The following is a 72,089-nucleotide window of genomic DNA, read 5'->3' as shown; positions in this document are numbered from 1 at the left end:
CTAGATGTAAACATGCGGAGAGTACAAGGATACCGCGCTGTGTTTTGGCGGCGGCACATACTCAAAGCAACAGTCAAGTCTGCGCGCCGCACAAGGCAGTCGTTGACCGGAAACAATTGCTTCCTACGTCGCGCCTACAGCTGATCGAGCGCTCAGTGCGAATGCACTGACAGCCGTAAACAAATACACAGTCTAATCTCTCCGTTTAAATTCAGTATAAAGCTATAGTGACTTGATGAATTATGTTATTAACATTCAGTATTTTTCAGGATACGGTTCTATAAAATATTTAAGAACTTCAGGTAAATTCTGTGTGTCTCCGACGTTAAGAGGACTTGCTATCGAGAAATTTTCAGAAAGAATGTAATTTCCAAGAAGAAACTAATAAACTAAAAAGGTAATTATTAATTGAGTTCATTTTTCAGGTAACATATTTCCACTTAGGTACGTACTTTAGACGTAATTTGCTGCTCGCGATTACGTGATTCATACTTTGTGCTAATTTCATGTTCTATGAATTTACTTGTGAAGCGACGTGCTTGCGTACGTTAACTGATTTTGACAATGATTATTAATGAACTGGGTTGTAACTTGTGTATATTATGCATCGTTCAGCTGCACTGCTTTTTCACTGATGTCATATTTTTCTATTATGTGCCTGCTGTGCTTATTTATTTAAATTATAATTGTAACCTGATTAATTGTGCTGTTGTGGTTAGGTATGTAAGTTATACTTTGTGATTTATCTGCTTGCGCCTTCATGTTTACTTATTAGGATGACATATGAACATTGTTTGCTGATGCTGATACGATGCTAATGACCTGTTTGCTGCTATGCGTATGGATTGCATATTTATACATTTCTGTTTGTTGTCACAACTACTCTTTAATTTGGTATATAGCAATGCTGATGTACAGTGTACGAACATAGAGTTTAGGTTACACTATGGTATTAGCTACAGATTGTTCGCTTGGCAGAGCCTCGTTGTAAGGATTGTGCTGCATCCACTTGTTGACATTCTGTTCTCTACTGGTATATTTACTCGCTATTACATGTTTTGCTTACGCTCAGTGCCTTATATTTTTAAGATAAGAAAATGAACTGCTATAATTCGACGAACGACATTGGTACAAAGAACTTCATAGAAGTCACATGAGCTGAGGTTTTATGGAAGATGTATAACTTTATGCTAATAGGAAGGAAGCTAACGACATGACATACCGAAACTAGGTTTAGACCATTGACAGTTATTACACTGCATTTTTCGTGAGCAATTGAAATAGTGACACTTGACACAAAAAATACTCCACATGTTTGCTGCTGCCATAATTCTTGAAGTGATGTACACACTGTGAAATATTATGATCATTCACACTCCGTAATCGTACTTAATTACTGACAATTATTCGAACTAAGTCTGTTAGAGGTCATGTATGCATTTCTTTGTTTATAATTCATAATGAATAGAAGATTTGGGTCAGACGAATTACACAGAGGTTGTGTGTTGACAATGTGTCTTCAGATTGTATGGGATGATGAACTGAAGTTTGCACTATGATTTTATCTGTACTTGTTCGAGGAGACTGACTAGAGGAAAGAGTTGTTATGGAAGTGAAATGATATTGGTAATAAGGTTTATATGTATCGACGCATTGAAGAGGTATTATTGAGGTATTATTGAGATTGTGTGAAGTTGATGATTATTGGAGTTTTGGTTGATAAGAGGTAAAGTAAGTGAGGAGCATATATTGGCAATAAGGTTTATATGTATCGACGTATTGAAGAGGTATTATTGAGGTATTATTGAGATTGGGTGAAGTTGATGATTATTGGAGTTTTGGTGGATAAGAGGTAAAGTAAGTGAGATGCATATTTTTTTTTGTTGGTCTTATGGAACAAGGAGGATGAAGATAGCAGACTAGAACACTAAAGTAGAAGGAAGATAGTCTATACACACACTTTGTTAAATCACTAAGCAGTATATACTTTTTTTTGAAGAGAGGAAGTATTTGCATATCTTGGCTCACTGACAGTTGTTCAGCAACCGTACATTTTGATCTGGCTTGGCAAACATTGGTCTTGACATGATGACTATGACGTTGACTATTATTGACTGTTATACATTGCTGCCACTACTACTTGATACACATGATGAACATCAAATTTTGACAGAATTGCATTTACACAGTTAACACTATTCAGTTACGCAGTAGTACTTAATGTGGATGAAAGATGAGTGAGTGTGTTTTCCTTTCCTAATCCTACCCACCTATCTCCTAAATATTATTTTATTTGTTTGTAGTGGCTTGCACTGACATCCATAAATATTATAGGTTTACTGATATTTGAGTATTTGTAATAGTTAATATGACAATTATCTGACATCATTTGTGTGTTTATTAGAATTTGTATGTTTAGTGTAAGAGCATTGTAAAAGCATTTGTATGTGTATTCAAACTATTGTTCATGCCTGAACTGTCTGATTAGTGATGGTGAATATTATGAACTGTTACCTGCACTTTTTCAACGTAATGTGTGACACTTAGGAATGATTAATTTCTGCTGATGAACTGTGTAATCAGTGATAGTGAATATTATGGACTGTTACTTGTACCTTTTCTACATGATTGGTGCCACTAGGACATGTTTAATTTTTGCTAATGAACAGTGTGATTAGTATGTGTATTCAAACTATTGTTCATGCTTGAACTGTGTGATCAGTAATAGAGAATATTATGGACTGTTACTTGTACTTTTTCTACATGATTGGTGCCAGTAGGACATGTTTAATTTGTGCTTATATACTCTAATGAACAGTGTGATCAGTGATAGAGAATATCATAGACTGCTCTCTGGACCTGCTCAACATTGCTAGGTGCAACTGATGGACTACTTGTATGGAAATGAAGTCACTTGTTGCTGTCTGCACCTACTTAACATTGCTGGGAGCCACTGATGGACTGATTCTACTGAACTAATGTGACTTGTTGGTGTCTGCACCTGCTCAACATTACTGGGTGCACAGATGAAGCTACTTCTATGGAAATGATGTCACTTGCCGGTGTCTGCACCTACTCAACATTGCTGGGTGCCACTGATGGATTGCTTCTACTGAACTAATGTGACTTGTTGCTGTGTGCACCTGCTCAACTTTACTGGGTGCCACAAATGGATCTGCTTCTACTGAAATGATGTCACTTGTTGGTGTCTGCACCTGCTCAACATTGCTGGGTGCAACTGATGGACTGCTTCTGCTGAAATGATGTCACTTGCTGGTGTCTGCACCTGCTCAACATTGCTGGGTGCTACTGATGAACTGTTTCTACTGAAATGAAGTCACTTGTTGCTGTCTGCACCTACTCAACATTGCTGGGTGCAACTGATGGACTGTTTCTGCTGAAATGATGTCACTTGTTGGTGTCTGCACCTGCTCAACATTGCTGGGTGCAACTGATGGACTGCTTCTACTGAAATGATGTCACTTGTTGGTGTCTGCACCTGCTCAACATTGCTGGGTGCAACTGATGGACTGCTTCCACTGAAATGATGTCACTTGTTGGTGTCTGCACCTGCTCTCAACATTGCTGGGTGCAACTGATGGACTGTTTCTGCTGAAATGATGTCACTTGTTGGTGTTTGCACCTGTTGACCATTGCTGGGCTCGAATTATCAACTATTTGTTTTTTTTTAACAATTAAAAGTATTTTATGTGAACATTTGTATAAACTGATTTTTTGTGTATTGTGCAAACTATTATGTAAACCCACATGTATGAAAAAATTTGTATTGCTTACTGTATTTCATATATTAGGTTATTGAAAGGTCAGTGCAAAGCCAAAATTTTAACTAATTATGTGATATTTAGGTATTAATATTATCTTTTATTTTTGTCCGTATTTTTGTGGACGAATTTGGTGGTATTTTCACCACCAATGCTGGCAAAAATACCATCAAATTCTGGCCTGTGGTGGAGGGTCATATGAAAGGTGGCTACACTGAGCCACTGCGCCAGAGATTGCGCCAAAGAGTACTATTAAGCCGCCTCCACATTGCTTGTCGAGAGCTCATAGAAGTCAGTACGTGGGCAGAGCTCGTAGAAGACAGTTCGTGTTGAGATGTGCTAGTGGGCAAGGCTTGTCGAGATGTTGTAGTAAGGAGTGCTTGTTCCATGTTTTATCCAGTTATTTGATGGGAGAGATAGCAGATGTTATTCTAATGAAGATATTGTAACGATCAGAGTGCTTTTCGTCAATATATATGAAGGTAAAATATTGCGTGATTTTTTTTATTATTTCCATGTTTTAAATAATGCGTCATGACAGGTTCAGTCAACAAAGCATCTGGCTTGTGTTCTTGTATTAGAGAGTAATTCTGGTTTTCCTGAGTAATTATGGTATTTTTATTTCCTTTAGTTACTTCTGTATAAATGGTATTTAAAATTTCTTGTCTTGTTGAAGAAGAACCGTGCCAGATGTGTACGTTGAGTCACACTCCCACACACAGAACAGTTACATTTGTGCTTGGGTTTTGTAGGTTTTATAGTTGCTGGGGACTTAATTAATTGTGTTTATGAAAATTTTCATTTCATTCTTTGTTGTTGTTCTTTGCAGTCAGATAGCGTAATAATACTAGTCAGGGCCAACCGTTTACGAGACACAGCGTAATCGGACATAACAGCTACTAAAAATCTAAAAATATTTTCAATCATATTTATTTAAGCCCCCATGCAATGTTCAGAATTCTAAGGAAATATGGCTTAAAGTATAAAGACGTATGTGTGATACTCGGTTTCTGTACAAATGACCTGGCTGTGACAACAAATCAGCGTAAGAACCAGCAAAAAGCGGGAAGGGTTTGACACAACAGTGTTCTTTTCTCCTGTTGTGATGGATGACTTTTTCAAGAGAAAGAGCTTCACAACTTGAGCAAGTCAATAACGCATTGATCCACTGCTTATGCAAGCTGTTATTCATCTTTTTATTGATTAATAGAGTTGTTGAATGTCCTCCTCGTGGACATCATACCAAATTCTGTCCAATTGAGGAGTTACATCGTCAAAATAATGTACGAAATGTTATCAATGTGTGTGTGTGGGTGAGGGGGGGGGGGGGCGGGGAGAGAAGGTCCGGCGGCGACCTTGCTGGCCAGACCAAGGTAGGGTCTGGCAAGCATAAGACAAGCAGTGGAAACTCTCGCCGTGTACGGGCGGGCATTATCTTGTTGAAATGGATGGCTTGCCATGTAGGCCAACAAAATGGGGCGTAGAATATTGTTGACGTACCGCTGTGCTGTAAGGTTGCCGCGGGTGACTACTAAAGAGATCCTGCTATGAAAATAAAATGGCACCGCAGAGCGTCACTGCTGGTTGTCGGGCCGTATGGCACGTGACAGTTAGGTTGGAATCCCACCGCTGTCCAAGGTGTCTCCAAGACACATCTTCGGCCTAGAATCTCATTGAGCGGAATAGAGTTTTCTTCAGTGATGAGTCCCGTTTGAATTGAGCCCCCATGGCCATTCCTTCCATAGTCTTCCATTGGGGTTTGTGATGCATTAGTTGGCATACACACGATAAATAGAAAACACTATGTCGTAGTGCACAACTCTACTTCGAGTACTGTCCGTGCCTTCTGTCATTTTACCTTATAAATGTCCCAGACCAACGGTCAATCGACAAAAACTGATTAAATGGGAGTTTTATGTGCTATGTAGTAGGTGAATTATTGAATCAAGCGGTGGGTAGAGGAGTAGAATTCGAAGCCCCAAAAAACGGTCCAGTTTTAGGTTATTCTTTATTTCCATAAATCGAAAAAATAACTTACTTTTTTGCAGTTCTTTTAAGAATGCTTTGTTGGTTGGTTGGTTGGTTGATTTGGGGGAGAGGACCAAACAGCGAGGTCACCAGTGCCATCGGATTAAGGAAGGATGGGGAAGGAGGTCGGCCGTGCCAATTCAAAGGAATATCCCAGCATTTGCCTGATGCGATTTAGGGAAATCACGGAAAACATAAATCAGCATTGCGCTATGCGGGTTCGAACCGTTGTCCTCCCGAATGTGACTACAAGGCGCTAATCTCTGCGCCACCTCGCTCGGTGGTTTGTTGATCGTATTAAGCATGTCGCCATTGAATTTTGCTGTGACCTGAAAATTATGCAGTTCTTGTCAAATGATGTCTGTCTCTAAATGTGTCCCCGGTTTTGCGAAGGTAAATAAACAGAACTGCATTAGTATATGACCCCACCACCACATTTTAAAATAATCTTCGTACTAGAACAACCTCTGGAGAAGGTAAGTTCCTAAAAACATTTTACTCGGTACCACAGCAAAGCTAATTAACAAATGTTCGATCATATGCGGTATCAAACTAAATATGTGACTGGATTGAGACTATATTGGTTGGGAGGAGACAGCCAGTTATCTTGGATGAGAGAACATCGATAGTAACCTCGAAGTTTTCTTGTTACGGATTATACACTTATCTGTAATGATGAGCTGTATGAATACATAAATATCCAGTCAGCTCTGGATAAATTTTACACTGGTATGAAGAATAGTAACTTCCTCTTAATGTTCAAAAAAATGTTTCAAATGGCTCTGAACACTATGGGACTTAACTTCTGAGGTCATCAGTCCCCTAGAACTTAGAACTACTTAAACCTAACTAACCTAAGGACACCACACACATCCATGCCCGAGGCAAGGTCTCGAACCTGCGACCGTAGCGGTCGTGCGGTTCCAGACTGTAGCGCCTAGAACCGCTAGGCCTCTTAATGTTCAGAAAGGAATAATTGTAGGCTTCATAAAACACAAAAAACATATATCGAGTCAGTTCACGATGAATTTCACATTGGTGCGAAGAATGGTGACTTGCTCTAAGCGTTCTGAGAGGTATAGTTGAAGACTTCACAAAAAACAAAAACGACATATCCAGTGACTACAACATCAGTGAACCACAATTGGAATCAGTCAGTTCGTACAAATACCCCCATGCAAAAATTTGTGGGGATATGGAAAGGAATGATCACATTGGCTCAGTCATAGGTAAAGTAGGTAATAGAGTCCGGTTCATTGGTAGAGAACTGGGTAAGAGCAGTTAGTCTGCCAAGGACATCGCCCTTTTCTTCTCACATGATATCCTGATAACCGTGGACGACAGGCAACTGGCGATTCCATATTCCCACATTTCCGGAAAACATATGACGTGTCGCCCCACTACATTCTATTGGTGAAGGTACGAGCATACACATTAAGTTCCCAGTTATATGACAGCCTCGAAATTTTTTTTAAATAAGAGAACCCAGTACGTTGTCCTCTGCGGCGAGTGTTAATCAGAGACGGGTACCGTCAGGATGTGTGTTAGGACTACTCTTATTCTCTGCATACATAAATGCGGTAACACACAGGATGAACAGCAGTTTACTTATTTTACGGATTATAAGACGCTACGGATTATGAGCTGCATATTAATATTTAAGCAATTTTTTAAAAAAATAACATTTTCACCATTTTTATTGTTAGACTGCAAAGCCAGAGTAAAAAAATCTTAATTTATAGTATAAAACTGACCTTAAAATCCCGGAAAACCGTCATCTGAACTTTCTTCTTCTCGTTCCTCTTCGTCGTCATCGTTGTCCTCTTCATATACAGGGTTATTACAAATGATTGAAGCGATTTCACAGCTCTACAATAACTTTATTATTTGAGATATTTTCACAATGCTTTGCACACACATATGAAAACTCAAAAAGTTTTTTTAGGCATTCACAAATGTTCGATATGTGCCCCTTTAGTGATTCGGCAGACATCAAGCCGATAATCAAGTTCTTCCCACACTCGGCGCAGCATGTCCCCATCAATGAGTTCGAAAGCATCATGATGGAAGTGTGGTGGAGCACCATCCTGTTGAAAGATGAAAATAGCTCCCTGCTTGCTTTATTCGTCGACTTCCACGGGCTACACGTGAAACTTGCCCACACGCGTTCAACCGTTTCTTCGCTCACTGCAGGCCGACCCGTTGATTTCCCCTTCCAGAGGCATCCAGAAGCTTTAAACTGCGCATACCATCGCCGAATGGAGTTATCAGTTGGTGGATCTTTGTTGAACTTCGTCCTGAAGTGTCGTTGCACTGTTATGACTGACTGATGTGAGTGCATTTCAAGCACGACATACACTTTCTCGGCTCCTGTCGCCATTTTGTCTCACTGCGCTCTCGAGCGCTCTGGCGGCAGAAACCTGAAATGCGGCTTCAGCCGAACAAAACTTTATGAGTTTTTCTACGTATCTGTGGTGTGTCGTGACCTTATGTCAATGAATGGAGCTACAGTGAATTTATGAAATCGCTTCAATCATTTGTAATAGCCCTGTATAAGGGTTGTTGGGTTGTTTTGGGGGAGGAGACCAGACTGCGATGTCATTGGTCCCATCGGATTAGGAAAGGAAGTCGGCCGTGCCCTTTCGAAGGAACCACCCCAGCATTTGCCTGGAGTGATTTAGGGAAATCGCGGAAAACCTAAATCAGGATGGCCGGATCTTCATATACAAGATAGTCTTCATTGGCATCGAGAGCATTACTTATGCCGCGCTTCTTGAAAGATTTAACAATAACGTCTTCTCTCACCGTAGACCACGACTGTTCTACCCAGTGACACCCTTGATTGATTGTAGGTCGTTTTAAGAAACCCTTCGGCGTGAACTCAAGTTGGGTGTCATCCATCATCCATTTGTTCCAGTCCTCTCTCATATACACATTAAATGGTTTATTTATCGAGGCATCAAAAGATTGCAATTGTGGAGTAAGTCCTCCCGGAATACCAACAAGCTGCGTATTGCCCTGACTCAGTTTCTCTTTCACAGAATTTTTCAAATGACAACTAAACTGATCTAGTACAAAAGAGAACTCTTCTTCAATAAAGCACTTTTCCGTCTCTCCCATACTCTGTTAATCCATAATTTTACACCAGCCAGGTCCATCCAACACTTGTCCTGATCGTGAACAACACGTGGCGGTATTTCAGAAGTTTTTGGCATTGTTTAGCGTTTGAATATATGATCATGCATTAAGTTTAGTACCGTCAGCACAACATAAAAATACAACAGTATAGTGCATTCTTTCATCTCCACTTGTTTTTATGCTCACAGTTTTAGCACCTTTCATGGAAACAATTATATTACTCGGCACATCAAATGTCAGAGTAGTTTCGTCCATATTCGTTATTTGGCTTAGTCCCATATTGGTTTTTTTTCCGATGTTGAATAATAAAGCGTCGGAAAAATAACATTTTCTCTTCATAATTTTCTGGCATTTTCTGAGATATTATGGTTTTGTTTCGCATACTAAGTCCACGACGCTTCATATACCTGTTGCTCCACACTTAAGGACTGTTAAGTTCCACTATAGCGCTAGCTTACGAGCATGTATTTGAATCATTTTTGTATTAATTCCAATGCCATTTTGGCGGAGTTCTTGAATCCAGTTCAGTAGTTCGTCTTCTAGTTTCAGCTATTTTGCATTCAGTCATTTATTTGCACATTTGGTCTTCCTCTATTTTTTAGTTCTTCTTTACGAGCCCACCAATCGTGAATGGCTTTTTCGGTTTATGGAGGGCCTAAATGGTGCTCAGATGCCCTGTTTCCATTTTTTTTTTTTTGCGTATGCTATTACTTTCAATTTACATCCCGTATCTTATTAATATATTTTATTTTTTTCCATTACGAAGTTAGTTACTAAGAAAAATATTGTACTGTTACCTATAACACAAATCACTTTCAATTCAAGTTCACTGGCACCGTAGACTTCAATGACGCATCATAGGCTAGACAGTTTTCTGGGTTTGTGATGGCGGGGCGGGAGGGAAGCAGTGTTAGCAAGCTTGTGAATCCCCAGAACTCATGTTCGTCAAATCGGTGCACTGCTGTTGCCAGTTGAATCCAATGTTGCCACATAGAGACCGGTTACCCGTGGCATCCAATATATGACAGTTTTTAAGACTGGTGGGAATTTTAAATCAAACACTGGACATTATTATATCAATATCGAGTATAAGAAGCAACTGAATCGGCCATGTGTCGTACCGAGGTAGTCCGCGCAGTTGCGATAATGGTGTATTCTGGATGGTACAGTGGTTAACGCACCTTCCTAGTAAGGCAAAAAGTGTGTCTTATAGTTCGTAAAATACGGTACAGCTGTTTGTTGACGACGCTGTGATGTATAGGAAAGTGTCGTTGTTGAGTGATTGTAGGAGGATACAAGGTGACCCAGACAGATTTTCTAGTTGGTGGGTTTAACGGCAGCTTGCTCTAAATGCAGAAAAATGTAAGTTAATGTGGATGAGCAGGAAGACAATCCTGTAGCTTTAGAATTCAGCATTAGTAGTGTGTTGCTTGACGCAGTCACCTTTAAATATCTACCGTAACATTGTAAAACGACGAGAAATGGAATGAGCACGTCAGGTTTGTAGTAAATAAGGCAAATATACGACTTCTTTTTATTGTGAGAATTTTGGGGATGTGTTGCCCACTTGTAAAGGAGACGGCGGATAGAACGCTAGTGCGACCCATTCTTGAGTGCTGCTCGATCCCCACCAGGTCGGATTAAAGGAAGACATCGAAACATTTCAGGTGCATGCTGTTATATTTGTTACTGGTAGCTTTGATCAGTCTGCAAGTATTACGAAGATGCTTCGTGAATTAAAATGGGACTCGATGGAGGGAAGACGATGCTCATTTCGTGAGGCACTATTGCAGGAATTTAGAGAACCCGCCATTGAGGCCGACTGCAGATCATTTCTGCTGCCGCCAACATATACATGCCATATAGAAGGCGCTGGAGACGTCGTTCGAGACAAACCGTATTTAAAACAATTGAAGATGTTGAATTTAAAACAACTGCAGCTGACAAGAGAACTAATACAATTAAATCTGTTGCTGCACACCCTCTGTTAGATGGACCTGCAGTGTTTTGTGGATGTCGTCTCAATTTCAGTATTGATTTAAACGACACCTTCTCTCATGGAAGTGGATGGCTAACAATCGCCATTGTACGTGGTGGAAGTGGTGTAACAAATGTGACTGGCCTTGAAGCATTTGTGGACAGAGACATTATTGCCTACAAAACATATCATGTTACAGAAAAGATAAGATTAGAGAAAATAGGGCTCGCACGGGGGGTTTGGGGCAGTCGTTTTGCAAATGGAACAGGAACTGAAAAGACTAATAGTCGTTGGTCGTACAGTTCGCCATACACCTCACAGTGGCTTGCGGAGATTTACGAGTATATAGGAGTAGATGTAGATGAACTCTTGCGACCCATACTAGATTACTGTATTATTGATCAAGTGTGAGACACCAACCAAACAGAAGTAACAGGGGATACTGTTCATATACAAAGACGGGCAGCACGAATGGCTACTGGTTTGTAGGAACCGCAGGAGAGCGACAGGAAGTGCTTAAATTCCTCAATACGTCAATTATCCCACAGCGTTCTATTAAAAATTTTAAGGAATAAGTAGTAAGTACGGAATCTAGCTCACTACATATCGCTGTCCTAGGGTCCGCAAAGTCTAGAAATTTGGAAATTTGTGGTAAGGTCTCATGGGACCAAACTGCTGAGGTTATCGGTCCGTAAGCTTATACACTACTTTTTTTTAATCTTTATTAACACAACAATACTAATTATACATATTTGACCCATCTCCTAACATGATTAGTGGGCCATTAATTGTTACATAGAATTAAGTTATTGTGCAGCATAATTACAATTATGTTAGTGAACTACAGTTTAAATTACTACAGTATGGTTAGTTTTGTACAACAATGGGCAGTTTAGTTTTACCTACTTTCTTTAGTTAATTATCTAACCTAGATATGACTACTAACTGCAGCGTCACAGGTGTGCCAGTAAGATACAAACCTACTTAGAGTGGCCAGGCTCCTCGAGCTAATCCCGAGGAGCATGCCCCTAGCACTGGGCCGGCCAAGGTTAGTATTCGCTGCAGTTTCCTATGTTAGTGTTCTAAATTAAGTCCTACTAACTACTAACTTAACCTACGTCATGATTGGTGCTTTTGGTCACAATCGGTGTAATTGACCCCCCCCCACCCTAATCCCGTACGTGGCGGTTTCCAACTGATGGAAGTCGGCCATTCCACGCACAGGCGGAATCGGAATGGGATCAGGTCTTAATCGGTTAGAATATGAATTTGGTACCTATTCTTGGCCCCTCAGGTAATCTGTTAATACTTTTCGCGATACCTCATCTGCCAGAGCATTCAGAGTATGGAAAGTGTCTTCATGTCTAAGTAGATTGTATGTCTCGTTGTTCGGAAGTCTGTCTCGGAGTGTTGTCGCAACGTCGTTGAAGAGAGGGCACTCGAAAACCACATGGTCGGGAGTTCCCTCCGCCGCGCCACAGTCACACTCGGGGGTTGCCCTTTTCCCAAACCGACATAAGTATGTCGGATAGGGTCCATGACCAGTGAGAAAGTGGATGAGTCCTCGTGTAGGTTCGAAATACACTCCTGGAAATGGAAAAAAGAACACATTGACACCGGTGTGTCAGACCCACCATACTTGCTCCGGACACTGCGAGAGGGCTGTACAAGCAATGATCACACGCACGGCACAGCGGACACACCAGGAACCGCGGTGTTGGCCGTCGAATCGCGCTAGCTGCGCAGCATTTGTGCACCGCCGCCGTCACTGTCAGCCAGTTTGCCGTGGCATACGGAGCTCCATCGCAGTCTTTAACACTGGTAGCATGCCACGACAGCGTGGACGTGAACCGTATGTGCAGTTGACGGACTTTGAGCGGGGGCGTATAGTGGGCATGCGGGAGGCCGGGTGGACGTACCGCCGAATTGCTCAACACGTGGGGCGTGAGGTCTCCACAGTACATCGATGTTGTCGCCAGTGGTCGGCGGAAGGTGCACGTGCCCGTCGACCTGGGACCGGACCGCAGCGACGCACGGATGCACGCCAAGACCGTAGGATCCTACGCAGTGCCGTAGGGGACCGCACCGCCACTTCCCAGCAAATTAGGGACACTGTTGCTCCTGGGGTATCGGCGAGGACCATTCGCAACCGTCTCCATGAAGCTGGGCTACGGTCCCGCACACCGTTAGGCCGTCTTCCGCTCACGCCCCAACATCGTGCAGCCCGCCTCCAGTGGTGTCGCGACAGGCGTGAATGGAGGGACGAATGGAGACGTGTCGTCTTCAGCGATGAGAGTCGCTTCTGCCTTGGTGCCAATGATGGTCGTATGCGTGTTTGGCGCCGTGCAGGTGATCGCCACAATCAGGACTGCATACGACCGAGGCACACAGGGCCAACACCCGGCATCATGGTGTGGGGAGCGATCTCCTACACTGGCCGTACACCACTGGTGATCGTCGAGGGGACACTGAATAGTGCACGGTACATCCAAACCGTCATCGAACCCATCGTTCTACCATTCCTAGACCGGTAAGGGAACTTGCTGTTCCAACAGGACAATGCATGTCCGCATGTATCCCGTGCCACCCAACGTGCTCTAGAAGGTGTAAGTCAACTACCCTGGCCAGCAAGATCTCCGGATCTGTCCCCCATTGAGCATGTTTGGGACTGGATGAAGCGTCGTCTCACGCGGTCTGCACGTCCAGCACGAACGCTGGTCCAACTGAGGCGCCAGGTGGAAATGGCATGGCAAGCCGTTCCACAGGACTACATCCAGCATCTCTACGATCGTCTCCATGGGAGAATAGCAGCCTGCATTGCTGCGAAAGGTGGATATACACTGTACTAGTGCCGACATTGTGCATGCTCTGTTGCCTGTGTCTATGTGCCTGTGGTTCTGTCAGTGTGATCATGTGATGTATCTGACCCCAGGAATATGTCAATAAAGTTTCCCCTTCCTGGGACAATGAATTCACGGTGTTCTTATTTCAATTTCCAGGAGTGTATTTCATGCCCCCGCGTTCTTTTACGTCAGGTAAGAACTGGAATGTTCTTCTCCCCGTTTCATCTTCCTCCCAAACCCTCTGCCACAGTTCCTCCCATCCGTTTCTTATTTCTCTCTTATCCTCTACTCTCACACCCATGATCTCTATTATTTTATCCCCAATCCCTTTTTTGGCCCAGTACCATGCCGCTTGTTCGCGTATCTTGATATCTAACACACTACTTGATGTAACTTAAACTGACTTACGCTAAGGACGAGACACACAACCATGTCCGAGGGAGGACTCGAACCTCCGACGGGGAGAGTCTCGCGAACCGTGAAAGACGTCTTAGACCACGCGGCTACCATGCGCGGCCACAAGCCTAGATCAGACTAGTTACAGCGTGCACGGATATGTTCAAGAAGTCATTTTTGCAGCGCTCTATACCGGAATGACATGGGTAGTACCCCCTGCAGGCAATTCACATTGGTCCGCACCGTATGCATGTATGTAGATGCGATGTGCACTCATGCTCATAAATTAAGGATAATGCTGATACATGGTGAAACAACGCTCTGTTTGGCGCATTGCGAGTTCAAATCACCTCGGGGTATGACCATGCGGTGCATTTGACCTGCGGTCGTTGCACGGTGGCGCTGGCAGCAGTCCACATGCGCAGAGGTGTGTTGGTGCATGCCAGAGTACGGTGCAGCGAGTAAGTGTGCAGACTTTTCCAGACGTGCTAATGGTGACTTTGTGTTGAAAATGGCTCAAAGAACAAATATTGTTGACGTTATGAGGGGTAGAATACTAGGGCGACTGGAGGCTGGTCAAACACAGCAGCTCGTAGGACGGGTCCTCCGTGTGCCACAAAGTTTGATCTCAAGATTATGACAACGATACCAGCAGAGAGGAAACGTGTCCAGGCGCTACAGTGTACAATACCACAAGAAGAGCGATATCTCACCATCAGTGCCCGCAGACGGCCACGGAGTAGTGCAGGTAGCATTGCTCGGGACCTTACCGCAGCCACTGGAACAGTTGTCTCCAGAGACACAGTCTACAGACGACTGAACAGACATGGTTTATTCACCCGGAGACCTGCAAGGTGCATTCCACTGACCCCTGGTCACAGGAGAGCCCGTAAAGCCTGGTGTCAAAAACAGAGTACATGGTCATTGGAACAGTGGTCCCAGGTTATGTTCACGGACGAGTCCAGGTATAGTCTGAACAGTGATTCCGCCGGGTTTTCATCTGGCGTGAACCAGGAACCAGATACCAACCGCTTAATGTCCTTGAAAGGGGCCTGTATGAAGGTCGTGGTTTGATGGTGTGGGGTGGGATTATGACTGGTGCACGTACTCCCCTGCATGTCTTCGACAGAGGAACTGTAACAGGTCAGGTGTATCGGGACGTCATTTTGCACCAATATGTCTGCCTTTTCTGGGATGCAGTGAGTCCCACCTTCCTCCTGGTGGATGATAACGGACGGCCCCACCGAGCTGCCATCGTGGAGGAGTACCTTGAAACAGATGGTATCAGGCGAATGGAGTAGCCTGCCTCTTCTCCAGACCTAAACCTCATAGAGCACGTCTGGGATGCTTTCGGTTGACGTATCGCTGCAAGTCTTCAAACCCCTAGGACACTTCAGGAGCTCCGACGGGCACTGGTGCAAGAATGGGAGGCTATACCCCAGAAGCTGCTCGACCACCTGATACTGAGTATGCCAACCCGTTGTGCGGCCTGTGTACGTGTGAATGGTGATCATATCCCATACTGACGTCGGGGTACATGCGCAGGAAACAGAGGCGTTTTGTAGCACATGTGTTTCGGGACGGTTTTCTCAACTTATCACCAATACCGTGGACTTACTGTGTCGTGTGTGTTCCCTATGTGCCTATGATATTAGCGCCAGTTTTGTATAGTGCCACGTTTTGTGGCACCACATTCAACAGTTATCCTTAATTTATTAGCATGAGTGTAGATGAACAGCTGTGTGGCAGTAATAGAGAAATTGCTCCCCGTCACAGCACTTTGTCGAATAAAGAGCGCATTGCCATTACAAATTCTTCTCGTCAGTGAGGAAGACTACTGTCTTCTACTCCAGGTTTCCAATTTTAATATTTAACAAGGTGTTACTCTGTCATTAACGACTATTTCCTGCCTTCACCTTTAATTTATATGCCGCTATCCCAATTTGTGTTCCACATTGGTTATCCATTCAAGCCAGTTATGTAGCGACTTCTTGCCAGATGTTTTCGGCGCAACAGTAGGTATGCGACGGGATGCATCGACGAGCGTCGCCGTGGTGGGACGATGGCACGTTTCCACGCTCTCTTGCCTGACACCGCTTCGCCATTTTCCACTTTCTCGGCGACTACGAGGCAGTTTCACTGAGCTACCTCCCACTCTGCCCGTAGCGAAGCCGCTGTTGATAGCGATTTGTCTAGAAATGAATCACGTAATGTCCTTGGACGTCGGTTACGCTGCCCGTAGCACCGAACTCGTCGACGCTTTCCCATCTTTATTAGTTTTGGCACTATTTAGTGGTGGTTTATTTGATAAAGCATACACATGATATAACAGCAACTGCATTTCGAAGAGGCTAAAGGATCTCATGCCAAGTACAAATTAGTTAATACATCAAGAGTGATTAGTCTCATTGTATTCTGAGATTGTCACTATGATACATAGAAAGAGAAAAGCCAAACTGGTATGCCGCATGACAGTATTTGTGCTATACGCTAACACAGAAAAAATACATCGACTGAAACCAAAGCAATTTTGCAACAGAGTGTTCGTGAAACAGAGTTGTTATTACAAAAATCCTTGTTGATCATCTGAGACTGATAGGAATTGGAATATAGATATCAATATAATTGAACAACTATACTGTAATCAAAAGGACTGAATCACGTTTCATGTTTCAGATGACATCAAAATCCTGCTTACTATCTCCAACACTATTGAACATATACTCTTTGGCAGTTCTTGAAAGTTCCTTGGAAGATGCCAGTGAAGGACTAAAGATCAATGATAGCTGCTGATATAATATTCGCTATGCAGATGATATTGTGATATTTGCTGACAACATATAAGGCTGTCAGTTATTTCTCAACAAAATGAACATGGCCAATAAAGAAAACAAACTTATTACCAATTTACAAACAGAAAAAGTGTAGTCTTCAGAAAGAAGAGGTGATGCAACGGGATCGACAGTTGGCATGGGTACACGCTTGAGAGGATAACAATAATGCAATAACTTGGATGCTAGCTGACAGAAAGAAACGGAATAAGATGAAGAGTTGGCAGTATACCGAGAACATTACAAAAACTTAAGCATCTGGAATGCAGTCATGGTATTCGTTTTAGCACACACTGGAAATCCTTAATGTTTTTATGTCCTATCAGTACTGCTGTATGAATGGAAGCGAAGACAATCAAAAACTCGTCCATGGAAGCATCTGAAACGTGGATGTACCGCTGCTTGTTAAGAATGTTAAAGATCATATCAACGACAAAGTACTTCACCGTGCTGGTAATGTTTAAATAACATTTAAAGTCCTAACTGCCATCGAACGCAGAAAAGTAGCGTATTTTGGACACACTTTTAGAAGTGGAAAAAAATATGGTTCAAATGGCTCTGAGCACTATAGGACTTAACATCTCAGGTCATCAGTCCCCTAGAACGTAGAACTACTTAAACCTAACTAACCTAAGGACATCACACACATCCATTCCCGAGGCAGGATTCGAACCTGCGACCGTAGCGGTTGCGCGGTTCCAGACTGAAGCGCCTAGAACCGCTCGGCCACCAGGGGCCGGCTTTTGAAGTGGAGAGTACCACTGAAGGCAAGGCAGAAGGTAAACGAAAGGGAGAACAGGAAACAGTTTCGTGATCACGGAATCTTAGAGAGTGGCTGAAGACCCGGTATACTGCCACATAGGTCACAACAGATGACAAGAGAGAAGAAAAATCCATGATGGTCTCCAGCCTGCTGTAAGGATGAAGGTAAAGCTGTCATCAACCTGAACACTGGTCTGAACTCTTCAGCGATTTGCTTCCACCGATCTTTAAACTACTTACCGAGTCACTTATAGGGGGCCTTCAGCTTAATGTGGACTCCAAAGCTACGAGCAACTCAGAATTTTTCGCTTTAACAAGCATTACTAGGCGTGAAAGGAGTGATATGTGGCAGATAAAACTCCTACGACTAACTGGGGATCAAACCGCAGACCACTCATTTCGTAGTCCGACGTTTAACCACTCAGCCACGAACCCACACATTCGAGGTAACAGTCAAATAAGTACAAGAAGAACATCTGTCTCTAAATCTACATGACAACTCTGCACCATACTTAAATGTCTGGCAGAGGGTTCACCGAACCACTTTCACGCTTTTTTCCTATCGTTCCACTCTCCAACAGCGAGCGGGGAAAACGAATACTTAAATCTTCCCGTGCGGGCTCTGACTTCTTTTCTCCCTATATAGTCAAATGTAAACAAGATATTTTCGCATTCGGAGCAAAATGTTGAGGATGAAATTTTGTGAAAAGATCTCGCCGTAATACAAAATGCCTTTGTTTTAATGATAGCCATCACTTCCCGCGTACCATATTCGTGACACTCTCTCCCCTATTTCGTGATAATACAAAACGAACTGCCTTATTCGATATCTTCCATCAATACTAATTATTAACGATCCCATACTGCACAGGAATACTTGAACAGAGGACGCAAGCGTAGTGTAGACAGTCTCTTTAGTAGACCTGTTGCAAATCCTAAGTGTTCCGCCAATGAAACCCAGTCTTTGGCTTGCCTTCCCCACAACGTTATCTATGCGATCGTTCCAATTAATGTTGTTAATAATTTTAATTCCTACATATTTAAGTGTCAGAAAATCATTTCTGAACGTATTTGTACGGAGTGTAGCCATGTACGTAAGTGAAACATGGACAATAACTAGTTTAGACGAGAAGAGAATAGAAGCTTTCGAAATGTTGTGCTACAGAAGAATGCTGAAGATTAGATGGGTAGCTCAAGTAACTAATGAGGAGGTACTGAATAGAATTGGGAAGAAGAGGAATTTGTGGCACAACTTGATTAGAAGAAGGGATTGGTTGGTAGCACATGTCCTGAGGCATCAAGGGATCATCAATTTAGTATTGAATGGCAGCGAGGAGGGTAAAAACCATAGGGGGAGACCAAGAGATGAATACACTAAGCAGATTCAGAAGGATGTAGGCTGCAGTTATTACTTGGAGATGAAGAAGCTTGCGCAGGATAGAGCAGCATGGAGGGTTGCATAAAACCAGTCTCTGGACTGAAGACCACAACAACAACACGTATTTAGTTGAATTGACAGCTTTTAGATTTGCCTAATCCGAAATTTCAAAGATTCCTTTTCGTTCTCATGTGGATGATGACCTTATACTTTTCATTAATTAGAGTTAATTACCACTTTTCGCACCATACAATTGGTTTTGACCATGTGATGATTTTACAGCACAGCAAAGAGTCTAAGAGGGCTGCTCAGATTGTCTTCTAAGTAATATATATATACGTCAGGAAGAGCAGAGGGCCTGTAGTTCTTCCTGGGGAACACCAGATATGACTGTTTTACTCGATGACTTTCCTTCGGTTACTACGATCTGTTACCTTTCTGACAGGAAATCACGAATCCAGTCGCACAACTGAGTCAAAACTCTATAGGCACGCAATTTGATTAGAAGCCGCTTGTGAGGAACGGTATCAAAAGCCATTTGGAAATACAGAAATATGGATTCAGTTTCAGATCTCCTCACCTGTTACTCCGTGAGAATAAAGAGCTAGTTGTGTTTCACAAGAACGATATTTTCCGAATCCGAGCTATGTGTCAACAGATCGGTTTCCTCGAGGTAATTCATAATATTCGAACACAGTATATGTTCCAAAATCCTGGCGCAAATCGACGTCAGTGGTATGGGTCGAACTACTCCTGCCTTTCTTGAGAATTGGTGTGACCTGTGCAACTTGCGAGACTTTTGGTATGGATATTCCATCGAGTGAGAGGTTGTATATGATTGTTGAGAACGGAGTTGTTATAACAGCATTCTCTGAAAGGAATCTAATTAGTATACAATCTGGAACGGAGAACTTGGTTTTATTAAGTGATTTAAACTGCTGTGCTACACCAAGGATATCTATTTCTAAGTTACTCACTTTGGCAGCAGCTTTTGATACGAATTCCGGAATAATTACTTCGTCTTCTTTGGTGAAGGAATTTTCAGGAACAGTATTTAGCCACTTCGCCTTAGTTGCACTGTCATCGGTAACGTTACCATCGCTTTAGCGCAGTGAAGGCATTTCTTGTTGGTCGCCACTGATGTACTTCACATACAATCGGAATCTTTAGATCTTCTGCCAGATTTCGAGAAGAACAACAACAAGAAGTTATGTGTACGTTTGACTGTGTTAGAACGATGGTCTGATACGATACATTGCCATTGTCCTACAGTACATTGTACTAGTAGAGGACATTACTGTCACCAGTTAATCTGGAGACACTTAAACATATAATTTGAAATACTGTTAAAGTGGCTCCCAACTGCTTATACAATGACAATGTAAGGTGTGCATGCGCAGTGAAAGTATATAAAGCGTCGATCGTATAGTTCATACACAGAGAGTGAAATAAAAGGAAATTGGTAAAAAAAGAAAAAGCCGTGACAAAGCTAAAGCTCTCGAAGAAGAGAGCTGATTTTCTAATTTTTTTTTTTTTACGAAAAGCTACTCAGGTATGCTCTTGTTTTCTGATTGCGCTAAAAAGAAGCTAACAAGGACAATGTACAGTTAAATTAAGTACAAATGAAGGAGACAGGCGTTCCACTAATAGTCTGCCATTTGTAGTCCGAAAAGTTTCGCCTGCTACTATAATTGTGTTGCACTAGGCTAACGAAAATTTTATCCAAAAGGTATAATGTATGCTACTGCATCAAAGGTGAATATCGGAGACGGTTTATCAACGAATTCTAAATTCCGAAAGCATCCGATTTCTCAAACAATGCTTGGTTAAAAAATGGTTCAAATGGCTCTGAGCACTATGGCACTCAACTTCTGAGGTCATTAGTCCCCTAGAACTTAGAACTAGTTAAACCTAACTAACCTAAGGACATCACACACATCCATGCCCGAGGCAGGATTCGAACCGCACGGCCACTCCGGCCGGCGATGCTTAGTAGATGGCACTCGAGGATGGGCTGTGAGTGTATTATCCATGCACTTTGAAACCAAATGCTGATGCAAAGAAAAACAGAGGAATCGAAGAACAGGTGACAGCCGGTACAGTAGGAACTGCAGAGGCTCCATTAGCGAGTGGTGTGGGAAGTTGCGTCGCTTAGTTGAATATCTCAAGGAGAAGAACGACAGCTGGCACAGAAAACATCACAGAAAACCGTTTTAGGCGAACTAATAACAGGGAACAGAATGGCTAAACTTACAATGCCTGGAAGATGCTGTTAAACTTACAAACCGAACTCAGCTTCAATCATAAATGGAAATATGGGAACAATTAGTGGCGCTGTAAAGAGCTCTTACAACTGAACACTTTTTGTCTAGGAAGTTGTTTTATTTTATTTTGTGCCGTTTTTGGCAGTATCATTTGCGCAAATAATATCATTTAGCTGAACTGCATTTCACCCGAGATACATTACTGGCTATTAAAAATTGCTACACCAAGAAGAAATGCAGTTGGTAAACGGGTATTCATTGAACAAATATATTATACTAGATCTGACAAGTGATTACATTTTCACGCAATTTGGATGCATAGATCCTGAGAAATCAGTACCATAACAACCACTTCTGGCCATAATAACGGCCTTGATACGCCTGGGCATTGAGTCAAACAGACCTTGGATGGTGTGTGCAGGTACAGCTGCCCACGCAACTTCAACACGATACCACAGTTCATCAAGAGTAGTGACGCGTACTGTGACGAGCCAGTTGCTCGGCCACCATTGACCAGACGTTTTCAGTTGGTGAGAGATCTGGAGAATGTGCTGGCCAGGGCAGCAGTCGAACTTTTTCTGTATCCAGAAAGGCCCGTACGGGACCTGCAACATGCAGTCGTGGATTATCTTGCTGAAATGTAGGGTTTCGCAGGGATCGAATGAAGGGTAGAGCCACGGGTCGTAACACATGTGAAATGTAACGTCCACTGTTCAAAGTGCCGTCAATGCGAACAAGGGGTGACCGAGACGTGTAACCAATGGCACTCCATACCATCACGGCGGGTGATACGCCAGTATGGTGATGACGAATACACGCTTCCAACGTGCGTTCACCGCGATGTCGCCAAACACGGATGCTACCATCATGATGCTGTAAACAGAACCTGGATTCATCCGAAAAATGACGTTTTGCCATTCGTGCACCCAGGTTCGTCGTTGAGTACACCATCGCAGGCGCTCCTGTCTGTGATGCAGCGTCAAGGGTAACCGCACCCATGGTCTCCGAGCTGATAGTCCATGCTGCTGCAAACGTTGTCGAACTGTTCGTGCAGGTGGTTGTTGTCTTACAAACGTCCCCATCTGTTGTCTCAGGGATCGAGACGTGGCTGCACGATCCGTTACAGCCATACGGATAAGATGCCTGTCATCTCGACTGCTAGTGATACGAGGCCGTTGGGATCCAGCACGGCGTTCCGTATTACCCTCCTGAACCCACAGATTCCATATTCTGCTAACAGTCATTGGATCTCGACCAATGCGAGCAGCAATGTCGCGATACGATAAACTGCAATCGCTATAGGCTACAATGCGACTTTTATCAAAGTCGGAAACGTGATAGTAGGCATTTCTCCTCCTTACACGAGGCATCACAACAACGTTTCACCATGCAACGCCGGTCATCTGCTGTTTTGGTATGAGAAATCGGTTGGAGACTTTCCTCATGTCAGCACGTTGTAGGTGTCGCCACCGGCGCCAACCTTGTGTGAAAGCTCTGAAAAGCTAATCATTTGCGTATCACAGCATCTTCTTCCTGTCGGTTAAATTTCGCGTCTGTAGTACGTCATCTTCGTGGTGTAACACTTTTAATGGCCAGTAGTGTAGATCGGACGCGCCAATTCAGAGAAAAAATGTCTGTGTGGTCTGTCTGATGCACCGCGCATAGTTATAAAGTGTTTTAAGGGAAACACGGGGGGATTTGACTCTTGAATGCGTCTTTATCATTATATGAAAATGTTCAGAACAACAATAGACTACACTGCACACAATCACGCAGTACAGCTACTCGTACAAATATGATATTGTCAGCATCAGCTCAGAACAAGCACATGACGAGCTATGTGAATTAGACACTGAAGATGAGGATAGTACGAGACACTCAGGTTGTCAGATTTGCTTCTACCTGTTGCGGTGTTCCCTGGCACGAGTAGTAAGTTAACGACGGATGCCAACGGAATGACGCCGCTAACGTTAAGTTGACATAAGAGGATCAGAGGGCGAATGGCTTAGAATAGGTAGACGACGAAAAGCGCTGCAGGTAGATCAGGTTTCAGCTCCTGTCTCGCCAGTTAACAGGCGGCTGCGTGGCGGAGCCCCGGATGAAGCAGCGGACCAGGACACGTGTCTTTCCGCCGCTCACCTCGCTTAAGTTCTGCAAGCGATAACACGTCTCTGGCTCTCCGCCAACTCTGGTAGCCGTGTTCGTCAAGCCGCGGGGGTCTGTTTCATGACGTGCACCGTTAATCGAGGTGCATTTCGACGATGTATTTTTAAAAGAGGAAAGGGAAATTAGACTGTGACGCCCTGTGAAAACGTAGGTCATTAGACCGAGAGCCAACAGGGCTCCAGGACTTCCCGCAATTCCTGTTAGATTTTACACCGAATACGCTCCGGAACGAGCCCATTTCTCAGCTACATCTACGTCTAAATAAATATTCCACAAGCCACAACACAGTGCAACGGAGGCTGAATCGTAGCAATATTATCGACTTTATTTCCTTTTCCATTCGTGCACTGAGCGAGGCATAAATGACTGCCTATATGTCACTATAGGCAATCTCGTCTTGTTATCTTTTTCACATGATCCCGAAGTGAAGTATGATCTGATGGAAAGTGTTTGGAACCCATTAAACTAAATTCCTGACGAACAGGCCATGAAGGCCCAACAGTACCGACCGGCCGCCGTGTCATCCTCAGCCCATAGGCGTCACTGGATGCGGATATGGAGGGGCATGTGGTCAGCAGAGATGGGTCGTTCCAAAGGAACGGTTCACCAAGATGAACGGAGAGAACGAGGAACGAATCCTAATGAACTGTCTTTCATAGTTCACTTCGGTCGCGGATTTCTATTTGTAGTTCCCAGGAACGAGAAACGGTCAGTCTCGTTCCCGCAACGACACGTCGGCTGGTCTCGTTCCAGCCTCGGCCCCGTTCCCGTATGTCTCGGTCGCTCTCGACCGGACTTGTTCTTTTTCGCGTGGCCACTCGTCGCAGTTCCACTGCCGACTGCTCCTAGTTCCCAAATAACGAAAAGTGTGAGGTCATCCACATGAGTGCTAAAAGGAACTCGTTAAACTTCCGTTACACGATAAATCAGTCTAATCTAAAAGCCATAAACTCAACTAAAAACCTAGGTATTACAGTTACGAACAACTTAAATTGGAAGCAACACATAGAAAATGTTGTGGGGAAGGCTAACCAAAGACTGCGTTTTATTGGCAGGACACTTAGAAAATGTAACAGACCTACTAGGGAGACTGCCTACACTACGCTTGTCCCTCCTCTTCTAGAATACTGCTGCGCAGTGTGGGATCCTTACCAGATAGGACTGACGGGGTACACAGAAAAAGTTCAAAGAAAGGCAGCACGTTATGTATTATCGCGAAATATGGGAGAGAGTGTCACAGGAATGATACAGGATTTGGGCTGGAAATCATTAAAAGAAAGGCGTTTTCCGTTGCGACGGAATCTTCTCACGAAATTCCAGTCACCAATTTTCTCCTCGGAATGTGAAAATATTTTGTTGACACCGACCTACATAGGGAGGAACGATCACCAAGATAAAATAAGGGAAATCAGAGTTCGTACGGAAAGATATAGATGTTCGTTCTTTCCGCGCGCTATACGAAATTGTAATAACAGAGAATTGTCAAGGTGGTTCGATGAACCCTCTGCCAGGCACTTAAATGTGATTGACAGAGTATCCATGTAGATGTAGATGTTGTGTTTCCTTGAGCAGAATAAAGTGACTACTCACTAACCACGAAAAACACCCATACACCTTCAGATCACCTCTATCGTACATCAAGTAACGTTTACAGGCATTCGCCAAACTAAAGCCCTTCCAACGAGGCTCCACAGAGTGTAGCGTGATTCGTCGCTCCAGATCAGTCGTTTACAGTAATTCACTGTTCAGTGGCATAGCTCTTTACACCACCTCAAGCGCCAAAATGGCTCAAATGGCTCTAAGCACTATGGGACTTAACATCTGAGGTCATCAGTCCCCTGGACTTAGAACTACTTAAACCTAACTAACCTAAGGATATCACACACATCCATGCCCGAGGCAGGATTCGAACCTTCGGCCGGCCGGAGTGGCCGAGCGGGTCTAGGCGCTACAGTCTGGAACCGCGCGACCGCTACGGTCGCAGATTCGAATCCTGCCTCGGGCATGGATGTGTGTGGTGTCCTTAGGTTAGTTAGGTTTAAGTAGTTCTAAGTTCTAGGGGACTGATGACCTCAGAAGTTAAGTCCCATAGTGCTCAGAGCCATTTGAACCATTTCGAAGCTGCGACCGTCGCAGTCGCGCGGTTCCAGACTGAAGCGCGTAGAACTGCACGGCCACAGCGGTCGGCCTCAAGCGCCACTTCGCACTATCTACAGGAATGTGTGGATTATGAGCAGCTGCTCGACCATTTTACCTCATTCTTTTTAACTCCATAAACAAAGTCACTGTGCTAGTTGGACTGCTGGTGGCACTTTGAAACCCACTAGTGCTCCCTTCCGCTGATTTCAAGTGAATTTTTACAGCCACCCTCCACAATGCTCGACGATCGTGGTCCGTCAGTAGGTGAGGTATGCCTGGCCTTAGTTCGGCTGTCGTTGTTCCTTCGTGTTTGCCCTTCTCAGTCACTTCACCGACATCCGGTGGTGGTGATAAGTTCCTATGGGACCAAGCTACTGAGGTTATCGGTCCCTGCGCTTACGCACTACTTCAACTAACTTACGCTATGGACAACACACTCACACATGCCCAAGGGAGGACTCGAACCTCCGAAGATGGGACGGAGGAGGAGGGGGGAGGGGGAGAGCCGCCCGACACTTGGCTTGGGCAGCTTCACTTGGATTTTAATGTCCCTGATAAATGTGTTACTCAGGTGACATCCAGTGGCTAGCCTAAGTTCGAAGTCACTGAGCTCCCCTGATCGAACCACTCTGCTGTCACTGCCACTGTACTGACAACACAATATTCTCCGCCTCCTTCTAAACTGGTGTGCCCGCCTGTCGAGACATCTAATGGCCAGTTCCGCTGTACGACGATTATTTGAGAAGTCTGAAAAAAAAGCAAGAAAAATGTGTTCTTCGTGCACAACTCACCTCGCTTTTCGCCATAGTCTCCTCTGAGGGATATGCACTTGATCCAGCGATCCTCCAGCTTCTTTATCCCATCAGAAAAATAGTTTCTGTAAAACTTTGCAAAGTACTCCTTGACTGCAATTATCCCTTCCTCGTTTGATGAGCATTTCTTCCCAGCAAGCCAAAGTTTCAAGTTAGGGAACAGACAGAAGTCACTCAGCGCTAAATCTGGTTAACAGGGTTGATGAGGAACCAATTTAAAGTCCAACTGAATACTTTCGCCATTGTTATCACTGATGTGTGGGATGGTAAATTAAGCTGGTGAAGGAGCACTTTTTTGGGTGTCAGCCTTGGCCTTTTTTCAGCCAATGCAAGTTTCAATCGAGCATTATAGGGTCCAGTTATGTTTCTGTCTTTTTCCGAGTAATCTATGAGAATTATTCATTGGGAACCCAAAAAAAAAGAAAAAAAAACAAAACAAAAAAAAAAACAGCGGCCATCACCATACCAGTTGACGAACTGGTCTTTCCCTTCTTCAGTGTACTTTCACCAGCTATTGTCCATTGTTTTGACTACCGTTTTCACTGTGGTGTGTAATGACGGATCCAGATTTCATCAACAGTCACAAATCGGCGCAAAAAGTCTCGTAGATTGAGATTAAACGTCACCAGACACCGTGTTAAAATGTCGCGCCAGATGCGCTTTTGGTCGACTATGAACAATCGCGCAGGATATTACGCACTCTCTCAGTTGACACATTTACAGATTTAGTGATCTCACTAATTTTTAATCGGCGATCTTGTATTACCACTTCATGTATTTTGTCAATGGTTCCCGTTATGGTGACCTCAATTGGACGGCCGGAGTGCACTTAATCTTCGATGCTTGTCCGACCATTTAAATCCATTAATCCAAAAATAAATGGCAATCAATGATGGTGCAGAGTCCGCGTGAACTTCATCCGATTCAGTTTTGATTTGTGCGATAGTTCGACGCATCAAATGAAAATGTTTAATAACCCCAAGAAACTTGGGTTTTCTCTATTTTTAGTCGCAGTCGACACACTGAGCAATTCAGACGGCTGTGAATAGTGAACTGTACGCTGCACATTCTTGAAATTCTTTATACGATCCTTGAATAATCAAGCTTACCAGTCATGGAGGGGCAACGAACTTGTTCCATTCTCTCATGCAAATTTACGATACTTACCAAACAACCATCGTACAAAGGAGCGTCCGGATGCTTTTGATCAGATACTGTACGTTGGTGGCAGCCTAATGGTGATGCACTATTATTCTAACACAGGTTCTGTACACTTACCCGACAAGATTTCATAAGGACTACGTCTTTCTTCCAATGATTCCCGAGCTCATATTTGTGGAGAATCTCTCCTGCAGAGACTATTCCCACGAAATTGAAAAAGAAACGCACGACTCTAGTGTTTACAAAAGAGTTAAAAGGACAGATGCCCAGAACTGTTGCTGGATCCTAGAGCATGTTTTGAGCTCAACATTATTACGTTCCTGGTGGAAAACAAGCTTGTCCCAAACAGGCAGCACGGATTCAAGAAAAACCACTTGTGCAAAAAACAGCTTGCTTTATTCGTACACGGTACCCACAATAGATGCAAGTGAACACGTATCTTTTGTATTCCTGAATTTCTGAAAAGCGTTTGATACTGAAAACATATGGGATTGCTAATTAGGACGCGATCACGCGGAATATGATGCTCTCCTGCAAACAAGGAACTCGTCAGCGAAAAATCTTATACAACTCTTGATCTTAAATGAAATTGGTTTTCTAGGATTCCGTTCCTCAGTCTGTGAAAACGGAACCCTTATCGGATCACAGAAAGCCGAAGAAGAGAGGAGAAGTGAATGGGATATAAGTGCGTATGATAAATCCCTTCCCTCAACAACTTCTCTTCTTCATACCTCCTGTGTGTTACCACAGATGACATCTCTGATCTCATTTATACTAAGATTGCAGTGCACGCGATGTGCCTATTTGCTTCCACCGCCCTGAATGGAATGCATTAGTTCTAATAAATGTTCACCAACCTGCAATTTTTACAGTTATTGTCCCCGGCGCAGAAAATTGCACGTTGGTCGTGAATCCGTAATCTTGAGGCTGTAAGAAACTCTTAGCGAGGAACTGTTATTTTAGAAATAATCAAATTTCCAATCAGTTTATTTATATGGGAACCCACTCGCTTTTTATTGGCAGAAAGCGAGAAACTGAACAATTACATTCCACTTCAGAGCCACGAATAATTTCTATCCATCAACAAAGTAATTAACTGCCTATTTCTGGAATTAGAGTCACAATGTTTTCAACTACACACCCATCTAACCATACACTGCTAATAAAGTCTTAACCTGACACTGACCGCGGCAGACAACATGTCTGTGCTCTGAGGCTTCCCAACCAACTCTGATCTTACAGCCGAACCACTTCGCCCGCCATCAAAGTTAGGCGCGATTCGAAGAGCACCCAAGTGCTTCGTCAGCCTTTTCCTTTTGCAGTTGTTTATCGTTCTGCTGGTTATTAATACGTGAGAAACAATGGATTGATAGCACGCTATTGAAAGATGCTGTAATTTGAAATTCAAGTAAATACGCTGTTTAATTTTTCAAATATTAATAATAGAAGGTCACCATTTAGGCGCGCAACTTCCGAACGCAGCAGCCAATCACGGAGAAGGACCACAAAATGGTCTCTCTCAAGATACCCGTACCGAACAAACCAAACGTCAACGATACATCACACCACATTACCTCATCTTGCCACTGCTGCGTTCTCAACTGTCCTAAATAGAGCGCCTTGTAGCCGAATATGACAGCTGCAAAACCAAAAATATTACATCCGTCCCTCTGACTTTCTGTCAGACTGTTAAAAACCTTTTTCTTTTCAGGAACAGGTCAACGTACCAAGGTGAAATTTAAGCCACAGCCGGCAGAAGTGGCCGTGCGGATAAAGGCGCTGCAGTCTGGAACCGCAAGACTGCTACGGTCGCAGGTTCGAATCCTGCCTCGGGCATGGATGTTTGTGATGTCCTTAGGTTAGTTAGGTCTAACTAGTTCTAAGTTCTAGGGGACTAATGACCTCAGAAGTTGAGTCCCATAGTGCTCAGAGCCATTTGAACCATTTTTTTTAAGCCACATACTATGGTCCACGGTCACTTGGCGGAGCAAAAATTTGAAGTTTCTAAATCTGTCAAATCAAAACATCACATTTTTTATAGTAGCAAACTCACACATCAAAACCTATAGCGTAATTGCCGTTGATCTATAATAATAAAATTTGGGAAAAAGCAAGGTTTCACAGTCTAACTAGAGGAAAAATCCGAAAGTTCTTAATTTGTAACCACATGACACGAAAAAACGTTTCTTGTCATTTGTTATCTGACTGTCTGTCTGTTAATATCCGTTTCTCTCAGGAACGGCTTGACGTATCAGCTTCAAATTTACCCCACACACTGATGTTTATGGTTGCTTGGTAGTGTGTAAAACTGAAGCTTCTAAGTCGATGCAGTCAAAACATACGGCCGTTAATGTAACATGTTTTCATGCTCGCACACTCATTCATTGCCAACGGCCTTGCCGCAGTGTTAACACCGGTTCCCGTCAGATCATCGAATTTAAGTGCTGTTGGGTTTGACTGGCAATTTGATGGGTTACCTTTCGAGTTTGCCAGGCGCTGTTGGCAAGCGGGGTGCACTCACCTCTTGTGAGGCAAAGTGAGGAGCTACTTGACGGAGAAGTAGCAGCGCCCGTCACAAAGAAAGACAACGGCCGGGAGAGCAGTGTGCTGACCACATGCTCCTCCACAATCGCATCAAGTGACGCCTATCGGCTGAGTAGGGATGACACGGCGGTAGGTCGGTACCGTTGGGCGTTCCGAGGCATGTTCGGGTGGAGTTTAATTTAGTTTAGTTTTTTATGCTCATTCATTAAAGCCTACAGGGTGCTTCTCGCTGATCTAGAATCATGAACAGAATCCAGAATCCAGATTCTGTAAACAGAATCTGGATTCACCCGAAAAAATGACGTTTTGGCATTCGCGCACACAGGTTCGTCGTCGTTGAGTACACCATCGCAGGCGCTCCTGTCTGTGATGCAGCGTCCAGGGTAACCGCAGCCATGGTTCAAAAATGGTTCAAATGGCTCTGAGCACTATGGGACTCAACTGCTGTGGTCATAAGTCCCCTAGAACTTAGAACTACTTAAACCTAACTAACCTAAGGACAGCACACAACACCCAGCCATCACGAGGCAGAGAAAATCCCTGACCCCGCCGGGAATCGAACCCGGGAACCCGGGCGTGGGAAGCGAGAACGCTACCGCACGGCTACGAGATGCGGGCCGCAGCCATGGTCTCCGAGCTGATAGTCCATGCTGCTGCAAACGTCGTCGAACTGTTCGTGCAGATGGTTGCAGTCTTGCAAACGTGCCCATCTGTTGACTCAGGGATCGAGACGTGACTGCACGATCCGTTACAAATGATTCAAGTGGCTCTGAGCGCTATGCGACTTAACTTCTGAGGTCATCAGTCCCCTAGAACTTAGAACTACTTAAACCTAACTAACCGGAGGACATCAAACACATCCATGCCCGAGGCAGGATTCGAACCTGCGACCGTAGCGGTCGCGTGGTTCCAGACTGTAGCGCCTAGAACCGCTCAGCCACCCCAGCCGGCTGATCCGTTACAGCCGTGTGGATAAGATGCCTGTCAGCTCGACTGCTAGTGATACGTGGACCTTGAGATCCAGCATGGCGTTCCGTATTACCCACATGAACCCACCGATTCCATATTCTGCTAACAGTCATTGGATCTCGACCAACGCGAGCAGCAATGTCGCGATACGATAAACCTTGGGATCCAGCATGGCGTTCCGTATTACCCACCTGAACCCACCGATTCCATATTCTGCTAACAGTCATTGGATCTCGACCAACGCGAGCAGCAACGTCGCGATAAACAGCAATCGCGATAGGCTACAATCCGACCGGTATCAAAGTCCGAAACGTGATGGTACGCATTTATCCTCCTCACACGAGGCATCACAACAACGTTTCACCAGGCAACGCCGGTCAGCTACTGTTTGTGTATGCGAAATCGGTTTGGAAACGTTCCTCATGTGAGCACGTTGTAGGTGTCGCCACCGGCACCAACCTCGTGTCTCTAGAGGAACGGAGGGTTCCAAATGATTGGAAAAGAGCACAGATAGTCCCAGTCTTCAAGAAGGGTCGTCGAGAGGATGCGCAAAACTATAGACCTATATCTCTTACGTCGATCTCTTGTAGAATTTTAGAACATGTTTTTTGCTCGCGTATCATGTCATTTCTGGAAACCCAGAATCTACTATGTAGGAATCAACATGGATTCCGGAAACAGCGATCGTGTGAGACCCAACTCGCCTTATTTGTTCATGAGACCCAGAAAATATTAGATACAGGCTCCCAGGTAGATGCTATTTTTCTTGACTTCCGGAAGGCGTTCGATACAGTTCCGCACTGTCGCCTGATAAACAAAGTAAGAGCCTACGGAATATCAGACCAGCTGTGTGGCTGGATTGAAGAGTTTTTAGCAAACAGAACACAGCATGTTGTTATCAATGGAGAGACGTCTACAGACGTTAAAGTAACCTCTGGCGTGCCACAGGGGAGTGTTATGGGACCATTGCTTTTCACAATATATATAAATGACTTAGTAGATAGTGCGGAAGTTCCATGCGGCTTTTCGCGGATGATGCTGTAGTATACAGAGAAGTTGCTGCATTAGAAAATTGTAGCGAAATACAGGAAGATCTGCAGCGGATAGGCACTTGGTGCAGGGAGTGGCAACTGACCCTTAACATAGACAAATGTAATGTATTGCGAATACATGGAAAGAAGGATCCTTTATTGTATGATTATTTGATAGCGGAACAAACACTGGTAGCAGTTACTTCTGTAAAATATCTGGGAGTATGCGTACGGAACGATTTGAAGTGGAATGATCATATAAAATTAATTGTTGGTAAGGCGGGTACCAGGTTGAGATTCATTGGGAGAGTGCTTAGAAAATGTAGTCCATCAACAAAGGAGGTGGCTTACAAAACACTCGTTCGACCTATACTTGAGTATTGCTCATCAGTGTGGGATCCGTACCAGGTCGGATTGACGGAGTGGATAGAGAAGATCCAAAGAAGAGCGGCGCGTTTCATCACCGGGTTATTTGGTAACCGTGATAGCGTTACGGAGATGTTTAATAAACTCAAGTGGCAGACTCTGCAAGAGAGGCGCTCTGTATCGCGGTGTAGCTTGCTCGCCAGGTTTCGAGAGGGTGCGTTTCTGGATGAGGTATCGAATATATTGCTTCCCCCTACTTATACCTCCCGAGGATATCACGAATGTAAAATTAGAGAGATTAGAGCGCGCACGGAGGCTTTCAGACAGTCGTTCTTCCCGCGAACCATACGCGACTGGAACAGGAAAGGGAGGTAATGACAGTGGCACGTAAAGTGCCCTCCGCCACACACCGTTGGGTGGCTTGCGGAGTATCAATGTAGATGTAGATGAAAAGCTAATCATTTGCATATCACAGCATCTTCTTCCTGTCGGTTGAATTTTGCGTCTGTAGCTCGTCATCTTCGTGGTGTAGCAATTTTAATGGCCAGTAGTGTAATTTGTGATTATATCAAACAAAAAATCTTTTGTCATTTGTTATCTGATTCGGAACTTAAAATTAAAGCAATCCTGAAACGCTTTTAATTCCCAGGACCGACGCCTTGCCAATATCAATGTCGATAACAGGCAAAAATCTTCGAGATTCTCGAGCCCTCGGATGTATGACCTCTTTATATACAGAATTAACTTTATACGGAACCCTCATATCGCGACTCCTACTCGCGTCTCACCAATCTTTTACTGATAACATCCGTGGTCCTACAATGTTTTCTTGAGGCACGTTCGATGCTACTTTCGTTCCTATTGAACATTCGGCCGTCCCGTATACCGTACTGCATTCTATTAGTCAACTAATCATTGAGTCAGTCCCATGTCTACGAAGATACTCGATATGATCGTATTTCGATTAAGGCTTTGAGATACTTTATTTTTCTCATGAGAGGATACAATGTTCGAGCTTGGATAGGATGTGGGGTAGTGCAACAGACGGGTATCTGCTCTTTTATGCTTTCCGTAAACATGATTACCCGAGCTTTTTCCCAGTCACGCGGACGATACTCTGCAAAAGAGTCTAGATGATAGAAAAGGGACTAATTCTGCAGTATGTTCAATGTAAAATCTAACTCGGTGTCTTTCGACCTAAACTAGCCGTAACTGTGTGTCAATGCTGGGATTGGTGTATCAAAAAATCTCGGCCGTATACGGTACTGCATTCTATTAGTATGACCTGTGAGAGCCGAACACCGGTGTGATCTTAATACTCTGTATATTTCCATTGTCGGTATATTTAATTCTCTAAATATGTTGATTTTTATTAGCTATTCAGTTGTCTACACAGGGAAAAGCAACCAGAACCCTCTACCGATTGATTTCAGGGTCTCTTATGCAGTAGTTTTGCAGCAGTTATGTCGCTTTATTCATGGATTACTATGCAGAGGACACATCTGAGATGAAGTAAGACAAGCCATTATATACCGGCCTTGGTATAACGTAACCGGTTGAAAATAATTCGTACCAACGTACTACTGACCTGCTGAAGACATTCATAAACTTGTGCCTGCCGTGTAAAATTTATAGTTGGCTGATGCAACCAGATGCGTCCTTCAAGTGCACGGTCTTAGTCATCCGTTGCAGAACGTAATACTAGGCTTCATACACTTGCATGACATGCTAACGTTCGTAAAAAAAGCACTTGGCCTTCGGTGAGACTGATCTGAGATTACATTCTGCAGCTTACACGTCAGCATCTGTATGACTCAACAAAGAAAATCTTATTCACGGCAGCAAAGGCTACGAAGTATCATTTTTAGCTTTTTCCTTTACTGGAAAGAAAACAGCGATTTGTACGTCCTTATCAACCGTTCAATTTGTTATCTACTTTCTCAGGTTTATTGGACAAACGAATCTGATACACTTAGCGATTGATGCTGCTGCTGCTGTGTGTACAAAAATTACAATGGCGGAGACCTACAGTGAAATACAGGAAGAGGATCAATGACGGGTACATGGTCTGCCCGTTGATCCTCAACGGAAATAAAAGTGACGTATTACTCATAAATAGGCGATAAAACACATTAATTGCACTATTAGAGGTGAGTCACTGGAAACAGTAGGAGTAATAGTACTGAACAACCCAAAATCTAACAATCAGATGACAATAGTACAATGTTTAATAAATACCAAGGCACAACTGACACTTGCTAAGGAACAACTACCAGTTGTTACGGAACAGCCAACTACTGCTATATAAAGCAAAGCCTGTGCACGAACGCTCTGTTTGTCAACAACTGTTCATGAAGTGTAGTGCTTGACGAAGGTTGTTGTGGAACCGATTATTGCGACATTCTGTGTGGTACGGCAACATGTTTGCATGACATCGTTTGAGAGCTTACAATGGAGGACGAGCAATTGGACAGCTCGATACTGGACAAATTGTCGGTACTGTGGCCAAAGTAATGGGTGTAACCGGAAGTGTCATCTTCGATTAACAAAGACCACTGTGTGTGGAAATGATATGCGAAAGCATGCTCGTGGTGGTAGACGTACCACCACAACACAAGAGTATCGATTTGTAGCCCTTGACGCAAGAAGAAACAGGCATCTCATTCCTTGGCAGATCCCTGCACATCTAGGGGCCGCTACTGGTAATGTGTGTCTGTAGAACCGACTGGTTCGTATGCTCGTAAACATGTTAACTGCACCCTCTTAAAACACGCCATCTTTGCGAAAGAGTTCCTAGGTGTAGGGAACATGTTGGTTGGGTTCAGCAATAGTGGTCCAGACTGATGTTCTCCGACGAATCCTGCTTTACTGGCCCAGTGATTGTGGCCACCATTTAGCATGGGGAGAGACGGGAACACGTTACACACCACATAATGTTCATGAACGTCATCGGTATGGTCTATGTGCTATGGTGTGGGCAGACATTATGCACTATGGCCGAACACAGCTGCATATATCTGCGCAAGGTGGTGTTACAGCGTAGCGGTATTGCAGGGAGATTATTCTGGGTCTTGTTCATGTGTTTAAGGATGCGGTAAGTCGCGACTTTCTGTTTATGGACGACAATACCCGCCCAGGCAGGACAGCTGAAAGTTCGGACAAAGTGGAAAGTAAAGATATTGAATTCATACAAGAGCCTTCTTACTCCCCGGACATAACTCCCTATAGAATATGCTTGGGATGCTCCTGGTAAACGTGCTTTTCAACGAACACCTTCTCTCCGAATCGTGGTGCAAGAACTGAAAACTGCCTTGAGAGACGAGTAGAAAAATATCCTCCAAGACTCTTCAACAGCTTGGTAGACAGCGTGAATAATAGGTGCAAATTGTATTAACGCCCGATGCGGGCATATTCAGTACTGAGAGACAAAGTGGTTCAAATGGCTCTGAGCACTATGGGACTTAACATCTTAGGTCATCAGTCCCCTAGACTTAGAACTACTTAAACCTAACTAACCTGAGGACATCATACACATCCATGCCCGAGGCAGGATTGGAACCTGCGACCGTAGCAGCAGAGCGGTTCTGGACTGAAGCGCCTAGAACCGCTCGGTCACAGCCGCCACCTACCGAGAGACCTTTGTGTTGAGAGAGTGACCTGTGTCGAACATGAATCTTATTTATGTCTGTTATCTTGCTTTCCCATTTTCTGAAATCAGTGCCATTTTTTGTTACAAATATACCAGTCCACCTGTATTGTGTATGGGCGTCCATCATTTTCTGTGATTATTCCTGTCCAAAAATGCCCCGTTTCTTAGAAACTGTCAAGCTGTGTAGGAAAGAACATATGAAGCTGAGATCCCCTGGAAAAATTCTAAGGAATTGTCGTCCACGCAGGAAAGAAGTTGCTTCCAAAACACTTTTTCGACCCATTCTTGAGAACTGCCATCACTGTCGAACACTTACTATGTAGGATTAATAGAGGAAATAGAAAAGATTCGAACAAGAAAGGCATGCTTCGTCACTGAGCGTTACGGAGGGGCTAAAAAAACTCCAGTGGTAGATACCACAGTAGACGCGTTGTGCGTCATGGGGAGGTTCTCAGGAGGATACAATCTAAGGGCAGTCGACCCATAAAATATGTCATGTATCATAGAACTCGAGAAATGGCTACAACCGGAAAATCGGGGAACTTAAAGAGCTCATTCGAAGGTTCACAGACACTCAATCGAAGAAAGCACCTTTCTCGAATGGAACAGAAAGGGAGGAGGGCGGGAGGCATTAGTCGTGGTACTTATTTATTTATTTATTGCCAAATTGTAGACCTGTTACCTGATGTTTAAAACAAGGTCGTACATCTTACAATTTTCGTTTTTCATCTTTTTACAGTTTTCTTTCCTTTTGTACTACACTCCTGGAAATTGAAATAAGAACACCGTGAATTCATTGTCCCAGGAAGGGGAAACTTTATTGACACATTCCTGGGGTCAGATACATCACATGATCACACTGACAGAACCACAGGCACATAGACACAGGCAACAGAACATGCACAATGTCGGCACTAGTACAGTGTATATCCACCTTTCGCAGCAATGCAGGCTGCTATTCTCCCATGGAGACGATCGTAGAGATGCTGGATGTAGTCCTGTGGAACGGCTTGCCATGCCATTTCCACCTGGCGCCTCAGTTGGACTAGCGTTCGTGCTGGACGTGCAGACCGCGTGAGACGACGCTTCATCCAGTCCCAAACATGCTCAATGGGGGACAGATCCGGAGATCTTGCTGGCCAGGGTAGTTGACTTACACCTTCTAGAGCACGTTGGGTGGCACGGGATACATGCGGACATGCATTGTCCTGTTGGAACAGCAAGTTCCCTTGCCGGTCTAGGAATGGTAGAACGATGGGTTCGATGACGGTTTGGATGTACCGTTCACTATTCAGTGTCCCCTCGACGATCACCAGTGGTGTACGGCCAGTGTAGGAGATCGCTCCCCACACCATGATGCCGGGTGTTGGCCCTGTGTGCCTCGGTCGTATGCAGTCCTGATTGTGGCGCTCACCTGCACGGCGCCAAACACGCATACGACCATCATTGGCACCAAGGCAGAAGCGACTCTCATCGCTGAAGACGACACGTCTCCATTCGTCCCTCCATTCACGCCTGTCGCGACACCACTGGAGGCGGGCTGCACGATGTTGGGGCGTGAGCGGAAGACGGCCTAACGGTGTGCGGGACCGTAGCCCAGCTTCATGGAGACGGTTGCGAATGGTCCTCGCCGATACCCCAGGGGCAACAGTGTCCCTAATTTGCTGGGAAGTGGCGGTGCGGTCCCCTACGGCACTGCGTAGGATCCTACGGTCTTGGCGTGCATCCGTGCGTCGCTGCGGTCCGGTCCCAGGTCGACGGGCACGTGCACCTTCCGCCGACCACTGGCGACAACATCGATGTACTGTGGAGACCTCACGCCCCACGTGTTGAGCAATTCGGCGGTACGTCCACTCGGCCTCCCGCATGCCCACTATACGCCCTCGCTCAAAGTCCGTCAACTGCACATACGGTTCACGTCCACGCTGTCGCGGCATGCTACCAGTGTTAAAGACTGCGATGGAGCTCCGTATGCCACGGCAAACTGGCTGACACTGACGGCGGCGGTGCACAAATGCTGCGCAGCTAGCGCCATTCGACGGCCAACACCGCGGTTCCTGGTGTGTCCGCTCTGCCGTGCGTGTGATCATTGCTTGTACAGCCCTCTCGCAGTGTCCGGAGCAAGTATGGTGGGTCTGACACACCGGTGTCAATGTGTTCTTTTTTCCATTTCCAGGAGTGTATCTACAACATTTACAAAGAATGACACTTTTCAAAATAACATTAATTTAAGGTTGAAATGTAAATAAAATTTTGTTGTTTTTTAAGAAGAATATAGAAAGAAGATAGGATAGATGAGAGATTTGTTTGTACCATCACCGAGTGTGACTGACGGTGAATACCTCGGAATGGTTTCTTCGAGCCTTTAGTCGTGGTACAAGAAGTATCCTAACCCACAAACAGTTTGATGGCTAGCGCATTATACGCTGCCTGATAAAAACGTTGAAGCATCCAGAAGACGTGGCCGGATGTCAATGTAACTACGTACACACCATCTGTGCGAACGTAAATGATTTAAGTTTCAGTTCTCTGTGACAAGTAGAACGACATCAGAGTACGTTATTGTTGCTGAAGTTTAGTGTTGTTAGGAGGCGTGGTATGGTATGTAAGGAACGTGAACAGCTTTAGATGTTGAGTAATCGTTGTGAATGGCCCTGAGATGCCGTGTAGTCTTGTGAGAGAGCGTCATCAGCAACTGACAGAGTTTGAAATGTGCGTCATTGTGGGTCTCCATTTGGCGGCTGGTCCAATGGTGCAATATCCGGATTTGTGGGGCACTCGCGTGTGACAGTGGCCCTATGTTGGACTGAATGGGAAGCTGAGGGCAGGCATGCCCGTCATCAAAGTTTCAACGTCATCAAGGTTTCGACGTCTGACCATCACAAGACCGCCATATTGTACACGAAGCAAATCGTAACACATTCAAATCTGTACCTGTAATAAAGAAACCTTTGCTGAAAATGCTACAGTTAAGCTAAAGATAAATTGAAAAAAATTCCAAGCGTCTCCTGCAAATGGATGCTGCCGCAAGTCTGCTTCTCTAGATGTTGGTTGCGATACAGTAACGTCATGTGCTATAAGATAAAATCCCTTTGGTAAGGAAAGACCCAAGCATCCAGTGAAGTCTCCTTATTTTCACTCATTGTTTCATACAAAGTCATAACTGCAGTGCTCACTTAAAACATTGTATGAAAAGAGACATACCATTCTGTGTGTTTTTTTCCTGTTGTAAATTAATTTAAGATATGGGATCTTCGACAGCCAAATTGATGAATGTTTCCATCCTCAGTTAAGAACAGGGATTTATTCAATACTAATAGGTTATTATACATTGGAGTCTCCTTATTTTCACTCATTGTTTTATACAAAGTCATAACTGCAGTGCTCACTTAAAATATTGTATGAAAAGAGACATACCATTCTGTGTGTTTTTTCCTGTTGTAAATTAATTTAAGATATGGGATCTTCGACAGCCAAATTGATGAATGATTCCATCCTCAGTTAAGAACAGGGATTTATTCAATACTAATAGGTTTTATACATTGAGTGTACATAATCTTAACCGTCTTTCTAATTACTTTCAGAGAGTCACACCATTGGAGAGCGGAAGAGCGAACGGCGTGGAGTTCTGGTCACAGAGCAGACGGAAGAATAGCATGCTCTTGGCGCAAGATTACAAGACACCGTTTGAAGCCAAGCAGCGCCTCACTGGCCCAGCACAGAGGCTGAGAACCAGGATGGACCTATAAAATTCAGTTTCCAACATCATTCCTACACGGTGAATGGTGGCAGCAGTTCGCAGAGGATCTCATAGATCTGAGGCTTGCTGTTCTTGATAGTCCACCTGAGAGCGCAATAAAATCTTGCCCACAGTTCCCTGCTGCTTAAACATTATAAGATGTAGAGTACTTAGAGGTGTCAGATATAGAAACCATATTTCATCGAAGTTAGGAGCAGACATCTCACTGAATTTTCTAAACTGAGAACAATTGATCTCAAGGTGTATTTCAAATGGGTCAGTGGTGGTATGAGCGCAGTGAAACCAATACAAATTCTTTTCTCTGAACACATGCACCAGCTACAAAGCAACTAAAGAACAGGAAACTCCACTGTTGATGAGATAGCATATATGATTATAATGGATGTGGTTATGTTACACCTACACGCACATACACGCACACATACACACACACACACACACACACACACACACACACACACACAGAGAGAGAGAGAGAGAGAGAGAGAGAGAGAGAGAGAGAGATATGCTTGTATGTTTTGCTTATATTCCTTTCCTGAATAGAAGCTGCCACTCTGATAATAAATTATATCTTGAGATATAATAATTTTCTTTCAAACATAGCCTTTCAAAAATTAGGGAAAGTATGATAGTAAGGAGAATGTTTATGTCAGCTGTTGGCAGGCATTCAATAAATACCTCTAATTTCGAATATTTAATTGAGCCTGAAAACTAATTTCATCTGAAAGCTATACTAAAAACATGACAGTAGACCTATTTTTGGCGGTGCCTCCGATATAATCAGCTTGTAACACCAATTAAACAAACTTGTGCAAACATTTTTGTACTGGCAACTAATGATTTTAGTTTAACTTGTCTACTATTGAAAGAAAATGTAAAAATTTTTTTTAATCTTCGTAGTAGCCAAATGGTATGCAACTTCAGTTCCATTTCTTTATTTGTCGTATCCTGTTTTCCCTGTACTGCTTTATCTTCTCCGCTTGTTATCTTTTCCTTTCATCTGCTCATGTTTTTTATAATTAATTATTTCTTCTGCCTAGAAACCCTTCCAAATTTACTATTTAATTCAAAGAAAAGTTTCTTTCTATTATTTCCTATTCTTTGGTTTATTTCTAATTATTTTTTTCATTTCTGTAATTCATATTATTCCCGATTTCTTTTTCGATAAATAGAGGAATATTTGTTAGTTAACTGCTCTCATTCATCCGGAAGAGGTGTTCATAGAAGTTTAACATCCTCTTTGTCTATATGTGCAATATTTTCTCTATATTTTCGTAGATCTCCTCAGAAGTTCTCATTTTTCAACCATCTGTAGTTTACATTGCACTCATTATTTTTCTCTGTCCGTTTTTGAGGTACCTCTGTTGTCTCCACCATTAAGCATTCGCATGCATGTAAACATTCTGGTCTTACCATTGTGGTATAGTGTCTTAGTTTAGTTTCCTAGACAATTAGGCATTTCTTATTGTAGATAGTTCTCGTCAAATCCTATGCTCTTTTCGTTTTACTATCTCTTAAACTTAAAGAAAATCTTTCTAGTGGATTCTGCTGTACAATCTCGCCAAATATATTGAAATTGAATAACTCGCTTTATTTTACATACTTGTGTTTCTATGCATTCTCGTGCATTTTTTTATTTTTCGTGAATTTTGTTAACTGTTTTATATTTATTCCACTGAACAACACGCTGACTCACTCCCATGAACACATCATGGCATACGCAGAAACTTTTAAAAGGAAGAAAGGGAAAAAGTGTCGTATAACGTTGTTGTTTGGAAGACACCGAGGTGTAGATTCAGTTACCCAATCGAAAACGGTGTTTTTCCTCTCGGCACAGTGATGTATTTCCTCTCGGTGTGTGAGAGTTGGTCGTGAGTGAGCCTGTTGAATGCAGGTAGTCGTGATGGGTGGGTGTGTAAGGTGCAGTGCCATTGTTTGCGCTGTGTGATGGTGATAAGAGAAGGGAGTGTGGAAACCGGCGCCGTAACAGAGCCTACTCCGATAGATAGCATCAAAGGGACCGATGGGTCCTTCGGCGCCATCCGACAGACAGATTATCGTCAACAGCATCACATGTGGAGAAGTTTGGAGTTTAAACCAGGACAGTGCCACAGAAGACTAATGATCAACAACTTAACGCTATTACCTTTCCTCCCCTTGCAGAACAGACATTGGTAGTGAAAATTTCTTTCACCATCAGGATACGAACCGGGTATCTCCGAGCCAAGTGCAACGCACAGTAGGGGTAGGAAAATCCGATCGGTCAAACCGATACCGGTATTTTAGTTATGAATAACCAGTATTTTTCGGTATTTGTTTTATCTCGGTTATAACAGGGTTTGTTATTTCATTTTTCAGTAATAATGGGTAAAAAAATCGACCTATCAATTTACCATAGCACAAGTGCCAAGATTTTAGGTTTTTAAGTGATTTTTTTTTAAATCGAATAAAACTTCCATAACTTTGAAGTATTTGGTTGTTATAGAAATCTGGAAAAGCGATCAGCAATATTTAATGACAACGTGTATAGTTAGAAACTAGAGACAAACACCTGACATAATTGGTGCAGCGCTGCAGAAACGATAACGTACGTGTTGTCGTGTGACGTGGCCTGTTTGACGTGCACTGTGCAAATCTTACCCCCACCTGGTCTGTGGGGTAGTTACTCGCTGTAGTCCTCGGACATCGGTTGTGTAACAGAATGGCACCACCATGCCTTGTTGGAAGTATTTCACAAAGGGCGGTGGCAATGAAGTACAACGCTCCATTTGCTTTAAAAGATTAAAAACGTGACGAGGCACAACAAACTTGCGACATCGTATGAGGAGAAAACATCCACAATGTTCCTTGGAAGAGAAGGTAAATCTTATTTATATACTTATTATTCTGTTGCACACTATAAACTAGGGACAATACATGAACCTTTAACTTTAGGTTTGCTTCAAGGTGAAGAACTGATACCATCCAAAAGCGAAGATGAAGAGAAGTCATCGACTTGTGACGTTTCGCTCTCCCTCTCCCTACGTCCGTCTAATTCACCTTCGCAATCTTTTCTGGAGACAATGGGACCGATTGTTGCGATAGCGTTAACCCCCTATCTATCCTTCACCTTCCTTCAAATCTTTCAGTTTTGAATCAATGAAACAGTACATCCAATTACTATTGGCGAACTACGAGAGGCTTTGAAGGGCGTGAAGAACAGAAAAGCTACTGGAACTGATAGAATAAATGCAGAGCTAATGAAATGGAGGTTTACGACTAGATACAAGACTTTTACAATTAATAAATGAATGTTGGAACGAACTGCAAGATCCTAGACCCTTCCTATAGAGAAGAAGTAATCTCTCTTTAAGAAAAGGGAAGCAATTCGACTGTAAAAGCTGTCGAGGCATCAGTCTTCTAAATACTGGCTTCAAACTACACTCAAAGATAATCAATAATCGAATGAAGAACACCACAGAAGCTATTATTTCTGAATAACAAAATAAATGTAAATCAGATCTTTCATGCATAGACAGTGTGTTTGTAGTTAAAAACATTGTAGGAAATCATAGAGAATTTAATATAGAAACCCATATGGCCTTTATAGATCTTGGGAAGGCTTATGACTGTGTGAAGCGCTATAGCCTATGGAAAATTATGTCTGAATGTGAATATCCTTATCACCTTGTGAAAAGTCTTTACAAAACTACACTCATTGTAATAAACACAAGCAGGAATCGATTAGAAGAAATAATTATTGACCAAGGTTTAGACAAGGGTGTGGACTATCGCCTACCCTTTTTAATGTTTACATTGCCTTCATTCTTCACACATGGAAATGGAAAGTAACCAAAGGAATGAAGATAACGAATGAGGATTACCTGAATGTACTTTCGTTTGTTGATGACATCGTTATTATTCAGAAGAATGGAGATGACTTCTAAAGATCAGTACACCAGCTGAAAGAAATTTGCAAAAAGTACAACTTTAAAATTTCTAGCAACAAAATAAAACTAACGGCGTTCCGAAGAAAATGTCCAGTCAGATCAAAAATTGTTTTGGATAATTCAGTTTTAGAACAAATGTCTCAATTCCGTCATTTAGGCCATGCTGTAAGCTTTGATTTTGACTCTGATACTGAAAATAAAATACACAAACTCAAAAGTTTCTGTGGTACCATTAGCAGAACATCGGGCCATACAGTACAAAAAGAATCCTTCATGAAATTCTATGAAGTAATGGCGGTTCCTGTGTTATCCTATGCAAGCTAAAGCTGGGCTTCCAAAAAATAATAATAAAAAATAATAAATAAATAAATAAATAAAATGAAACAGCAGAGGTTAGGTTCCTAAGAAAGCAAAGGGCTGCATAAGAAGAAATATGATTAGAAACGAAGGTATTAGGACAGAATTAAATATATGCAGCATCAATGGAAGAATTGAGAAATATCGCGGAGATTGGAGACAACACCTCATGAGAATGCCAGGTCACAGAATTTCTCAGAAGATCCTGAACTACAAGCCGAATGGGAAAAGAGATACTGGAAGACCTCGAAAGAGATGGGAATGATATTGTTTTGTGAGTTCGGAACAGGCAACAGCCTAATCCTTGAAAGAAAGATGATGATGATGTTACTAGGAGTAACAGCAATAAAAAAACCAAAAATCGGTTATTTCAAAAACCGATTATTTTGAACGGTTTTAACAGTCAGGCTAAACTGGAGACGAAAAGAACCAGTTATCGAAAACCGGTGGTTTCAGCAATAACCGGCATCCCTACTGTGTAGGCATCCGACAGCGACGTTGGCTACGGAAGCAGACACAATTTAAAAGAAAAAAAAAAGAGCTTATACAACGCTACATCCATTTATTTGCCTCACCGGTGTTAAAACAAGCTGGGCCCCTATATCTAAAGTTCTCACTGTCGACGTGATTTAAAAACTAACACAAAAAAAGAAAATCTCTTATGAAATCACCAGAATGACCTTCGGTGCTTAAGTGAAGCCAACGGTGAGAAATTCATTGGTTTTTCCAGTGAGTAATACCGTCCTTTCAAGGCGACCGATTATGCTGCGTCACGTCAGAGCAGATTAGCCAGTCATGAGACAGAAGTGAATTTCGCTGAACGCTTGGGACAACAGTAATTTTCAGTACATAAAGTTACTCGCCACATGGCATTTGTTTTGCAGTATAAGCGGTACGTGACTTTTCTGCGTCGGATAAATGTTCACTTATGTCACAGCGAACGGTCTGTCAGTTGAGAAAGGCGGCAAACGTATATCCTAAAGTTGCAGTAAACGTTGTAGCTTGCAAGAGGAGGCCTCGACGTTCGCATTACAGATTTACTTCAAACTTACACACTATTAATAGTTCATTAGGCCAACATAATATGCAAGTAGTAGGGCGTTATACTTACACCATTTCGAGAAAACTGCAAGAGAACTTTTACGTGTCAATGATGTACCGACACGCTGCAACGTTGAGCACAAGCGGGCGGCGGTCGTGTGATTAGTGTTGAAGCTCCGTAATCGGTGGATCTCTTGATCGAGTCCCGTTCACGTTTTTCTTATTAATATGTTTTTTTCAACACTTCTCATACTATTTCATACTTATTACATTTGAAAGGTCATATGATAAAAGATACATGTGTTTGCATGAAATGTTACTGAATTTCAAATACTATTTCTCTGTTTACTAATTTTTATTATTATAACAAATACTACGCGATTTTTATTTCTATAGGCAAATCAAAAACTTTATCAAACGCCTTCAAACTTGTTGGTATTTGATTGACAAATTACGAGAAACTGGTCCTCGTGATGTTGCTACTGAGATACATTCAGCCGTACATAGCCAATTTTCAACACCGATATTTACTAAAATGTTGCGTTATGCACTGTTGGCATCCAAAATAGTCGGCAGAAAGAGAACTTTTTCAAAATGACAATGAGCTTTGTTTTTCCTTAGAAACTCTTAAGATTCCTTGTGGATGCGGGAAAACTGCATTTGTTCGACGTAGTTGTTGCCGTTTTAATTTATGTTTTCCGTGTCTGTATGAAAAATGTCATCCTGCAACGTGTAATGCCGAAAGCACATCCAATGATTAATCGTACAGTACTCTCATATCCTGGCATATAGTAACTCATTATATTATTCAATAAAGCTATGTACACTTTTATTTATCGATTTTTGCCGGCCGCTGTGACCGAGCGGTTCTAGGCGCTTCAGTCTAGTTCTAGGGGACTGACGACCTCAGATCTTAAGTCCCATAGTGCTCAGAAACATTTGAACCATTTATCGATTTTTTACTTGGGGCTTCCAAGCCTATCCCTCGTCCTTGAAACCAGTATCTGCAGATCGAAGTGTCCAGGTGCAAAGTAGTTCTTCGTACCTTACCAGATAGCAGGCATAAGGGATTTCGGAAACCATGACAGGCATACATTTTCAGGAAGAATTTAAGCGTTTGGTCATTTACTTGGCGATAATTATAAATATAATATTTGCTGTGGTAATAAAAATTAGCAAATAACCGAATAACACTGGATAGTCAATAAAAGTTCATGCATTGCGTTTCAAATATAATACGTTTGAAACAATATGACTAGTGTTGAGAAAAAAACGAAAATTAACAAAGAAAAAACATGAGCGTGACTCGATCCAGCGATAACGGAGCTTGAACGCTAACTACATGACCACTGACATCTTGTACTCAGGGTCACAACGCACCGGTACGTCAATGACGCTTAAAATTTCTCTTACGTTTTTCTGGAAATCGCCAAGTAGTACGCCGTACTACGTGAACGTTATATTGTCCACATGGACTACTGAAAGTGTACAAACTTTGAAAAAATCTGTGATCCTACAGTCGTGGCCTTCCCCTGTTAGAATAAAATATAGGAAGGGCGCGATAAGGTACCTAGGAGTATCTACATAAACCGATACAGAGTGGGATGTAGTTGTAAATCCGATAGTGTATGAAGATACTGGCACAGTACCGGTTCTGAATGTTGTATTTTATTTCAGTCGCCTGATTTAGGAAGAAATCAATAGATCAGCAGATCTAATCAACAGAACAACACTGAAGGGTACACTTTGTTTGTCTACTGTACAATAAAAATAACATTTCTTGAAAAGCAAATTAATACTTTTTTATTGTGCATCTTACTCGATTTTCTCCAGATCTTTGCCATTTGTGATTTGTAGGAGAAAATTCAAAGCTTTTGCGATGGGCACCACAGCTACGGATGTCAACTGCGCGCTCAGTTGTAGGTACTTTTGATCAAGAGAGACTGTTCGAGAAACGCTGTGTTTACGCTTCTTCACCGCGCTTGCTTCCTCGACTGCCGTTGTCGAAAACTGTTTGTCAAAAATGACACATAATCGGCGTGGCCAAGATAAAGGTGGAAATACTGCACTAGTCATATGAGTAACTACTGTAAAAATAGACGCTGCGTGCTGACAGTGGGGCCAATGATTTTTAATCCAGAGTTCAGTTCTACCAATGCGTTATTCTGTGATGCAGGGAGACTGACGTTCGTGAGACTGGACAACTGCTATGAGCTTATTGTTGCTGTGAAGTATAATTTGTTTATATCGCTTTAGAAAAAAATATTCATTTTCAACGAATAGCGTTTTATCGCAGTATATTCCTTTTGTGTTCGCAGCTCGAGCGCGAGGTCCCGGATCGATTACCGGCGGAGTTAGCGATTTTCACCTGCCCCGAGATGACTGGGTGTTGTTGTGTCGTCTTCATCATCATCATTCATCTCCATTACGGTCGGAGGAAGGCAACGGCAAACCACCTCCATTAAAACCTTGCCTAATACGGCGGGTCTCCCGCATCGTTCCCCTACGCTCTGTCAAGCAGCATGGGACTTCATCATCATCGTCACTATTTCTTTTATGGTATCCTTAACACGTGTATAATTTTGGAGATACAGATATGGACGGCCAATCACTCAATAACGATTTACCTACTTTACACCTGCAATAGTCGACTGGGTCCAGTGACGCTCAGAAACACATCTCTCTACATCAAGAAGGAAATTAGGAAGGAAAGAAGGTTAGAGTTCAACGTCACCTCAACGAAGAGGTCATTAGAGGCGGAGTACAATTTCTGTTTCGCAAGTAGGCCTGTAGGGGAGGAAATAGGCCTTGTTCTCTTCAAAGAAAATCTTGACATTTTGCTGGTGCAGTTCAGGCAAACCGCAGAAAAACTATATCTGGATGACTGAAGGTCGATTTGAACCTCGTTTCAAGCCGCATGAGGACAGTGCCTTAAACACTGTATGGCCTCAGATAATGCAATTTGCAACGTCACAAATTACGCTATTGGCCATTAAAATTGCTACATCAAGAAAAAATGAAGATGATAAACGGGTACTCATTGGACAAATATATTATACTAGAATTGACATGCGATTTTTAGGCAATTTGGGTGCGTAGATCCTGAGAAATCAGTACCCAGAACAACCACCTCTGGCCGTAATAACGGCCTTGATACGCCTGGGCATTCAGTCCAACAGAACTTGGATGGCGTGGACAGGTACAGCTACCCATGCAGCTTCAACACGATACTACAGTTCAAGCGTAGTGATTGGCGTATTGTGACGAGCCAGTTGCTCGGCCGCCATTGTCCAGACGTTTTCAATTTGGTGATAGATCTGGAGAATGTGCTGGCCAGGGCTGCAGTGGAACATTATCTGTATCCAGAAAGGCCCGTACGGGACCTGCAACATGCAGTAGTGCATTATCCTGCTGAAATGCAGGGTTTTGCAAGTGATCGAATGAAGGGTAGAGCCACGGGTCGTAACACATCTGAAATGTAACGTCCACTGTTCAAAGTGCCGTCAATGCGAACAAGAGGTGACCGTGACGTGTAACCAATGGCACCTCATATCATCACGACGGGTGATCCGCCAGTATGGCGATGACGGATACACGGTTCCAATGTGCGTTGACCGTGATGTCGCAAAACACGGATGTGACCATCATGATGCTGTAAACATAACCTAGACTCATCCGAAAACATGACGTTTTGCCATTCGTGCACCCAGGTTCGTCATTGAGTACATCATCGCAGGCGCTCCTGTCTGTGATGCAGCGTCGAGGGTAACCGCACCTATGGTCTCCGAGCTGATAGTCCATACTGCTTCAAATGTCGTCGAACTGTTCGTGCAGATGGTTGTTGTCTTGCATACGTTGACTCAGGGATCGAGACGTGGCTGTACAATGCGTTACAGCCATGCGGATAAGATGCCTGTCATCTCGACTGCTAGTAATACGAGGCCGTTGGGATCCTGCACGGCATTCCGTATTACCCATCTGAACCCACCGATTCCATATTCTGCTAACAATCATTGGATCTCGACCAACGCGAGCAGCAATGTCGCGATACGATAAACCTCAATCGCGATAGGCTACAATCCGACCTTTATCAAAGTCGGAAACGTGATGGTATGCATTTCTCCTCCTTACACGAGGCATCAAAACAACGTTTCACCAGGCAACGCCGTCAACTGCTGTTTGTGTATGAGAAATCGGTTGGAAATTTTCCTCATGTCAGCACGTTTTAAGTGTCGCCACCGGCGTCAACCTTGTGTGAATGCTCTGAAAAGCTAATCATTTACATATCCTATCATCTGCTTCCTGTCGGTTAAATTTCGCATCTGTAGCACGCCATCTTCGTGGTGTAGCAATGGCTAGTAGTGTAGTTACACCAGAGAGTACAATTGGTTGACTAGGTAAATTGTATACGCTGAGTCCAGATGCCTTGCACTGCGCTATGCAGCATGTGGTCGCTATCGTTTTGTTTGAATTGGGCCCTGATGACCAGCGAGGACACTTCTGGGTATCCCCCGGACCGCTATGGGGTGCCAACCTGATTGTCGTCCGCCAAACGGCCCGAAAGCAAAGTGTGATGGTTTAGGGTGACATTTCATAGTACGATCCTTTTGGTTGACACTCGCGGCACTCTTAAGCGCAGCAGTACGCCGACGGTATTTTTCTCCCCGGGATGGCAAGCCATCCTGGGCTTATATTTCAGCATGATAATGCCCGCTCGCACACGGCGAGAGTTGCTACTGCTTGTTTTCGTGCTTGCCAAATCCTACCTTGGCCGGAAAGGAAGCCGGATCTCTCCCCAACTGAGAACGTTTGGAGCATTATGGGCAGGGCACTCCAAGCATCCCGTGTTTTGACGATCTAACGCTCCAATTGGACAGAATTTGGCACGATATCCCTCAGCCGGACATCCAACAATTCCATCAATCAGTTCAAGCCGAATAATTTCTTACATAAGGGTCAGAGGTGGACCAACGTGTTATTGACGTGCTCGGTTTGTGAAGCTCTTTCTCTTTAATAAAGCATCCAATTTTCCTGAAAGTATAATCATTTGTTTGCCCTTACATCCACCGATTTCCGTCCAACTCGGATAATTCCTTCATGGTGCGTTGCCTTTTTTCGGATTTCGTTATTACTTGTGCAGAAATTTTATGTTTTTTAACTACTTAATTGTTCTCAATAAGAGTCCATCTCGGTCGTTTCATATTACCCAGATTCAATTTTTATCTTAACATGATAATATGGGTCCATGATTTCAAAGGGGCGTAGAATTCAATATGAGGGTTATCAAGTGCACTTATTTAGACGCGTCTGAGCTTGAAAGCTTAAAGTGAATTGCAGATGTGATATGATAAGTTGTTAAAAGCGTGTGTCACTCATGCGCTGTCGAGGACAGACGGACGAATGGGCACAGAAACTACTACATAGCTCGACAGTTTGCTGTTACCTGTTCCTAAGGTGTACTTAAAGCGCTACTCACGCGAATGCATGCCACTGAAATCTGCTTTGGAGACGTATATCCTGTATTAATTACTTCAGCTAGTGCCAATACTAATCATCTATCTGGCATATAGTCTCCCTGTTTGTTCCTGGAGAAGACGTCGTAGTGTCAAAACATTTTGTATAAATATATTTCTAAGAGAACATGTTAAAAACAGATAAAAGTGTTCAATGACAGCCAGGATGCCATAAACACAGTTGTCTTACATTCTTGCCTGTACTGAAAGACTCAAAATACAGTTCGTTCGCAATTCGCGACTCAGCTTATAACTATATACTTCTTTGAACACCTTATACACTTTTAAGTCACAGAAATAAGTGCTTCATAAGCTTTGGGTCATTTGCTGCACTAATTCAGCGTGCGAAATCAGTTCATCGTTCATCTCCTGCCGCACTCGGCTGTTTACGGGCGCACCTTGTTTATTCATTAGTTTCATATTTTTAACGTAGCAGGTCATGAAAAGTTAGCACAGGCTTCTGTGCTGAGTAGTTTGAGATGAGGAATGAATGGTTGGAAATGAGGACTTCAGGTGATGCAAGGTCAATGAGTGTGAGGCAAAGTGTTTGTAAACTGTTTTTGTTTCGGCACAGTCAGTTTCTTGTCGAATCAGCGTTGTTGGGGCTTTTTTTTGTGGCCGGAAAGTGAACGAATATGTAAGAAAAATTATTCAACAGGTGCCATTCTTCTTCTTTTAGTGTTCAACTCTGAGGTTGGTTTGCAGCAGAGCGGCATTCCTCTCTTCTGTCTGCCTTCCTCTTCATTTCCACGTATGTCTTACATCCAACGTCATTCATGATCCGTTGCATGTATATCCTTGGTCGCCCCCGCCGATTCCTTCCCTCCGTAGCTCGTTCTGCTATTGTTCCAATGCTGTTGTTGTGTCGTAGGATGTGCCCTACAAGTTTGTCTCTTATTGTATGGATGTGCCTCCACAGAGATCTGGTTGCCTGTACTCTACATTTGTTACTTTGTCTCTCAAGCTGATCTTCATCATCCTTCTGTGGCACCACTCTCCAGGGCCTCTAGCCGTCTTCCCTCTTCTCTTCCAATTGTCCAAATTTCACATCCGTATAGGGCCACACTCCAAACGAAACCTTTCATGATAGGTTTCCTTATTTTCACTGATGTTGCTAATGAGTAAGTTCCTCCTCCGGTTAAATGCAGTTTTGGCCTTTTGTAGTCTGCTCGCAATTTCTTTCCGGCTTCTACCATCCCTTGTGATTTTGCTTCCCAGGTAAGTAAATTCCATTCTAGTGGATGAAATTTGCCGCTGTGCGCAGAAGCAGCTTGTCGAGACTAATTACAATATGAATGTGGACACCGCTAAAGGCATCGACGCTCTCCATGGGCCTCCTGGGTTCCGTGGTAGCAGAGTGGACTTTGCACTTACAAACATTCAAGAAGTTGTGGGACAAGCATGGCTTACTATAGCTATTGTGCGGATTGATTTTGCTCTTCCATCCCAGGCGAATATAGAGAATTTCCCGTCTCGAGATGTTATTGCCTACGGGACATTTATGATCAATCAATCGTGGGCTGCAACAAGGAGCGACACCCCTGCCAATTTTTATACTCATAAATCTATGTGTGTTCGTTCTAGGTGTTTGTGCAAATTTTCAAAAAATGATACCCTGTCTGTCGTTTAAACCACGGATAGCTGTCCGAGATTCTCACAAAGAACGGTTCACAGCAGAATTTGAAGTGATGCTGTTGGATCGTGGGGAGTAAGAGTTGAGACGTGTGTGGTTTCACCTCGACTCGTTCCACTGATGAGTTAATATCAAGTTATTCTGTCTCATCCAAAGATGTACGCTTATTGACACGCTGGCAACAAAATGGTTCACATGGCTCTGAGCACTATGGGACTCAACTTCTGAGGTCATTAGTCCCCTAGAACTTAGAACTAGTTAAACCTAACTAACCTAAGGACATCACACACATCCATGCCCGAGGCAGGATTCGAACCTGCGACCGTAGCGGTCTCGCGGTTCCAGACTGCAGCGCCTAGAACCGCACGGCCACACCGGCCGGCCGCGGTGGCAACAATGGTGCACTGCCTACCGTAGTTCTGTGACCTATGAGGACGCATGACATTTCTCGCGGGAAGCTCTTTGGCTTGTGATGACCAATCCGTCGACTTGCTGCGAGCCTTCTTATCGTTTTTCGTCGTGACATGGGGCCCAGTTGGTACCTTCTTGTCTGGTCTGGATTCTGCTCGGTCACGTGGTCGCAGCCTGGTTTTTCACGTATTGCTCGTGCAAATCAGTATGTGAGATCGCTGAAAGCTGTTGGCTTAAGCCACCCATTGCGGTTGTAATCGGCTGTAGTCACACACGATGACCTTGTTTTGGGATGACATTCTTTGGAACTGCAAATCTTTTACCATTCCGGTCGCAGGTTCGAATCCTGCCTCGGGCATGTATGTGTGTGATGCCCTTACGTTAGTTAGGTTTAAGTAGTTCTAAGTTCTAGGGGACTGATGACCTCAGATGTTAAGTCCCATAGTGCTCAGAGCCATTTGAACCATTTGAACAGACTGTGTATGGTGGAGAAGTCATATCCTGTCAAATGATTGGTCGCTAGTGTTGCAAATTCAGAGAAGGAAGGCAGAGTGCGGAGGATGAAGGTCGAAGCAGGCATCCTTCTACATCCCTGAATGAAAACAACATTGCTAAAGTACAGGACACGCACATAACAATGTCAGACGTGACATCCACACTGCGTATTGGCCGAGCGCATGCACACCATGTGCTCCGTGATGAGGGTTACTGAAAAGTGTCGGCAAGATGGGTGCCGAGAAACCTAACCCTGGATCAAAACAGTGCAAGAATAGAAATCAGCCTCGATCACTTGATGCAGTACAGCTGAGAGCGAAACGAGTTCGAATCATTACAGGTGATGAATAAAGTGTGTGCACGCCGCAGCTTGTAACTAATTTATGTTTTCTTTCATATAGTTCAATAATTGTCCCCCTGTATGAAGGGCAGATATAGCATTGCGGGCTGCATAAAGCGACAGTGAAAGGGCAGCTGAGTCTCTGTATATCTTTGGGCAGATTTAGACAGCAAATGTACCATATATGTGTCCATACTCATAACTTTGTACAGTTACAGGGAGTGTCTTGGATCGTAATTTCAGTAACTGGTCTACATCTACATCTACATGGTTACTCTGCAATTCATACTTAAGTGCTTGAAAGAGGGTTCATCGAACCATTTTCATACTACTTCTCTACCATTCCACTCTCGAATGGCGCGTGGGAATAAGGAACACCTAAATCTTTTCGTTCGAGCTCTGATTTCTCTTATTTTATTATATGATCATTTCTCCCTATGTGGGTGGGTGTCAACAAAATATTTACGCATTCGAATGAGAAAGTTGGTGATTGAAATTTCGTAAAGAGATCTCGCCGCAAAGAAAACTGCCTCTGTTTCAGTGACTGCCACCCCAACTCGTGTATCATTTCAGTGACACTCTCACTCCTATTGCGCGATAACACGAAACGAGCTGCCTTTCTTTGCACTTTTTCGATGTCCGATGTCAATCCTACTTGGTAAGGATCCCACACCACGCAGCAATATTCCAGCAGAGGACGGACAAGTGTAATGTAGGCCGTCTCTTTAGTTGGTTTGTCGCATCTTCTAAGACTATCAAGGGAACCTCCCCATCGCACCCCCCCCCCCCTCCCTCAGATTTAGTTACAAGTTGGCACAGTGGGTAGGCCTTGAGAAACTGAACACAGATCACTCGAGGAAACAGCAAGAAGTTGTGTGGAACCGTGAAAAAAATTAGTAAAATATACAAACTGAGTAGTATATGAATATTTAAAGGAGACTGACATTGTCACATACGCCTTGTGTATATTTGTTAACGCTTATTGCATGAAGGGTAACGGAGTGTCTTTATTATCATACTAGTAGAGGTTGGAACGACAGTGGAAATGAAACGGCAGACGGAACTCAAGCCCCGGGTGGAGCCGGCCGGTGTTGCCGAGCGGTTCTAGGCGCTACAGTCTGGAACCGCGCGACCGCTACGGTCGCAGGTTCGAGTCCTGCCTCGGACATGGATGTGTGTGATGTCCTTAGGTCAGTTAGGTTTAAGTAGTTCTAAGTTCTAGGGGACTGATGACCTCAGAAGTTAAGTCCCATAGTGCTCAGAGCCATTTGAACCATTTTACCATTCCAATTTAAAACGGAACTTAGTTTCTTTATGAATAGACTGAGTCGCACGTTGACGCATATCAGATATTATAAAAAAACACTCTCTCTTTCGGTAACAAGTCAATTCGATTATTTGATATTATAAGCTGCTGTTGCTATCTGGCGAGCTTTTTTTGCTCATGTGTGTTGTTCCCGCTGATCTTTTTGGGTTGCAAGTACAACGACCTCTCTCGTTGGATTCTCATTACGTATTGTGAAAGTGTGGTCTACTTGGGCTGCTGCGTAAAGTATTATTCTTGCAGTAGGTCGATATCACTATTATTTTTTATCATCTGAAAGTAATTTCTCCTTGCTGGTTTCAGTCTGAATTTTAATGTTGATGGAGAGTGATGTGTTGCAGTTGAATGCAAAGGACACTTGCCTGACTCATACCACTTCCTGGGGCGATTGCGCGGGAGCTAACGTGCAGATTATCTGCAACAGCAGTTAAAATTGCTACACCAAACAGAAATGCAGATGATAAACGGCTATTCATTGAACAAATATATTATACTAGAACTGACATGTGATTACATTTTCATGCGATTTGGGTGCATCAATCCTGAGAAATCAGTACCCAGAATAACCGCCTCTGGCCGTAATAAAGGCCTTGATACGTCTGGGCATTGAGTCAAACAGAGCTTGGATGGCGTGTACAGGTACAGCTGCCCGTGCAGCTTCAACGCGATACCACAGTTCATCAAGAGTAGTGACGCGTATCGTGACGAGCCAGTTGCTCGGCCACCATTGACCAGACGTTTTCAGTTGGTGAGTGATCTGGAGAATGTGCTGCCCATGGCAGCAGTCGAACATTTTCTGTATCCAGAAAGGCCCGTACAGGACCTGCAACATGCGGTCGTGCATTATACTGCTGAAATGTAGGATTTCGCAGGGATCGAATGTAGGGTAGAGCCACGGGTCGTAACACATCTGCAATGTAACGTCCATTGTTCAAAGTGCCGTCAATGCAAACAAGAGGTGACCGAGACGTGTAACCAATGGCACCCCATACCATCACGCCGGGTGATACGCCAGTATGGCGATGACGAATATACGCTTCCAATGTGCGTTCACAGCGATATCGCCAAACACAGATGCGACCATCATGATGCTGTAAACAGAACCTGGATTCATCCGAAAAAATGAAATTTCGTCATTCGTGCACCCAGGTTCGCCGTTGAGTACACCATGGCAGGCGCTCCTGTCTTTGATGCAGCGTCAAGGGTAACCGCAGCCATGGTCTCCGAGCTGATTCTGCTGCAAAGTCGTGCAGATGGTTGTTGTCTTGCAAACGTCCCCATCTATTGACTCAGGGATCGAGACGTGGCTGCACGATCCGTTACAGCCATGTGGATACGATGCCTGTCATTCGACTGCTAGTGATACGAGGCCATTGGGATCCAGCACGGAGTTCCGTATTACCCTGCGAACCCACCGATTCCAAATTCCGCCAACAGTCATTGGATCTCGACCAACGCGAGCAGCAATGTCGCGATACGAAAAAACCACAATCGCGATAGGCTTCAATCCGACCTTTATCAAAGTCGGAAACGTGATGGTACGCTTTTCTCCTCCTTACACGAGGCATCACAATAATGTTCCACCAGGCAACGCCGGTCAACTGCTATTTGTGTATGAGAAATCGGTTGGAAACTTTCCTAATATCAGCACGTTGTAGGTGTCGCCACCGGCGCCAATCTTGTGTGAATGCTCTGAAAAGCTAATCATTTGCATATCACAGCAACTTCTTCCTGTCGGTTAAATTTCGCGTCTGTAGCACGTCATCTTCGTGGTGTAGCAATTTTAATGGTCAGTAGTGTATTCCCCTCTGCTGTCGTCACCTGTTTCCTTCTGTTACGTTGCCTAGGTGTTAAGACTACCACTTTCACGTAACTGGACGTCTACTGGAATATCTTGCTGCATAATCTGTACACTCTCCGCACACTATGAGCATGCCGGCTTTTTCTGGATTGATAGGTACATCCCATCGTCCACTCATGACCTATTCAAATGGCTCTGAGCACTATGGGACTTAACATCTGTGGTCATCAGTCCCCTAGAACTTAGAACTACTTAAACCTAACTAACCTAAGGACAGCACACACATCCATGTCCGAGGCAGGATTCGAACCTGCGACCGTAGCGGTCGCGCAGTTCCAGACTGAAGCGCCTAGAACCGCTCGGCCACATCGGCCGGCTCATGACCTATTGTTTGGAGTGTCACACGCTGACTGACTAACAAGTCGCAGTGCACTTATGGAAAACACAAGCACACCAACATCGTACCTAGTAACTATGCAGGCTGAATGACACAAACAAGTGTCAGTGCGGAAACTTTTCAAAATACGATATCTCGTAAACGACTCCCACTGGAATCCTGCAACGAACACCAGTGAAATTCCAATTTACATCTACATCTATACTCCGCGAGCCACCTTACGGTGTGTGGCGGAGGGTACTTATTGTACCACTATCTGATCCCCCCTTCCCTGTTCCATTCACGAATTGTGCGTGGGAAGAACGACTGCTTGTAAGTCTCCGTATTTGCTCTAATTTCTCGGACCTTTTCGTTGTGATCATTACGCGAGATATACGTGGGCGGTAGTAATATGTTGCCCATCTCTTCCCGGAATGTGCTCTCTCGTAATTTCGATAATAAACCTCTCCGTATTGCGTAACGCCTTTCTTGAAGTGTCCGCCACTGGAGCTTGTTCAGCATCTCCGTAACGCTCTCGCGCTGACTAAATGTCCCCATGACGAATCGCGCTGCTTTTCGCTGGATCATGTCTATCTCTTCTATTAATCCAACCTGGTGAGGGTCCCATACTGATGAGCAATACTCAAGAATCGGACGAACAAGCGTTTTGTAAGCTACTTCTTTCGTCGATGAGTCACATTTTCTTAGAATTCTTCCTATGAATCTCAACCTGGCGCCTGCTTTTCCCACTATTTGTTTTATGTGATCATTCCACTTCAGATCGCTCCGGATAGTAACTCCTAAGTATTTTACGGTCGTTACCGCTTCCAATGATTTACCACCTATGGCATAATCGTACTGGAATGGATTTCTGCCCCTATGTATGCGCATTATATTACATTTATCTACGTTTAGGGAAAGCTGCCAGCTGTCGCACCATGCATTAATCCTCTGCAGGTCCTCCTGGAGTACGTACGAGTCTTCTGATGTTGCTACTTTCTTGTAGACAACCGTGTCATCTGCAAATAGCCTCACGGAGCTACCGATGTTGTCAACTAAGTCATTTATGTACCCTAGTTTTAGTTTGTTAATGTCAACAGGCACTGTTCCATTTAAAAACGTGTATGTTTGCACAAAAAATATCCTTTCTAAGTATTATTACAGTCTGTTTGTTGGCTAACAGTACGAACCCGTGACTACTTATTCATTCTGTGAAAATCGCACACCAACAGCACTTTTCATTTCCGCATATCTGCTGTTCAAGTTTTAGGTGTTTCACAGTGTATAATCCAGTGGATTAACAGAAAGAGGCTTATCATCAGAAAATGACTTTTCAAATAGCAAAACGTGTTGACGGTGATCGTTTAGTGTGGTGTCACCGCCAGACACCACACTCGCTAGGTGGTAGCCTTTAAATCGGCCGCGGTCCGGTAGTATAGGTCGGACCCGCGTGTCGCCACTATCAGTGATTGCAGACCGAGCGCCGCCACACGGCAGGTCTAGAGAGACTTCCTAGCATTCGCCCCAGTTGTACAACCGACTTTGCTAGCGATGGTTCACTGACAAATTACGCTCTCATTTGCCGAGACGATAGTTAGCATAGCCTTCAGCTACGTCATTTGCTACGACCTAGCAAAGCGCCATTACCAGTTACTATTGATGTTGTAAAACATGTACCGTCAAGAGCGATGTTCACCATTTACGGATTAAAGTTAAGTATTCCAACAGCTACGTCCTTTTTTGCTGAAGTCTAACTTCCTTGTCCTGTTCCAGACCTCACGCCAGCTTGAGTGAGCTAAAACGCGTGCCTTTCGGCTTCCTCTCATAGTGGGTTGGCGCTCTTGCCAATCCACAACATTTAGTAATTTACTTAATTACTTTGTTTCTAAATGATGTTTTTCTTTGTTCTATTTAATTACATTAACTGTACATTAAGTATCAGAAATACCTCATACGTGAAAGCCAAGAAGATTCCTTCACAAGGAACATCAGTTAGAGTTCTCTATGAAGAACACAGCACACAACACACCGTCACATTTTGTTTAAAATTTAGTTATGTAATTAGGAATTTACGGCCTACAGTAGACCTAGAGCGCACCGTAACAGCATGGTTTGTAAGAAACATTATTGCCCAGAAAAGTGATACCACACACAGCGAAAAGCATGTTAGAGGAACAGATGCAGAAACCCTGCATCGCATCCCGTGGCATCGTCATAACGGAGGTGGTTCGGCATTGACTTCCTCCGATCTGTTATGAAGTATCAGGTGTGTATTTGTATCGTGTGGATGACCGTTATGAGGTCGTGTAAAGTCTAGTGTTGTGTTTGTGGTGTTACGGATGAAGGGAACGGAGAGGGTGAAGCGCGGTACCGAAGCATAGTCTGCTCCTGTCAAAGACCACAACACCATAAGCTGAGAGCTGAGCTTAACGTCCCCCCTCCCCCCCCCCCCCGCCTCCGCCCCATTCGACGAATGGATCACCATCAACAGTGCCACATGCCCTCTCTTCATGAGACATTGCGGAGGGGTACGGAATTTGATCTAGGACGTTGGCGCAAAAGGCAGTGATCAAGAACTTACGCCACCACATTTCTTCCCTTTGCCTGCCAAGTACTAGCAGTGAAATTTTATCCACCACCAGGTTTCGAACTGGTGCCCCTCAGAGTCGCACGCGACCGCGTAGGCGTGAGCTAGTGACCTCGACTACGGAGACGAGTACGTTATTGTAATAAGTAAACAAATAAAAATTAAATACTCTAATCTTTACGTAGAGTATAATTTTTCACATTTCTCTTTCTTATACGCACCTGTACTCCAGTCGACCAGAGATGATCCGTGAAAGTTTAAGTAACTGCGGCACTAGTGCATTGTACGTCTAGCACGACAACTGACATAACGATTTTTTGTTCGCGTTTCTACAGCAACGCCTCATTGTTGCCGCAGTTTGGAATGGTTTGTGTGTTGTTTCGCCTTTTTTCGAACGTTATGTGCCCTTGTACGAATATTCCACGACTTCTATAGACGCGTTTGTTGGAGTTCATCTTGAAACTGACATCTAACAGAGCAGGGAAGAAGAGGTCCGGAACCTGAGTCACGCGAAAATCTAAGGTACAGCAATGTTTCTGATGATTACGTGTATGTTAGCAAAGAGAAAGGGGTAACGGCTGTCTTTTGACACTTATCAGTAAGGTAACTGTCAAAATCAGAAAAGCTGTGAGTATCTTTACAATGATGATTAGACATTCGAGAAAGATGCTGCGAATTCGGATCAAGCGCACGGTCCGATTCCACCTGTCTGCTTTGGCCCATAACTTCCTGTGTCACGTCACGAGTGTGCTTTGCGAAGGATGTAAGCGGCCTGTTATTAAAAATTAACTGTGGTTGTCTTAGTAACTCTTGTAAACTATGCTGTTCACTCGAAATATGACGTCATGGGTCAAAGTAGAGCTCCCATATAACAGACTGAATCGTCCAACATGTTTTTCCCATTTCTGAGGATTCACCAGTGTTTTAACTTGTCGGTATTCACCCAAGTTTTTACAGCATTTTTGATATTGCTTGTATGAAGTGAGCCAAACAGTACTTTACGTTTATAGAGATATTGAGAATGCTGTTTTCATATAACAGAAAAATTAAAATGTAATATTACACAGCTATAGAAACGTAGGCTCGAAAGTTGCTTGATAGTTTGTAAATGATAAATGTAATGAGTTAAGAACTCGATACCAATGTCTTCAAATATGGGTATTATGCAGTGATAACCTATGGCTATTTACTAGTTTTCCCTGTACACAGCCACTTGTAAAACAGATGTTTACTTTTTATTCAAAAGGATGAACTTTAAGAAATGCCGCATTTTTATTGTAAAGAGGTGGCGGAAAATATAGTTTCATCTTACAGTGAAACTAATTTTTATTACTAGTTTCACCTGTCATTTAACCATTATTCATTTTATGTACTTCATGATAGGTTTGTTGCTTGTTAAGTTGTGGTAAAAACTTTATTCTTTGAAGGTTATGTTACTTGTGCAGGTTCTCTCACAGTGAGTAATTCGCTATTAAAATATTTGAATTATCACTCGTTCTGTCGTGCATATATAAGAAATGGGGTTAAGTATTATTCAGTTTGTGTATGTATGTTTGTGATAAGACTTATAAATAATCAAAAATTTTCCTCTCCACTTTTCCAACTGAAAAAATATTCCAGGAATTGAAAAATTTCGAGACGAACTGCTTCAGTACATTTTAGACTGGGAAGAAACGCAGTTGCAAACAACTGGTTTCATGTTTGTGATTACTTTCATTAAAGTATATTTACAATACACAACTGAGCGCCGAATGGTTCCCAATTATCTGTCCGACAGTCTATCGAAATTGGAAATTTGTGGTAAGGTCTTATGGGACCATACCGCTGAGGTCATCGGTCCCTAAGCTCACACACTACTTAATCCAGCTTAAACTAACTTGCGCTAAGCACGACACACGCACCCATGCCCAAGGTAGGACTCGACACTGATAGTGAGATATGAGTGAACAATGTGGCATTACATTGTTTAATAAGTTATTTGCAAAAAGTATTGTATACCAGGAGTGAATCTAATGATTGTCTGTAACTAGAAGTCTGTAAATACACTCCTGGATATGGAAAAAAGAACACATTGACACCGGTGTGTCAGACCCACCATACTTGCTCCGGACACTGCGAGAGGGCTGTACAAGCAATGATCACACGCACGGCACAGCGGACACACCAGGAACCGCGGTGTTGGCCGTCGAATGGCGCTAGCTGCGCAGCATTTGTGCACCGCCGCCGTCAGTGTCAGCCAGTTTGCCGTGGCATACGGAGCTCCATCGCAGTCTTTAACACTGGTAGCATGCCGCGACAGCGTGGACGTGAACCGTATGTGCAGTTGACGGACTTTGAGCGAGGGCGTATAGTGGGCATGCGGGAGGCCGGGTGGATGTACCGCCGAATTGCTCAACACGTGGGGCGTGAGGTCTCCACAGTACATTGATGTTGTCGCCAGTGGTCGGCGGAAGGTGCACGTGCCCGTCGACCTGGGACCGGACCGCAGCGACGCACGGATGCACGCCAAGACCGTAGGATCCTACGCAGTGCCGTAGGGGACCGCACCGCCACTTCCCAGCAAATTAGGGACACTGTTGCTCCTGGGGTATCGGCGACGACCATTCGCAACCGTCTCCATGAAGCTGGGCTACGGTCCCGCACACCGTTAGGCCGTCTTCCGCTCACGCCCCAACATCGTGCAGCCCGCCTCCAGTGGTGTCGCGACAGGCGTGAATGGAGGGACGAATGGAGACGTGTCGTCTTCAGCGATGAGAGTCGCTTCTGCCTTGGTGCCAATGATGGTCGTATGCGTGTTTGGCGCCGTGCAGGTGAGCGCCACAATCAGGACTGCATACGACCGAGGCACACAGGGCCAACACCCGGCATCATGGTGTGGGGAGCGATCTCCTACACTGGCCGTACACCACTGGTGATCGTCGAGGGGACACTGAATAGTGCACGGTACATCCAAACCGTCATCGAACCCATCGTTCTACCATTCCTAGACCGGCAAGGGAACTTGCTGTTCCAACAGGACAATGCACGTCCGCATGTATCCCGTGCCACCCAACGTGCTCTAGAAGGTGTAAGTCAACTACCCTGGCCAGCAAGATCTCCGGATCTGTCCCCCATTGAGCATGTTTGGGACTGGATGAAGCGTCGTCTCACGCAGTCTGCACGTCCAGCACGAACGCTGGTCCAACTGAGGCGCCAGGTGGAAATGGCATGGCAAGCCGTTCCATAGGACTACATCCAGCATCTCTACGATCGTCTCCATGGGAGAATAGCAGCCTGCATTGCTGCGAAAGGTGGATATACACTGTACTAGTGCCGACATTGTGCATGCTCTGTTGCCTGTGTCTATGTGCCTGTGGTTCTGTCAGTGTGATCATGTGATGTATCTGACCCCAGGAATGTGTCAATAAAGTTTCCCCTTCCTGGGACAATGAATTCACGGTGTTCTTATTTCAATTTCCAGGAGTGTATATGTGTATATGAAGTAGATTATTTTAAATTGATCTAAATTTGTAAATACTTTTACATCTTTGTAAAAAGAGATCTACGGATGAATAAAGCTACTGCTACTACAACTACCTCCGACGGGGGAAGCAGCAGAGACCGTGACAAGACGCCCAAGACCGCCCGGCCACCTCGCGCGGCCGCAGTCTTTTTCTTCATTCAGGATCGCTAGGAAATCTAAACATGCGAAAACCATTTTTGCTATAGTTAGTGCAGTTCACAGCTGAGCAACCACCGATATCTACGACGAATTCTTTAATAAATGTAGTTACAAATCTCCACTCGGATCGTCACTCGTACGTAAACAAGTAGGAATATCCTCTACTTTGGGGCAAGGATGGCGGACGGTTCAGCTCAGCTTAATGTAGTCGCAGGTCAAAGGAAACGGATGGAATCAGACCTTGCTATAATACCGCAAATTCAGCTGAAAGCTATATTCCTGTGAAGCCTGGAAAATCAAGGAGGAGATAGTGCCGTGTGACAGATATTGACAGCTCTGTCGAAAATGCAGTTATAGTGAATATACAATCACGAGCAGCCACTACGTTGAAAAGATAGTATTCCTGCCACTACGAATATACTACATACATCAAAAAAAGTTTTGCAACATCCTATTTCCCAGAATTCCTGAAGATAGACGTTGACTGTGGACATTGTTTCACAGATACAGTCCCTTTGATTGTTCAGAGGTGTCACTAAACACCTATTAGACGGAGGGGAGCCGACAGCCGATCACATCCAGTTATTCCACCAAGAAGGAGGTACACGGCTCGTGTTGTCTGTAGTTCAACCATACTAAACGGTCAATACTGCGGTTCGATCGCGTCCGCACTGTTGCTTTGTGCCAGGAAGGGTTCTCAACAAGGGAAGTGTCCAGGCGTCTCGGAGAAAACCAAAACGATGTTAGTCGGACAGGGAAGAGATACAGAGATACAGGAACTGTCGATGACATGCCTCGCTCAGGCCGCCCAAGGGCTACTACTGCGGTGGATGACAGCTACCTACGGATTATGGCTCAGAGAAACCCTGACGGCAACACCACCATGTTGAATATTGCTTTTCGTGCAGCTACAGGACGTTGTGTTACGATGCAAACTGTGTGCGATAGGGTGCATAATGCGCAACTTCACTCCCGACATTCATGGCAAGATCCATCTTTGCAACCACGACACCATGCAGGGTGGTACAGATGGGCTCAACAACATGCCGAATGGACCGCTCAGGATTGCCATCACGTTTTCTTCACCGATGAGTGTCACATATGCCTTCTACCAGACAACCGTCGAAGACGTGTTTGGAGGCCACCTGGTCGTGCTGAACGCCTTAGACACACTGTCCAGCGAGTGCAGCGAGGTGGAGGTTCCCTGCTGTTTTGGGGTGGCATTGTATGGGGCCGACGTACGCCACTGGTACTCATGGAAGGCGCTCTAGCGGCTGTACGATACGTGATGCCATCCTCCGGCCGATAGCGCAACAATATCGGCAGCGTATTGGCGAGGCATTCGTCTTCATGGACGACAATTAGCGCCCCCATCGTCGACATATTGTGAATAACTTCCTTCAGGCTAACGTCATCGCACGACTGGAGTGGCCAGCAAGTTCTCCAGACATGAACCCTATCGAACATGCCTGAAATAGATTGAAAAGGGCTGTTTACGGACGACGTGACCCACCAACCATTCTGAGGGATCTATGCCGAATCGCCTTTGAGAAGTGGGACAGTCTGGACCAACAGTGCCTTGATGAACTTGTGGATAGTATGCGACGACGAATACAGGCATGCATCAACGCAAGAGGACTTGCTACTGGGTGTTAGAGGTCCCATTGTGTACAGCAATCTGGGCCACCACCTCTGAAGGTCTCGCTGTTTGGTAGTATGACATGGAACGTGTAGTTTTCACGAGCAATAAAAAGGGCGGAAATGATGTTTTTGTTGATCTCTGTTCCAATTTTCTGCACAGGTCCCAGGACTCTCGGAACCGAGGTGATGCAAAACTTTTTGTGATGTATGTAGTAGTTTGGCTTGCCACGTGACATACGTCGAACTGGCCGTCGGAAAGATAGTACATTCATGAAAAACAAAGGAAGATTGGGATTCGACGTCATCGGAAACGGAAGAGTACACTAAGGATGGGCAAGAGGCGCAATACCAGCGCATTTCACCACTGTCTGGTCTTGACTTCCAGACTCATCGAATATTCCAAAAATTCAAATGGTTCAAATGGCTCTGGGCACTATGGGACTTAACATCTTGGGTAATCAGTCCCCTAGAACTTAGAACTACTTCAACCTAACTAACCTAAGGACATCACACACATCCATGCCCGAGGCAGGATTCGAACCTGCGACCGTAGCAGTCCCGCGGTTCCGGACTGAAGCGCCTAGAACCGCACGGCCCGAATATTCCACTTCGAGGTCGTGCAAACAGTGGGTTTACTGCGTGGCTCCCTGTAAAGGGCATACTGCGATAGCTTCGTCTACATCTACACCGATATTCCGCAAGGCAAGCCACCTTACTGTATGTGGCGGAGGGTTAGTTCTGTTACCATTATGAATTTCCTCCATCTCTGTTCCATTCATGAATGTCATGTGGGAGGAATTACTATCGGTAATGTTCCCTATCGGTTCTAATTTCTCTGATTTTCTCGTCGTGGTCATTTCACGAGATATGTGTTCAGTGAAGGAACCTGTTACCCGAATGTTCTCGGGACGTACGATCTCGAAATTACAACAGCAAACCTCGTCTCTGCGTCATGCAAAACGCATATCTTGTAGCGCTTCTCACATGATTTTGTTGAACAGCCTCGTAACGCTCTCGAATCAGTAAACGATCACAAGACGAAAAAAGTAAAAATGTGTGGTGTCACCGCCAGACACCACACTTGCTAGGTGGTAGCTTTAAATCGGCCGCGGTCCATTAGTACATGTCGGACCCGCGTGTCGCCACTGTGTGATCGCAGACCGAGCGCCACCACAAGGCAGGTCTCGAGATACGGACTAGCACTCGCCCCAGTTGTACGGACGACATTGCTAGCGACTACACTGACGAAGCATCGCTCATTAGCCGAGCAGATAGTTAGAATAGCCTTCAGCTAAGTCCATGGCTACGACCTAGCAAAGCGCCATTAGCCTTACATAGCAATTGATAATTATCGTCTAAAGCATGTCTCAACAAGAACGATGTATACAACAAGTATGGATTAAAGTTAAGTATTCCTAAAGCAACGTACTTTTCTTTATAGCATTCATTACTTCTTCTGTTTCAGACCTCAATCGCCTGCTTGCTTAATGGCCGCCTCCCTTAAATAATGTGCGTAGTGTTGGCAATCTGTCAACACTACAAAATGTATAAACCAGACTTCAAATTGTGGGTATCCAAACAAGAAACCAATTCATTTTAGAGAAAAAGAGAAAATGTTCGTCTGGTTGAAGGAAACTACTGCGTACTTTCAACAAAATTTGCGGAAAATGGAACCTGAAGCATTAGTGAGAGGTTAAAAGCCACAGAAAATTCTGTATGTAACCGATATACTATCAGACAACCTCGACCAAGAAGTTGTTGTGATGAGAAATAAGTTCTATTTTGGGGGATATGGACTGGTGAATGAGATTGCAGCTCGAATAGTACAAATACGAGAAAAATCATAGAACGTTTAGGACCACTTGCGGACTGAAATCGAAAGGTCGTTCAAAGATGAGGGTGTAAAACAAGAATATGAAATATAATTGTCTCTTCCTCAGAAGATAAGGATAAGTGTAGTGCAGGAGACGTAATCTGTTTCCTTGCAATGACATACTGTCAGTAACATAACGATGATCTTGGTGCTTCCGTTCCTTCAGAACAAAATTTCAGAACAAAAATCATTGTTTATTTTATTAATAAAGTAATAATAAATTCTTTTTCTATCTGTCCTGAATGTGCGTGTGTGTGTGTGTGTGTGTGTGTGTGTGTGTGTGTGTGTGTGTGACAGAGAGAGAGAGAGAGAGAGAGAGAAAGAGAGATGGCAAGAGTAAAAGATTAAACAGATACTCTTAACGCATGGGGCAAACACTTCAACACCCGACACGTATCGTAGGTTCTGCTAACAGCGTTTCCTATTTCCCGGCTGGGAGTTAGAAATAGTGCTGATAGTTCTCTGAAGCGAGGTGGTCACACATGTAATGATAAGCATGCATGATCAGACATTCTGTACAAGCACGCATAAATAATATTCCCCTCTACACATGTAATAACTGTTGTTAAAAAAGTTTCGAATGCGTCAAGACTGAACTTTACGCTCTGGGTTTACATTGTGATTTAAAAAGTACACGAATAAGGAAATGTAGTGGGTGGCGTAAAGACAGTTCAATTAAAGGAAAACATATTTTCAAGTTTAATCAAAAGAATAATACAATCGCCAGAGGATCAGGAGCATCGCACTAACGGTTGAAAACATCGGGACAAAAGAGGTTATTAAGATCTCAAAAACGATTGTTGATTTACGTAGCTCATCTGGAATAATCCTGGGTATAGAAATATCTTACGGTTATTTTTCCCTCTTATAGTTAGTCTTTCAGGAATGTGTAGTTTTAATAATGACATATTTGTCTGCAGTGGCATCGAATGGTACGTATTTTGCTAAAAGCAGGTGTTATGCCGCATCCCTCTTTGCTTTATAGTGATAGGCTTTCGATTTAGTAGCCCAGAGCAAAGGCTCATTTTCATTTTGCTTTTCCGACCTTCAGTCCTAAGACTGGTTTGATGAAACTCTTAGCATTAGTTTATCCTATGAAAACCTCTTCATTTCTGTATAACCACTGCAACATAAATTCATCCAGCCGGCCGTTGGTGGCCGAGCGGTTCTGGCACTACAGTCTGGAACCGCGAGACCGCTACGGTCGCAGGTTCGAATCCTGCCTCGGGCATGGATGTGTGTGTTGTCCTTAGGTTAGTTAGGTTTAAGTAGTTCTAAGTTCTAGGGGACTTATGACCTCAGCAGTTGAGTCCCATAGTGCTCAGAGCCATTTAGCCAAATTCATCTAAATTTCCCAGTGCAATCAAACCTTGGTGTCCCTCTACAGTTTCTACCCCACAACACTTCTATGGATGTAAGTTAATGCGGATGAGTAGGAAAAACAAACCCTTAATGTTCGGATACAGCATTAGTAGTATCGTGCTTGACACAGTCGCGTAGTTTAAATATCTGTGAGTAACGTTGCGAAGCGATATGAAATTTGAGGATTGTGGTAGAGAAGACGAGTGATCGACTTCGGTTTATTGGGAGAATTTTAGGGAAATGTAATTCATCTGTAAAGGATACCGCATGTAGCGCGCTAGTGCAACCTATTCTTGAGTACTGCTCGAGTGTTTGGGATCCTCAGCAAGTCGTGGAGGGAAGAAAAATGGTGGTACAGGGTGCCCTCCGCCAAGAACCCTTCGGTGGCTTGCGGAGCATGTACGTAGATGCAGATGTAGATTACCGAACTAGGGTACATTTATGTTTCAGAATGTTTCATATCAGCCGAACGCTACTTTTAATTGAGTTGTGCCATAAATTTCTTTTCTTCTCAGTCCGATTCAGTACCTACTCATCAGTTATCCCATCTATCTACCTAATCTTCTGTATTCTTGTGTATCACCATGTTTCTTTTTTGAACAGTTCATCGTCCACGTTTCACTTCCTTACAAGGCTACACTCCAGACAAAAACCATCAGACGAGACTTCCTATCATTTAAATTTATATTCCATGCTCTTTCTCAAAACGCTTTCATTGCTGTTGGCGGTCTGCATATTGAATTCTGCCTACCTCTGTCACTGTCACTTAGTTGCCCTCCCAAATAACAAAATTCATCTACTATTTTTAGCGCCTCACACCGTAATCTAATTCCGTCAGCGACTACATTCCTTTAACCTGTTATTGATGTTCGTCCTGTAGCATGTTCAATCTATACATCGAAGAATCAGTGACAGAAATAAGTGGAAGATTCAAGAATGGGGTTAAAATTCAGGGTGAAGGGCTATAAATGATAAGATTGACTGATGACATTGCTATCGTCAGTGAAAGTGAAAAAGTATTGCGGAACGTACTGAATGGAATGAACAGTCTAATGACTACGGATTGTAGATTGAGAGGAAACCGAAGAAAGACGAAAATAATGAGGAGTAGCAGAAATGTGATTAGAGATAAACTTAATATCGAAACTGGGTACGAAGAAGTAAAGAAAGTTCAGAAATTCTGGTGACTTGGGAACAAAATAATACGTAACTAACGAAGCAAGGAGGACATAAAAAGCACATTAGTACAAGCAAATTGGTCAGTCTTTGTGAAGAGTAGTTTATTAGTGTCAAACATCTCCTTAACCTGAGGAAGAAATTTCTGAGAATGTACGTTTGGAGCACAGCATTGTATTGTAGTGGAAAATGGCATGTGGGAAAACCGATAAAGAAGGAATCTGAAGCGTTTGAGAGGGATGCTAGACAAGGATGTTGCTAATTAGATAGACTGATAAGATAAGGAATGAGGAGATTCTAGGCAGGATCGGCGAAGAAAGGTATATACGGAAAACACAGACAGGAGAAGATGGGATAGGATGATAAGACATGTGTCAATACATCAGGGAATAACTCTGCATGATAATAGAGGGAGCTGTTGAGGGCAAAAAGTGTAGAGAGTGGAAGACCTCCAACAAATAAATAAAGAATTTAGCTGTTAGTGCTAGTCTGAAAGGTGAAGAACTTGACACGAGAGACGAATTAGTGGAGGGCAACAACGAATAATTCGTAAGGATGACAACTCCAAAAACCAAAAACAAAAAAATTAGAAGACTGTGAATGTAGGAGTCAGTCTACTGCCTGTGCGTTATTGCTTTAGTGGTGCACCAGACACTCTTGCTTGTGAACGCCAGAGGGCAACAAACAACGGAACGATCTAATGAGAAGGCTGGATATGCTGCAGTGTTTGATTGAGGGCGTAGGCTGGAGCTGCAGGGTCTTTTCTGGCACGGGATACACAAGGTGGGCAAAGGCCAGGGTTCAAGGCTGGCACGTGGCTCTAATTGGTCGATGGCGCGCTTCCGGCATCAAAGGGAAAGGGCCCCCTCCCGGGCCGCTAGGGCGACCGTCTCTGCCAACCTGTGCGACCTTATATAACAACAATGCGCGCAGCTCACGTTATATGCAAGCCTGACATGCGTCAATGATCAAGCGATTGGTGCGGGAGAGCTTGTGCATCTGTGGCGAGATTGTCCAAGCGCCACATGCTTAGCGGCGTGTACCAACTTTGTTCGGGCTTGTACAGCCAACGCTCTGTTTTGAGGTAGTCGTCTTCGTTATTGGAATCGTGGTGATAGGATCTAAAGCAAATCGATGGCGAATTGCTGGAAGTGTTTTGACGATAGTATTAAAACTAGATGTCTTGGAATAATGTACATTGCATTCAACGTACAGTGTTCCAATCAGATGGCGGCAATCACATTCGCATTTATGCAAATTCCTTACTTAAAGGAATATGCTGGGGGCTGTAATTTCGTGTTATCCATTTAACTTTGCCCATAATTGCTATTTAAAGGGTAGATCTTAAAGATGTGGGCAGCTCACAGTTAGTTTTGAGGGGTTGGGAATACAACAACCTCTCGGGTTTTGCAGTGTAGCAATTAATGAAGACTAAGTAAGACACTAAACAAAAATAATTAACATGAGACGTGTCACATTATACACTGGCCGATTCCATCTAACTTAATATAGTGATGGTACCAAACAGAAACATTGATTAGTTAGCCAGCCGGTGCGGCCGAGCGGTTCTAGGCTCTTCAGTCTGGAACCGCGCGACCGCTATGCCTCGGGCATGGATGTGTGTGATGTCATTAGGTTAGTTAGGTTTGAGTAGTTCTAAGTTCTAGGGGACTGACAACCTCAGATGTTAAGTCCCTTAGTGCTCAGAGCCATGTGAGCCATTGATTAGTTAAATACTCAAATTTATTACAATCATATCTGTTAAGCAACATATACATTTTGCTATGAAAACTCTGACAATCCTGTTTCCAAACTCGGGCTTCAGTTTAAGAGGGTAGTAGGTTTAGTTGCCAATCTATGAATTTACTACTTGTCCACTTGAGAATTTATACTCTAATAAAGTGCAACGATAATTGCAATCTACATAATCTCGAAAATTCCTGACCAAAACCGTGACTGGAAGTTAGTGACTCTCTCCAGATGTTCACACATTCGGTACATGTGCGATGAATTTGAGACAGGCAAACGTCCCGTATTACACATGTGGGAAATCGAATCGAAGTACTCCGCCAGCGCTGCGAGATATGCCCAACTTCGTGAAGACGATGTCATCCAGCACTCTGTCGCAACTCTAAGATGTTGGGGGTTCGACCACAATGCAATGCCTTGTCGTTTTGTTCTTTATTGTTGCCGTCCATGGATTCGATCCGGACACCTCAGTGAACAGACACTTCCGTAGCCAAACTCAAAGTTGACGTGAACTGTGAGCCAACAAAAAGTGCTTCTCTTGTGTCGCTCATTTATGTCCTCCTAATTCCTTCCCGCCAAATAATGCTTGTCGCCAACTGCGAAATTAATGATGATGATGTTTGGTTTGTGGGGCTCTCAGTTGCACGGTCATCAGCGCCCGGACAAAGCTCCAATTTTCACACAGTCCAGTTTTTTCACATTCCAATCTAACCGCTATCACCGCTATGATGATGACGATGATGATGAAATGATGAGGACAACACAGACACCCAGTCCCCAGGCAGAGAAAATCCCCAACCACGCCGGAAATCGAACCCGGGAG

Source organism: Schistocerca serialis, chromosome 1, assembly GCF_023864345.2.
Source record: "Schistocerca serialis cubense isolate TAMUIC-IGC-003099 chromosome 1, iqSchSeri2.2, whole genome shotgun sequence".
NCBI lineage: Eukaryota > Metazoa > Arthropoda > Insecta > Orthoptera > Acrididae > Schistocerca > Schistocerca serialis.
This window is presented reverse-complemented; position numbering follows the sequence as displayed.